The 72089-nt window shown below is 35.2% G+C and overlaps 1 long non-coding RNA gene and 5 pseudogenes across 5 annotated transcripts in view; all 6 read right to left on the minus strand.

Annotated features, from left to right (window-relative positions):
• The window catches only part of LOC146949462 (putative leucine-rich repeat receptor-like serine/threonine-protein kinase At3g14840), an 8960-nt pseudogene extending 5629 nt beyond the window's left edge, over window positions 1-3331 (minus strand). Inside the window, exons 1-11 of the transcript XR_015027273.1 lie at window positions 3168-3331; window positions 2798-2957; window positions 2537-2608; window positions 2337-2408; window positions 1520-1591; window positions 1379-1450; window positions 1221-1292; window positions 1045-1116; window positions 872-943; window positions 686-760; window positions 519-590 (exon numbers count right to left, since the gene is read on the minus strand). The product of XR_015027273.1 is annotated as a putative leucine-rich repeat receptor-like serine/threonine-protein kinase At3g14840 (transcript). The remainder of the gene's footprint in view (window positions 1-518; window positions 591-685; window positions 761-871; window positions 944-1044; window positions 1117-1220; window positions 1293-1378; window positions 1451-1519; window positions 1592-2336; window positions 2409-2536; window positions 2609-2797; window positions 2958-3167) is intronic.
• Window positions 3332-7830: 4499 nt separating this feature from the next.
• On the minus strand, window positions 7831-11659 carry LOC146949463 (putative leucine-rich repeat receptor-like serine/threonine-protein kinase At3g14840; annotated as a pseudogene). The gene is made up of 12 exons (XR_015028072.1): window positions 11639-11659; window positions 11454-11527; window positions 11335-11370; window positions 11194-11231; window positions 10599-10993; window positions 10145-10343; window positions 9921-10052; window positions 9590-9708; window positions 9297-9507; window positions 8955-9192; window positions 8663-8813; window positions 7831-8224 (listed from the first exon to the last, which is right to left on the minus strand). The product of XR_015028072.1 is annotated as a putative leucine-rich repeat receptor-like serine/threonine-protein kinase At3g14840 (transcript).
• Window positions 11660-14376: 2717 nt separating this feature from the next.
• Window positions 14377-22462, minus strand: LOC146949464 (putative leucine-rich repeat receptor-like serine/threonine-protein kinase At3g14840; annotated as a pseudogene).
• A 17195-nt stretch (window positions 22463-39657) lies between these two features.
• LOC146949465 (putative leucine-rich repeat receptor-like serine/threonine-protein kinase At3g14840) lies at window positions 39658-45033 on the minus strand (annotated as a pseudogene). The gene is made up of 16 exons (XR_015028073.1): window positions 44954-45033; window positions 44779-44850; window positions 44258-44332; window positions 43802-43888; window positions 43475-43534; window positions 43290-43352; window positions 43171-43206; window positions 43030-43067; window positions 42435-42829; window positions 41982-42180; window positions 41758-41889; window positions 41427-41545; window positions 41130-41344; window positions 40788-41025; window positions 40496-40646; window positions 39658-40057 (listed from the first exon to the last, which is right to left on the minus strand). The product of XR_015028073.1 is annotated as a putative leucine-rich repeat receptor-like serine/threonine-protein kinase At3g14840 (transcript).
• A 7725-nt stretch (window positions 45034-52758) lies between these two features.
• Window positions 52759-53257, minus strand: LOC146949466 (uncharacterized). Its single transcript, XR_015027277.1, has 3 exons — window positions 53132-53257; window positions 53061-53096; window positions 52759-52889 (listed from the first exon to the last, which is right to left on the minus strand). It is a non-coding gene; the product is annotated as an uncharacterized LOC146949466 (long non-coding RNA).
• Window positions 53258-57565: 4308 nt separating this feature from the next.
• On the minus strand, window positions 57566-65769 carry LOC146949467 (putative LRR receptor-like serine/threonine-protein kinase At1g29720; annotated as a pseudogene). The gene is made up of 24 exons (XR_015027271.1): window positions 65584-65769; window positions 65341-65500; window positions 64241-64312; window positions 64061-64132; window positions 63782-63853; window positions 63596-63667; window positions 63393-63464; window positions 63246-63317; window positions 63074-63145; window positions 62903-62977; window positions 62731-62802; window positions 62569-62640; window positions 62047-62106; window positions 61880-61942; window positions 61772-61807; window positions 61617-61651; window positions 60672-61051; window positions 60307-60505; window positions 60091-60222; window positions 59488-59606; window positions 59160-59370; window positions 58806-59043; window positions 58504-58654; window positions 57566-58078 (listed from the first exon to the last, which is right to left on the minus strand). The product of XR_015027271.1 is annotated as a putative LRR receptor-like serine/threonine-protein kinase At1g29720 (transcript).
• Window positions 65770-72089: the final 6320 nt, after the last annotated feature.

Here is a 72089-nt window from a genome sequence, read left to right on the forward strand (position 1 = left end):
TACATATATTGAAACAAACAATTGTAACAAAAAAACAGATACAAAAATGTTACAGAATAAGCTAAACTTAACAAAAGAAACTTTAGTGGTTAGTGTCAGAAAATGTGTTAATATGCAGCAATTTAATTCTTGAATATAGGGATCTGTTTATATGCAGCAGTATCCCGTTTACTTTCTAAAAATACTTTCAGTTTTCACCTTCTGAAATTGCTAAAAAGGAGATGGAATACTAATGTAGTGAGCAATTGTGTTAGGGAGAAGATGGAAGGTAATTTGGGAACAATGTATTTTTAGAAACATGAAAATGATAAATTTGATTTCAAGAATTGTAAAATAAATTGGTGAGGACTAAGCACAATATTTGATCTATATTTTCTTGTCTTTATCAGTTGAAGTGAAAATAAAAACGAGAAATGGTGAAAGTTAACGGTCTCTAATGTATTTCAGTATTATGCAATGAAATTAGATTATTCAAAATGATGTAATAGTCAAAGAAAATGTAGCAAGTAAGCAATTACAAGTGTTTTAATGATGCCATATTCCCAATATAATCATGTAGTTTTCCACGGATGTTGCAGTTCCTCAGAATCCTGTGAAACAATAAGATAAACACCGATATATTATGAGTGCCTCTCTTGCTGCTTTTTTTCTTTTCTATTTCTCAAAGAGACGGGAATCAACTCACAGAGTTTTTAACGATGTCATATTATTAAGTTGTGGCAAAGGTGCATGTTCAGATCCATTCAAATCACTAACTCTCCTGAATATCACAATTGAATCGAAGGTAAGTAAACATCATCAAAATAAAAGCTAAATTTCAACACTTACTTTGTTAGTATATACTATATATAATATAAAATATCATACATACAAGTCAGTTATGTTTGTCAAAAGTGAAATTCCAGATGGAATCGGCCCACTTAATCCGCTTCCTTGAATCACTCTGTCAAGAGTAACATAGCCATTGATAATTCCTTTAAAAAGTCAAGCAATACAGAAAAAATTTATCTGATGAAAATAAAAATAAAAAAGGAGAATACATACAGTGTTTTGATACTTGTCCAGTTCTGAATATAATCAGGTATTTTTCCAGAGAATTGGTTGTCCTGAATTCGGCTGAATTGAGAGAGGGCATAAAGTTTTGAAGCATCATAAAAACTATTTTAGAATTTATTCATCACCATAAAATTTATACATCACCATAAAACAATGAAGCTTACAAATCTTGCAATGTAGTGAGCTTTGCCAATGTTGCAGGTAGTTCTCCAGTAAAATTGTTAGACGAAAGTCGCCTATATATAATTGAAAAACACAACAGTAAATTATGATTCTATGCCACAGATAATATCAATTAAAGAAAAAATAATGAAGCGCTTACAGTATTTGAATTTGAGTTAGATTCCCAAGCTCAGGAGGAAGATTTCCAGACATTTGATTGATCCATAACTCCCTATCCATTTCAAATTAAAGTTAAGTTCTACTGAAACTCTTTGATACCAACACATACATTTTTACTTACAAGTCTTGCAGAGTAGTAATGTTTGCGATCTCCACTGGTATTGAACCCGTTAATCGATTTCCGACAAGAGAACTACGATGATTAATTACATTGTTATCAAAAACGCGACTTAAGTCCCAAAATCCTGGTTTTTGCGACTTTGCGTAGCTTCAACGACTCAAGTCTATAGCAAAGTCCCAAAAACAGGCAAAATCCTATCAAAATCGCACAAAATCGCACAAAATCGTGAAATCCATTCAAAATCGCAGGATTTTGATGGATTTTGAAGGATTTTGTTCATTTTTTTATAAGGGTCAATTTTTTACCCGGTTCATAAATTGACCCGATTTGAATTCATAACCCGTTCTATAAATATCGTAAAGGCCATAAAATTTCATTCTTTCACTTCCCCCACATTTATGTATATGTATTTTGTGGACTTTGAACTTTAGTCATTTATGACTATATGCAATTTATAACATGTCTTTAAAATTATTTTTGTTTTGGTAGAATCCTCGATTTTGATTGCGATTTTACGAGTCCCGACTTTGCTATCCTACATCGATTTTACAAAAGTCCTTGAGTAAAATCCATGGATTTTGATTGCGATTTTACGAGTCCCGATTTTGCTACTCCCTTTCGACTTGAAGTAAAGTCCCGATTTTGATAACCTTGATTAATTAAGAAACATGTTGTCATTAACTTATTGTGCGTCTAATTACTACAAGAAAATTAATGCAAAATCTTATAAAGAATTCAAAACAAGAGCCATATGCCAAGATCTATATCAAACAATCAATGATTAAAATGAAGAAAAGAAAAATAAGACAAAACATACATTTTTCTAATATTCGCCATGGAGCCCCATTCTTTAGGAATTGTACCATTCAAGTAATTGACAGAGAGGTCACTGTAATAGACGGGGAGAGAAAAGGTTTGTGAAGAAAAATAATACATAGATTAATGTAATTTAAGACATAAAACAAGTTCAATAGTATTTTTAATTTGAATACGAGGGAAAGTTTGGGAATTACATACATAATTTGAAGGTAAGGGAACCTGGTTAGTTCCGGTGGGAGTGTTCCGGTGAGATTTTGCAATCTCAAAATTCTGTATGTTCATTTTTCCATAAAAAGTTAAACATAAACAATAAGCAAAATAAAGTAATAAATTATAATGTATTTCTTATCCGATAGATTTACGAAAAAGTTGCAACAATGTACCAAAGTTTAAAATAAAAATCAAATTGATTAGAAGGGCTGATGAAACAAGGCAAGTTTCTACAGAAAATAGACTTACATTGAAACAACTCTGCAGAAGTTGTCACTGGCAACACTACAGTTACAGGTGACATTATTATGTTCATTTGTAAACCAATTAGGTTTGTTGCTGCATGGATCAATGTCGAAGTTCCAATCTTTCTTACCAAGTGATTTAGCTATAACTTCAAGAGCTTTCTCTAAATATACATACCATTCAGACCTATCAGCTAAGTACTGAAAAATCTTCTAAACTACACACATGTCATCAAGTGCATATACAGAATTTATTTGTGAGCAAAAAAATACATGATATTTGAGCTAACATAGATGAAAAAACTAGAAAAGAAAGATCAGATAAATGCAATTTCTTTATTATTTGGGAGCTATGGTGGAAATAGATATCATACTTTCATCAGGGTGGATAGTAGTTGCTCCAAAAGCTGTTAGAGATATGAACCAAATGAGAATGAGTGAAAGGAAGAGAAATTGAGAGGAAGTGCCCATCTTAATATTAATAAGGAGAAGAGAAGTTCAGATATATATCAATAACTTAGAGGTAGACTGTCTCAATATATATATAGCATGTTGGAATTTAAGAGGTTGGGAAAGTCTTTTTTTTTTTTTTTAAGAAGCTAAATTAGCTCACCCAAATTAGCACCGAATATAATCGAACATGAGATCTTCAGGAGGAGCACACTCCCAGGTCCCAAGTCAATACCACCAAGCTAACACAAGTGGGTAAGGCTGGGGAAGTCCTTAATGCATGTAAAAGCAAATCACTATCCGAAACCTTAGTCTTGGTGATTCCCCAAGACACGACTAGGGATGACATAAATAGTAATCATCTGCTAACTCTTCCGTTGGATAAAAATGATATTCGTGTCCGTCCCATACCCTTCTGGATTTTTGCAATACAGGATTTTGAGGTATTCGCGAGTATTTAAAGATAACCACAAGTATCAATGTTAATTTTAAATGCACTAAAAGAAAGTATTACTTTTTTAATATGTAGAATTTGACCCTTCTCTTTTGGCAGCACAAAAATGTATGAAAGCGTGATGTTTATTTTAGGTTTTAAGTTGGTCTTTATGTTTTAAACGTTTCAAGTTGGTATTTTATATTTTAAAAGTTTTAAGTTGCTCCAAAACGTTACTCACATTGAAATAAATTAGCTCCAAAATAAATATTAAATTACAAAATTAAAGTAGTGTATTTGGGTCAATGATGGTATTAAGGTATATGATGAGATTGAGACATAAATAAATAATAAATATAAAGGAGGAAAATGACATAGGAAAGACTCAGGAAAAGCATATAGTACACAAGTCAAGATTTAAACTATTGTGCATGCATATACTATATGCTTTTTCTGAGAGAGATATAAACCACAAGCTTTCTTTCACTCACGTTTATTTGATTTAAAAGCTTTTAACAATCTCAGGAATATAGTACTCCTATGCTTTTTAGAGAGATATAAACATAGTAGTAGCTAAGGTCTCAAACATAGAGGTTAAAAGCTTTTCACTCACAAGCTTTCTTTCCTGAGATATAAACCCAAAGGTCTTTCCTATGTCATTTTCTCCTGGGTCAACAATCTTTGGTGTGTTTGTTTCTTTCCTCTCTTTATCTTTTGCTTGTGGTTTTAAGCTTTTCACTTTGATTCTTAGATTAGATCTAGGTGTTGTTATTGCTGTTGTTGCTTGTGTTTACTTTGATATTGGTTCCTACTTTCCTTTGCTCCACACATCATAGTTTATATTGGTGTGATTTTGAGTCTGAATTCACAACATATTTTTTTATTATCCTTACTGTTACCATTAAACTACCTGCCTCGTATCCGTGTTGGATTTCATCCGTTGATATCTATGAGTATGGATTTTTTTGTCATCACCGACCTAGCTCTCTAAAACTTTTTAATTAAAAAAATAAAAACAAATCAAAGTAAAGTTTTTGGGTGAATGGGTGGTATTAAAATTGATGATGAGACACTATATTTAATGGATGAAAGTGACACAGGAAAGAATGAACAGAAGACAGAAAAAAAACATATAGTACAAGTCACGCTTTAAACTAATGTGCATGTACTATGTACTACGTATGCCCCATTCAGTTATTACAACTAACACATAAACGGTAATAAACAATAATCATTCAAAAACATGCGTGTCTATATTGAAGTAAGGTCAATCTCAAAATAATTACCTACTTTGAGTTCATATGTTTATTAAATCGGTAACACTTTGAAGTAAATCCTTCTATATTCAACTCAGCTTCGAGGACTCCACCACCACCAAGCTCCGCCGCTCACCACCGTATACTTCTGGTGTGCGCACGTTTCTTCCATCATTACGCCATCTTCACCTTATCCCTCTTGTTTTTAGGCTATATTTTCTTAGTGCTTATTACAAACTAACATGATGCGTGTGTCATGCATTGATTGGTTAACTACTACAAAAATATATCGATGCATCACTAGTGTCTCATCCCAGATTAATAATTTTGCTTGACGAAGTAGCTATGTGATGAAGAATAATATGGAAGTCTCTAGAATAATAAAGAATAATGTGGGGGTCTCTAGAACACCAACGAGTGATAGAGAAGTCTCTAGAATACTAAGGGTGTGTTTGGTTGTGAGAAGAAAGTAAGAAGAGAGAAATAGGTGAGAGAGAGTGTGGGAAGAGAGAAAGATATGAGAAATAAAGTAGATTTGATGTGTTGTTTGATACAGGAGAAAGAAGAAAGAAAAAGAAGAGAAAGAAGTGTGTCTGATTTATGAAATGACAAAAATATCCTTATACCATTCATACACATAAAGGTGTCATTTTTATTTTACTTTCATTAAATTAAGGTCAAATAAATTCACATTCCACTGATAAAAAATAAAATTCACATTCCATTTTATAAAAAATAAAATAATTTATTCCAAAAAAAAAAAAAAGAATTACGTCAATTAACGATTGCAAATTAAATAATAAAAAAGAAATACTATAATGTAATATATCCTTTTTTATCCAAATATATATCATATGAGATGGGAAAATAAAAAAATCTTGCAAACCATGACAGGTTCATTAGGCAATGTTAGAACAACAACTGGGGTTGGTTGTTGGCAACCACAACGTGTAAAAAATAAAATAAAAACCACAATTTGTTAAAAGGAAAAACCAAATTCATACATGGGTATTTCTGGAAAAAGATTAACTAAGTCCACTTCTCTCCTCTTTCTCGGCAGTTTATTTAGAGAAGAAACAAAAAGTGGGTGGGGTCCATACATTTTGGGTCTCTCTTCCCTCTTTCTCTGCAAACCAAACATTATGAGTTTACAATCTCTCCTCTAACTCTCTCCTCCCTAACTTTCTCGCCTCTAACTCTCTTCTACGAAACACACCATAAAGAATAATAAGGAAGCTATTAGACAATCTAAGATTAAGCACTAGGGAAATCTTATTAATGTTTCTAGATCCTTCTAGTCATATGAATTAGAGCATCCATATCTCTAGACTTTTCTTTGTTTCTAGATATTTCTAATTTGTAATGGAGAGTCTTCCCTAGAGTAGTATAAATAAGGTTCACCACTAAGTGTTTAAGCATACTCAAGCATTGAAGCATTCAAATAATATAAACTTTCTTTGAAAATATTAGAGCTATTTTCTCTGCCCTTTCATTTGTCATGAGCCACTATGAAGCATGAATACTTGTTAAAAGATGAAGTGCCACTCGGTATTTTACTCGTGGTGGTACTTCATTTTTGCTCATTATTTTACTACGGGTAAAAATTGTGGCTTTCTCTTATATGTTAATATGATAATATAATATTGTAAATGGATATGAGTGATTTTGTTCTTGTAACCAATTTTAGTTTTTGACTTTTTAAACTTTTATCGTGAAGGTTTTGTTGTAAATTGAAGAATTTAGCCTACTTATGTTATATTATATAACAAAACCCATAATTTTAGTGATGTACCCGTACCTTAATTTTTTTAAATTGTCGTATTCTTGTACCAGACACCATACTCATACCTGTGGAACATAGCGAAGTAGTCATTTTCCGGGACTATCTATTTTCATGGTTAACGTTGATAACTCATCAATCTCAATAGGGATTGTAAGCATTAAATGTGCAATTCTTCCACATGGTAATATTATAGATCTAACGGTCGGATACATTGTTTTCTATTGTTTCCGCAATACCACCAGGCCATCACCATACGTAAGAAAAATAAATCATTGTTACCAGAAATAACAAACTTCATGATCTTATCATACACACCCTTTTGTTCATTAGTCAACATCAATAATAGATCAACATCTGTCTTCGCCAATTCAACACTATCATAACTTAGATCATCGACGATAAGCTTATTCTAAAGGTCGAGGTGTCATCACTCGCAACATAGATTTGAATTCCTGAAGTAACTCTTTTCGTTTAGTTGAAGCATATTTTCAAGTCAAATCTCACCTTAGAGAGTCAAATTCTTTCAATATATGACGGATAGAGTTATTAAGCTGATGATTTATGTGGTATCTTCATGGTTATGTATCTAGGCACTAGAGGAACCCTCCTTTAAAAGCTAGGAGAGTAGCTATCAAGGGGAAATAACCAAACCAATAAATACTTCACCGAGCATCTCGTTCCACTCGATGTGGAACTTGTACGCCCCATAATAACCAAGTACCTATCATAGCTCTGCCCCTAAGAGCCAACGTCCCAACAGGTTGCACTCTGTGATGCTTTTCTGGTTCATTCCAGTTAGCCTCTCCGTGGACAGCCCTTTCTGTGTCGACGACAACCAGCTCTGACACTGGTTGTTAAAACTGGTAATCATAATAATAACTAGGAAACTAAATTGAACTACTACCTTTTATTTAATAATTCTACTTAATGAGGCAAGAATTTGTATTACAGTAGGAAATCTAGTTTATAAAATTATAGGAGAGAAAGCAAAGGGAAATTAATATACTCGCAAATAATTGCCTTGTTACTTTCCATTCAGTTTCCCTATTTATTCAAAAATTGCCTAAAAACATAATTGTCTGCTTCATACATAACTGCCTGCATAATACATATATAACAGTCATTTCGAACCTCTACCCCTCCTTGTATAATGATGTTTATTATTCAGAGGTCTAACACACTATATTTTTTTTTTCATCCCATTAGGAAGATTCAATTGGTGGAGATGAAGAAGTAGTACATTGCCCATCAATTTCTTCCATCTGAGAGTAATACTGCCTCATTACTTCCAACTTCTGTTTATCCATTACTTCATTTGAATCTGAAACAAATTCTGGTACCTTCAAGCATACTTACAACGGACGACATTGAAGGCCTAAGGTTTGAAGTGACATTGGTACATAGGAGAGCTACATTGATCATCACCATGGCTTCCTTTTTGTTGAAATCTGAACCTAATCTTCTATCAACTAACTCCATTAGGTCACCTCTCTCTTTCAACAAATGTGCCTATTAAAAGAAAGAAACAATAGTTTGATTTGAAACCGAAGTAATTTACAATAGATACATTCAACTTTTAAAAATATTTCAAAATACGAAATCGGTCAGATTTATACTAAATATCTAAAAACCAATTTGATTTCACTATTATGTCACTTGATTCTTAGTGATATTAATATTTTAGAAATGGACAATATCTATTAAATGTATTCTACGGTTACTCTTCAAGATAGATTACAATTACGTCCTTTTTCTATCCCCATAACCGTCCTTCAACGAAGAAAGTTTCTTCTACTTACAAAATGGGAAGCGTGATTTTATTCTTGTCTAGAGTTATTACATGAATAAGAAGAACAATATATGTTTGACACAAAATGAAGTGTAATTAAGTAGACAGTACAACGGATAATCAAAATTACATGATCAATGAAAACATTAAAAAGTTACCCATTCTAGAAGATAGAATGCTTCCTCCTTTGACCGATACATGGTGTTGCTCCTCCCACTAACAATTTCCAAAGCAACAATTCCAAAACTATAAACATCCGCTTTGTCTGTCAAATAACCATGCATTGCATATTCAGGAGCCATGTATCCACTGCATATTTGAAACAACTTGATATCAGGATACAACATGATATCAAAGTATAATTATAAAAATATCATTTGAATTGAATTTGACAACTTTTTGGAGTACATTTCAATAAACTCAAAGAAGGAAATAATTCTAGTTACTCACCAGGTCCCAGCAATTCTAGTGCTAATGTGAGTTTTGTCCTCCTCATCAAGCTTGGCCAAACCAAAATCCGATATCTTTGGGTCAAGATTTGTGTCAAGCAAAACATTAGTGGCCTTGATGTCCCTGTGAACAATCTTAAGTCTTGATTCTTCATGAAGGTATGCCAAACCAGTAGCAATACCAACACATATTTTCTTTCTTGTTGACCAATCTAATCTTATTTGGTGTTCCTCTGGACCTTCATTGTGAATGTAATAAAAATCAGACATTGATACTACATAGTCAAGTGCCAAAATAGAAAATGTCGAATATCACAAAAATAGACCATACAGGAAAAATTACCAAATAAAGCACGAGCTAGACTATTGTTTTCCAAGTATTCGTATACCAGCAACAACTGATCTCCCTCCACACAGCAACCGTGGAGTTTAACAAGATAAGGATGTTGCAAAGCAGAAATCATGCCAATCTCGTTTAAAAACTCACGATTCCCTTGCCTTGAATTAGAAGAAAGTTGTTTGACCGCTATCAATGTCCCATTGGGTAAACATCCCTGCATTTTGAGGAATGTTATTTTCTAAAAAATACATGTAAAATTATAATAAAAGCATGACACAAGAGGATTTGTTGAATACCTTGTACACAGGACCAAATCCTCCTTCTCCAATCTTATTAGAAATATCAAAGTTATTTGTTGCTGCTTTGATTTGTCGTAAGGTGAATAAACCCGTCTGTAGGTCCAAACTATTTACATCTGTTAATCGAAGTAAATAGAAGATTAAAGATCTCTTAAACTAAGAAAATTAATTATTCTCAGGCCCCGTTACATGATATACTAATAAAAGCATGTAGTCAGACCTACTCTAGTACACAATGTGCACACATTTATTTTTATCACTTGAATAATTCATGTACTCAGAAAAACGTTTGACATAACGACAACAAAAGTAGTTTCTTCGTGATCACCTCTTGTTAAAGAATTTTTCTTTCCAAAACATCCTTTCCACCAAAGTATACCAAATACTAGAATGATAACAATTGTTGCTGAAATCACAATTCCAACCACATCTCCTGCAGATATGCTTCCAGGTGGAGAGCCTGTTTGATTATTATACAAGACATTTTAAATATTAGATCGTAACAAGGAGATCATATAGCATAATATTAGAAACATACAGAGTATAACTTACCAGATGATTCCACAGATATAGCTGATATAAGAGGACCATATACTGATTTATTTGGGAGAGACTGTGTCCCTTTTCCAGCCCAATACAAACGAATCTCCAAGGTATTACTAGTAACACCAACATTGAACTGTCTTACTACTTTCTTACCAACTCCCCCTGCTTCTTCTGCAATATTAAAGTCCTTTTGCACCTGCTGTCCCTGCAACATTTCAATCACAACGTTAATGCTTCGTATTTTAATTAATGTCCTTTAGAAATAATGCCAAACAAGTGAGCTTCTAATCAGAAAAAAAAAAACTTTTTAGTGAGATATTCTACGTGTTTTAATTGAAAAAAAAAAAAAAAAACAGTTTGACAATGTCCCTATAGGAACCTAGTGATCACTTGACTAACGTCCTTAAATTTTTTTTTCTAAAATACCGAGTGACTGAAATTCTTTTATTAAACCATGTACCTGAAGGTATATATCAAATACACGCCTTCCAAGACTAGCATAAGTTTGATCATCTGTGAACATTATTTCAGCAAAATGTAGATTTACTGTGTAGCTTCCATTTGCCAAGCAAAACCCATAATAAATCAAAGAAATAGGAGAAACACGTGCATCCATGTACAGTTCAGCATCCACCATAGTAAGCTTAGTGATATTTTGAGGGGAATGATTTTGAGGGTAGTAAGTTTTTCCAAGTTGATCACCATCGATGAATATACCAGTGGTGCTAAATGCCCAATTTCCTGTTGGACTGCCATGAAATCTAGCTGATCCAGATGAATCTGAATCACCGTCATAACTTTTTCCATTGAGTATTGCTTGCTTTCCACCACAATTTATATAAAGAGAGTTTGCGGCTGGGTTGGGAAGATTATGTGAGCAACTTTGGAAATTTTATGGAAACAACTAAGAAAATCAAACAAAAACAAACATGTTCCTTGAAAAATCGTACTTTAAATCATTGTTTTTTAAGCAATGTTACAATATTAGTACAAGCTTCAGATATAAATTGTGAGATATTGGCTGTCTATTGTAAATTCATCGTAAAGAAACTCACGTTTGGGACATTCAAAGCTCAAACACGAAACTGTTCCTCTGAGAGAATAATGGAAGGGATAGAATAAGTTAGCATGATTAGTATAATAAGACTCATCAAATAGTAAGAGGGGAATAGAAAGGATGTATATTTTAAACTTACATGTCATTGCGTGCCCATGAGGGAGAAAATAAGTTCCTGTAACATATTAAGGAAGATGGTGTGTCAGAAAGGTTCTTAAATTTGCATACAAATAAACAAAAATGCAAGGAAGTTCTTACATATTTTCATCTTTACATAACTGATTCCCTTGGCTGATGCTGAAGTTATTGTATGAAAGATCTCTATATACAAGTTATAAAATTTGATTCAGAGTATCTTAGGGTTCTTTGAAACAATAAGAGCAGAAAGGTACACAAGAGATTCTAATCCAACGAATCATACAGGTATTAGAAAGATAACTTACATGTGGACATTCTTTCCCCATGAAGGCACTAGTCCAGTGAGATTGTTTCCGGTTAAAAATCTACCATAAATTACCAAGATATCAATATACAATGCTTCATATTTATTAAGAAAAATAAGCTAGTGAGCATTAATCAGATCCTCTTGAATTCACATGGAATATGTTAAAAGCACTCAAATATTGCAGCTATAATTAATCAAATTCAAACATAACTCGTACGTTACTATTGTTAAGAGTTTCACATTGGATGATGTTTTTGTACACCTTAAAAGTCCCTCAATAGACGTGTGATTAAAAACATAAGTCAAAAAGGTTGCGCTAAGAAACCGATGAATTTCGTACATGTATTCCAGTCTGTTTTTGGTAGCATAGGTAATAGGAATTTCTCCACTTAAGTTGTTGAAGCTGAGGTCTCTGAAAAAGAAATCATATTGAGAATGAGTAAAAAAACTGCAAATAATATTTGTTTGTCATCAAAAAACATCCATGCCAAATAATAGGCTGGAGAGCAATATAAATGTTATATATATGTTAAAAGAAACTTTAATGGTGTACCGAAAAGAAAAAAAAAAAGAAACTTTAATGGTGAGTTAGAGTAAAAAAAAATATAACAAGTATGCAATTACAAGTGTTTTAACATATTCCCAAGATATTTAGGTAGTGTTCCGTTGATATTGCAATTCCTTAGGATCCTGTGAAACAACAATATATTATTAATGCTTTCAAATATATATCATATGAGATGGGAAAATAAAAAAATCTTGCAAACCATGACAGGTTCATTAGGCAATGTTAGAACAACAACTGGGGTTGGTTGTTGGCAACCACAACGTGTAAAAAATAAAATAAAAACCACAATTTGTTAAAAGGAAAAACCAAATTCATACATGGGTATTTCTGGAAAAAGATTAACTAAGTCCACTTCTCTCCTCTTTCTCGGCAGTTTATTTAGAGAAGAAACAAAAAGTGGGTGGGGTCCATACATTTTGGGTCTCTCTTCCCTCTTTCTCTGCAAACCAAACATTATGAGTTTACAATCTCTCCTCTAACTCTCTCCTCCCTAACTTTCTCGCCTCTAACTCTCTTCTACGAAACACACCATAAAGAATAATAAGGAAGCTATTAGACAATCTAAGATTAAGCACTAGGGAAATCTTATTAATGTTTCTAGATCCTTCTAGTCATATGAATTAGAGCATCCATATCTCTAGACTTTTCTTTGTTTCTAGATATTTCTAGTTTGTAATGGAGAGTCTTCCCTAGAGTAGTATAAATAAGGTTCACCACTAAGTGTTTAAGCATACTCAAGCATTGAAGCATTCAAATAATATAAACTTTCTTTGAAAATATTAGAGCTATTTTCTCTGCCCTTTCATTTGTCATGAGCCACTATGAAGCATGAATACTTGTTAAAAGATGAAGTGCCACTCGGTATTTTACTCGTGGTGGTACTTCATTTTTGCTCATTATTTTACTACGGGTAAAAATTGTGGCTTTCTCTTATATGTTAATATGATAATATAATATTGTAAATGGATATGAGTGATTTTGTTCTTGTAACCAATTTTAGTTTTTGACTTTTTAAACTTTTATCGTGAAGGTTTTGTTGTAAATTGAAGAATTTAGCCTACTTATGTTATATTATATAACAAAACCCATAATTTTAGTGATGTACCCGTACCTTAATTTTTTTAAATTGTCGTATTCTTGTACCAGACACCATACTCATACCTGTTGAACATAGCGAAGTAGTCATTTTCCGGGACTATCTATTTTCATGGTTAACGTTGATAACTCATCAATCTCAATAGGGATTGTAAGCATTAAATGTGCAATTCTTCCACATGGTAATATTATAGATCTAACGGTCGGATACATTGTTTTCTATTGTTTCCGCAATACCACCAGGCCATCACCATACGTAAGAAAAATAAATCATTGTTACCAGAAATAACAAACTTCATGATCTTATCATACACACCCTTTTGTTCATTAGTCAACATCAATAATAGATCAACATCTGTCTTCGCCAATTCAACACTATCATAACTTAGATCATCGACGATAAGCTTATTCTAAAGGTCGAGGTGTCATCACTCGCAACATAGATTTGAATTCCTGAAGTAACTCTTTTCGTTTAGTTGAAGCATATTTTCAAGTCAAATCTCACCTTAGAGAGTCAAATTCTTTCAATATATGACGGATAGAGTTATTAAGCTGATGATTTATGTGGTATCTTCATGGTTATGTATCTAGGCGCTAGAGGAACCCTCCTTTAAAAGCTAGGAGAGTAGCTATCAAGGGGAAATAACCAAACCAATAAATACTTCACCGAGCATCTCGTTCCACTCGATGTGGAACTTGTACGCCCCATAATAACCAAGTACCTATCATAGCTCTGCCCCTAAGAGCCAACGTCCCAACAGGTTGCACTCTGTGATGCTTTTCTGGTTCATTCCAGTTAGCCTCTCCGTGGACAGCCCTTTCTGTGTCGACGACAACCAGCTCTGACACTGGTTGTTAAAACTGGTAATCATAATAATAACTAGGAAACTAAATTGAACTACTACCTTTTATTTAATAATTCTAGTTAATGAGGCAAGAATTTGTATTACAGTAGGAAATCTAGTTTATAAAATTATAGGAGAGAAAGCAAAGGGAAATTAATATACTCGCAAATAATTGCCTTGTTACTTTCCATTCAGTTTCCCTATTTATTCAAAAATTGCCTAAAAACATAATTGTCTGCTTCATACATAACTGCCTGCATAATACATATATAACAGTCATTTCGAACCTCTACCCCTCCTTGTATAATGATGTTTATTATTCAGAGGTCTAACACACTATATTTTTTTTTCATCCCATTAGGAAGATTCAATTGGTGGAGATGAAGAAGTAGTACATTGCCCATCAATTTCTTCCATCTGAGAGTAATACTGCCTCATTACTTCCAACTTCTGTTTATCCATTACTTCATTTGAATCTGAAACAAATTCTGGTACAATAGTCCTTCCTTCAAGCATACTTACAACGGACGACATTGAAGGCCTAAGGTTTGAAGTGACATTGGTACATAGGAGAGCCACATTGATCATCACCATGGCTTCCTTTTTGTTGAAATCTGAACCTAATCTTCTATCAACTAACTCCATTAGGTCACCTCTCTCTTTCAACAAATGTGCCTATTAAAAGAAAGAAACAATAGTTTGATTTGAAACCGAAGTAATTTACAATAGATACATTCAACTTTTAAAAATATTTCAAAATACGAAATCGGTCAGATTTATACTAAATATCTAAAAACCAATTTGATTTCACTATTATGTCACTTGATTCTTAGTGATATTAATATTTTAGAAATGGACAATATCTATTAAATGTATTCTACGGTTACTCTTCAAGATAGATTACAATTACGTCCTTTTTCTATCCCCATAACCGTCCTTCAACGAAGAAAGTTTCTTCTACTTACAAAATGGGAAGCGTGATTTTATTCTTGTCTAGAGTTATTACATGAATAAGAAGAACAATATATGTTTGACACAAAATGAAGTGTAATTAAGTAGACAGTACAACGGATAATCAAAATTACATGATCAATGAAAACATTAAAAAGTTACCCATTCTAGAAGATAGAATGCTTCCTCCTTTGACCGATACATGGTGTTGCTCCTCCCACTAACAATTTCCAAAGCAACAATTCCAAAACTATAAACATCCGCTTTGTCTGTCAAATAACCATGCATTGCATATTCAGGAGCCATGTATCCACTGCATATTTGAAACAACTTGATATCAGGATACAACATGATATCAAAGTATAATTATAAAAATATCATTTGAATTGAATTTGACAACTTTTTGGAGTACATTTCAATAAACTCAAAGAAGGAAATAATTCTAGTTACTCACCAGGTCCCAGCAATTCTAGTGCTAATGTGAGTTTTGTCCTCCTCATCAAGCTTGGCCAAACCAAAATCCGATATCTTTGGGTCAAGATTTGTGTCAAGCAAAACATTAGTGGCCTTGATGTCCCTGTGAACAATCTTAAGTCTTGATTCTTCATGAAGGTATGCCAAACCTCTAGCAATACCAACACATATTTTCTTTCTTGTTGACCAATCTAATCTTATTTGGTGTTCCTCTGGACCTTCATTGTGAATGTAATAAAAATCAGACATTGATACTACATAGTCAAGTGCCAAAATAGAAAATGTCGAATATCACAAAAATAGACCATACAGGAAAAATTACCAAATAAAGCACGAGCTAGACTATTGTTTTCCAAGTATTCGTATACCAGCAACAACTGATCTCGCTCCCTCCACACAGCAACCGTGGAGTTTAACAAGATAAGGATGTTGCAAAGCAGAAATCATGCCAATCTCGTTTAAAAACTCACGATTCCCTTGCCTTGAATTAGAAGAAAGTTGTTTGACCGCTATCAATGTCCCATTGGGTAAACATCCCTGCATTTTGAGGAATGTTATTTTCTAAAAAATACATGTAAAATTATAATAAAAGCATGACACAAGAGGATTTGTTGAATACCTTGTACACAGGACCAAATCCTCCTTCTCCAATCTTATTAGAAATATCAAAGTTATTTGTTGCTGCTTTGATTTGTCGTAAGGTGAATAAACCCGTCTGTAGGTCCAAACTATTTACATCTGTTAATCGAAGTAAATAGAAGATTAAAGATCTCTTAAACTAAGAAAATTAATTATTCTCAGGCCCCGTTACATGATATACTAATAAAAGCATGTAGTCAGACCTACTCTAGTACACAATGTGCACACATTTATTTTTATCACTTGAATAATTCATGTACTCAGAAAAACGTTTGACATAACGACAACAAAAGTAGTTTCTTCGTGATCACCTCTTGTTAAAGAATTTTTCTTTCCAAAACATCCTTTCCACCAAAGTATACCAAATACTAGAATGATAACAATTGTTGCTGAAATCACAATTCCAACCACATCTCCTGCAGATATGCTTCCAGGTGGAGAGCCTGTTTGATTATTATACAAGACATTTTAAATATTAGATCGTAACAAGGAGATCATATAGCATAATATTAGAAACATACAGAGTATAACTTACCAGATGATTCCACAGATATAGCTGATATGAGAGGACCATATACTGATTTATTTGGGAGAGACTGTGTCCCTTTTCCAGCCCAATACAAACGAATCTCCAAGGTATTACTAGTAACACCAACATTGAACTGTCTTACTACTTTCTTACCAACTCCCCCTGCTTCTTCTGCAATATTAAAGTCCTTTTGCACCTGCTGTCCCTGCAACATTTCAATCACAACGTTAATGCTTCGTATTTTAATTAATGTCCTTTAGAAATAATGCCAAACAAGTGAGCTTCTAATCAGAAAAAAAAAAAAGTTTTTAGTGAGATATTCTACGTGTTTTAATTGAAAAAAAAAACAGTTTGACAATGTCCCTATAGGAACCTAGTGATCACTTGACTAACGTCCTTAAATTTTTTTTTCTAAAATACCGAGTGACTGAAATTCTTTTATTAAACCATGTACCTGAAGGTATATATCAAATACACGCCTTCCAAGACTAGCATAAGTTTGATCATCTGTGAACATTATTTCAGCAAAATGTAGATTTACTGTGTAGCTTCCATTTGCCAAGCAAAACCCATAATAAATCAAAGAAATAGGAGAAACACGTGCATCCATGTACAGTTCAGCATCCACCATAGTAAGCTTAGTGATATTTTGAGGGGAATGATTTTGAGGGTAGTAAGTTTTTCCAAGTTGATCACCATCGATGAATATACCAGTGGTGCTAAATGCCCAATTTCCTGTTGGACTGCCATGAAATCTAGCTGATCCAGATGAATCTGAATCACCGTCATAACTTTTTCCATTGAGTATTGCTTGCTTTCCACCACAATTTATATAAAGAGAGTTTGCGGCTGGGTTGGGAAGATTATGTGAGCAACTTTGGAAATTTTATGGAAACAACTAAGAAAATCAAACAAAAACAAACATGTTCCTTGAAAAATCGTACTTTAAATCATTGTTTTTTAAGCAATGTTACAATATTAGTACAAGCTTCAGATAAAAATTGTGAGATATTGGCTGTCTATTGTAAATTCATCGTAAAGAAACTCACGTTTGGGACATTCAAAGCTCAAACACGAAACTGTTCCTCTGAGAGAATAATGGAAGGGATAGAATAAGTTAGCATGATTAGTATAATAAGACTCATCAAATAGTAAGAGGGGAATAGAAAGGATGTATATTTTAAACTTACATGTCATTGCGTGCCCATGAGGGAGAAAATAAGTTCCTGTAACATATTAAAGAAGATGGTGTGTCAGAAAGGTTCTTAAATTTGCATACAAATAAACACAAATGCAAGGAAGTTCTTACATATTTTCATCTTTACATAACTGATTCCCTTGGCTGATGCTGAAGTTATTGTATGAAAGATCTCTATATACAAGTTATAAAATTTGATTCAGAGTATCTTAGGGTTCTTTGAAACAATAAGAGCAGAAAGGTACACAAGAGATTCTAATCCAACGAATCATACAGGTATTAGAAAGATAACTTACATGTGGACATTCTTTCTCCACGAAGGCACTTGTCCAGTGAGATTGTTTCCGGTTAAAAATCTACCATAAATTACCAAGATATCAATATACAATGCTTCATATTTATTAAGAAAAATAAGCTAGTCAGCATTAATCAGATCCTCTTGAATTCACATGGAATATGTTAAAAGCACTCAAATATTGCAGCTATAATTAATCAAATTCAAACATAACTCGTACTTTACTATTGTTAAGAGTTTCACATTGAATGATGTTTTTGTACACCTTAAAAGTCCCTCAATAGACGTGTGATTAAAAACATAAGTCAAAAAGGTTGCGCTAAGAAACCGATGAATTTCGTACATGTATTCCAGTCTGTTTTTGGTAGCATAGGTAATAGGAATTTCTCCACTTAAGTTGTTAAAGCTGAGGTCTCTGAAAAAGAAATCATATTGAGAATGAGTAAAAAAACTGCAAATAATATTTGTTTGTCATCAAAAAACATCCATGCCAAATAATAGGCTGGAGAGCAATATAAATGTTATATATATGTTAAAAGAAACTTTAATGGTGTACCGAAAAAAAAAAAAAAAGAAACTTTAATGGTGAGTTAGAGTAAAAAAAAATATAACAAGTATGCAATTACAAGTGTTTTAACATATTCCCAAGATATTTAGGTAGTGTTCCGTTGATATTGCAATTCCTTAGGATCCTGTGAAACAACAATATATTAGTAATGCTTTCAAATATATATCATATGAGATGGGAAAATAAAAAAATCTTGCAAACCATGACAGGTTCATTAGGCAATGTTAGAACAACAACTGGGGTTGGTTGTTGGCAACCACAACGTGTAAAAAATAAAATAAAAACCACAATTTGTTAAAAGGAAAAACCAAATTCATACATGGGTATTTCTGGAAAAAGATTAACTAAGTCCACTTCTCTCCTCTTTCTCGGCAGTTTATTTAGAGAAGAAACAAAAAGTGGGTGGGGTCCATACATTTTGGGTCTCTCTTCCCTCTTTCTCTGCAAACCAAACATTATGAGTTTACAATCTCTCCTCTAACTCTCTCCTCCCTAACTTTCTCGCCTCTAACTCTCTTCTACCAAACACACCATAAAGAATAATAAGGAAGCTATTAGACAATCTAAGATTAAGCACTAGGGAAATCTTATTAATGTTTCTAGATCCTTCTAGTCATATGAATTAGAGCATCCATATCTCTAGACTTTTCTTTGTTTCTAGATATTTCTAGTTTGTAATGGAGAGTCTTCCCTAGAGTAGTATAAATAAGGTTCACCACTAAGTGTTTAAGCATACTCAAGCATTGAAGCATTCAAATAATATAAACTTTCTTTGAAAATATTAGAGCTATTTTCTCTGCCCTTTCATTTGTCATGAGCCACTATGAAGCATGAATACTTGTTAAAAGATGAAGTGCCACTCGGTATTTTACTCGTGGTGGTACTTCATTTTTGCTCATTATTTTACTACGGGTAAAAATTGTGGCTTTCTCTTATATGTTAATATGATAATATAATATTGTAAATGGATATGAGTGATTTTGTTCTTGTAACCAATTTTAGTTTTTGACTTTTTAAACTTTTATCGTGAAGGTTTTGTTGTAAATTGAAGAATTTAGCCTACTTGTTATATTATATAACAAAACCCATAATTTTAGTGATGTACCCGTACCTTAATTTTTTTAAATTGTCGTATTCTTGTACCAGACACCATACTCATACCTGTGGAACATAGCGAAGTAGTCATTTTCCGGGACTATCTATTTTCATGGTTAACGTTGATAACTCATCAATCTCAATAGGGATTGTAAGCATTAAATGTGCAATTCTTCCACATGGTAATATGATAGATCTAACGGTCGGATACATTGTTTTCTATTGTTTCCGCAATACCACCAGGCCATCACCATAGGTAAGAAAAATAAATCATTGTTACCAGAAATAACAAACTTCATGATCTTATCATACACACCCTTTTGTTCATTAGTCAACATCAATAATAGATCAACATCTGTCTTCGCCAATTCAACACTATCATAACTTAGATCATCGACGATAAGCTTATTCTAAAGGTCGAGGTGTCATCACTCGCAACATAGATTTGAATTCCTGAAGTAACTCTTTTCGTTTAGTTGAAGCATATTTTCAAGTCAAATCTCACCTTAGAGAGTCAAATTCTTTCAATATATGACGGATAGAGTTATTAAGCTGATGATTTATGTGGTATCTTCATGGTTATGTATCTAGGCACTAGAGGAACCCTCCTTTAAAAGCTAGGAGAGTAGCTATCAAGGGGAAATAACCAAACCAATAAATACTTCACCGAGCATCTCGTTCCACTCGATGTGGAACTTGTACGCCCCATAATAACCAAGTACCTATCATAGCTCTGCCCCTAAGAGCCAACGTCCCAACAGGTTGCACTCTGTGATGCTTTTCTGGTTCATTCCAGTTAGCCTCTCCGTGGACAGCCCTTTCTGTGTCGACGACAACCAGCTCTGACACTGGTTGTTAAAACTGGTAATCATAATAATAACTAGGAAACTAAATTGAACTACTACCTTTTGTTATACCCTAATTTTGGACCTAAAAACACTAATCAATTCTTTTTCTTGCATTTCAAGTCATTTGATATGTCTCTGATCAATTGCATCTTTCTCTGCATTTTATTTCAATTTTATTTGCAAAATTCACATAAAAGGGTATTTTAGTCATTTCCTGCATTCAACTCATTTTTATCCTTGAAAATTGTTTGAGTCTTTTAAATTGGTTTGTATAAGTCCTTGTTTCAACCTCATGTCAAAATTCATTTAAAAAAATATCGGTTAAGTCATTTTTTAGTCAGTTTAGCCCCTAGGGGCATTTTAGTCATTTCCCATGTTAAAATTTCTTTCAATCTTTAAAAATTTGTTTGAGTCTTTTCAAATAGTGTGAATAAGTCTTCATTTCAATTCTATGTCAAAATCCATTTTAAAATTGCATTTGAAGTCATTTTTGAGTCAATTTTGCCCCTAGGGGCATTTTAGTCTTTTCACGTGTTAAAACCCTGTTTAAATTCTAAAAATTGTCTCTGAGTCTTTTATTTTGCTTGTATGAGTTCTTGCTTTAATTCCCTGTTAAAAATCCATTTTAAAATTGCATCTAAGTCATTTTTGGTCATTTTAAGCCCCTAGGGGCATTTTGGTCATTTCACATAAAATTGCTGATTCATTTTAATCCGCTTTGTTGTTTTTAATCGTCTCGCTTTACGTTAACTTTCAATTTACTTTTTCAATTCAATTTTAGTTTTAATTTTTATTTTAGTCCGCGCACTTTGGTTATTTGCATTTTAATCCTTTTTTAAGTTTGTTAGAGTCCAAGTGCCATGTGTCCAAATGCTATTGGTTCTTAAGAGTTTGTTACAAGTCTAGTGCCACGTGTCTCATTCCAATTGGTCCAAGCTTACCATATCACCTATATAAGTCAAAGGTCCAAGTCAAAGTCTCATTACCAATTTTTTTTTCACAAAAACTCCACAAAAAAGTCACAAAAATTTCTTTCTTTTCCCTCTTCTTCTTCTCTCACGTAACCACCCTTTCTTCCATCTCTAACAACCTTTCACCACCACCTCAACCACCATAACTAACTCATCCTCCACCTTCAACCACCCTAACTAACTCATCTTCAACCATAACAAACTCATTCACCACCTCTAACCACCACAAAACCACCACAACTCCACCACAAATCCTCCATAACTATCATCATCATCGTCATTCAACCCTCAACATCACCACAAACTTCAAAACCTCTTCTGAATCGCGAAGTGCGAGAATACCTGATCGAAGCCGTGAATCAGAGGAAGAAAGAATGAGTTCAAACGCAAATTCGTGACTCGCCGTAAACAAACTCACAACCTGCGAAACAGAGGAGGGAGGGAAAGAATTCAAGGTCGCAAGAAATGGCATCAACGCTGATTCAATTCATGACAGAAACGAATCAAAGCTGATTCAATTTAGAATTCAAAGAACAAGGACGGCATCGTAACTGCGACGAGGAAACGGCGCTGAACCAAACCAGTTTGTAACACAACGACGCAAGCTGCAATCGGATCGAAGCAAACAGGAAGGAATACGGCTCCAGCTTCATCAGCACGCTGTTCCCACCAAATCGGAAAGAAGAAGAGGTAACCTTCTTCTTCGTTAAAGCTTCATCATTGTTCAATTTCCAAAATTCGTTCATGCCGCATCTATTTGTTACGAAGATGATTAAGGTGCAAAAAAATGGTTTGAATTCATCATTTAAAGTGTAGATTTAGGTTTTGTTTGGTTTGTTTCCAAAGTTTTGAGTTTGGATCAGTTGAGAAAGAAGGAAAGAATGGGTGGATACGCGTTTTGTAACATTGAAGAAGAAAGAACCCGTTTCTATCACCATGCCCATGGGTTGAATCGCCCCATATCCATGACCCTGCCCATCTCTTTGGGCTTGGGCCTATTTCCCCTGCAGATTGTGTTTTGCCCTGTTATATTGCTGTTCCCACACCATTTATTGCTAGTTGCACCATTGTTTCACCGAAAACCTTCAAAAATTCCTAAAAAAAATGTTCAAATCGTTTCCTTGATTTTTTTTTTGATGAATCTTGATATGTTTGTATGTTAAGTATTCATAAAAGAAATGAGGAAATATTTTTGCTACTTGTGGTTTCAATTCTTTTCCATTTCTTATTAAAAAGCCTTGCTAAAATTCCTAAAATTTTTCTAGTTGTTCTTCTTGGTATTTTTGTTAATTCTTGGTGCTTTTTTTTTTATGTGATAATTCTGATTAGAGAAATAGGTGGTGGTATCTTGGTGATTGTTCACCCTTTTGTGATGAATCCCGTGGAATTTTGCATGTTTCTTGATCTATAAGTCTTGATACATAATGTTGAACCTTGTTATATGGATTTGGTGATAGATATGACCCTGGGTTTATAGTTTTGTGACTGATTGTGATGTGATTTGTTGATATCTTGCTCCACAAGTTATGTAAGTTGCATTTGCAAATAGTAAAGTCTAAAATGTGTCATAATTGCCTAGTTTGATACTTTTCTCTAATCCTTATTATTAAAGATGAAATGAAGCTTTTGGAAGTTGATTGAAATATGAGGATTATGGGTCATGTATTAGCTTTGCCTTTATGGTCAAATTTTAGATATGCTTTACTTTAGTTTCGTGGTGCATTTTGAAGTCTTTTGTGTTTGTTTACTTGCTTGCATTTTTGTTTACTATATCACATATTATGCTACTAACCCTCTCATTCATGTTTCATTCATAGCATTCTCACCCCATCTCTAGGTTTAGATTTCTTGCAATTTACACATCTCACCAAAAATTAGAATGTAACACTTAGGAGTTTTTGTAATGTTTTACTTTTATGCAATTTTAATTCCTTGGCAAAGGGGCCATAGAATGTATCTAGGGTATGATGTAACGGACAATGGACTCTAATGATGTACACCGACACAAGCATCGACACATGCACACACATCACTATATAGCTAGAATATTCATGTTTAGATGTATGTTTAGGATTGTATGTTTAGATGTATGTTTAGGTTTTATACTTAGAAAAATCAATTTTCCAAAAAAATGTGAACAACATCATTCAAACTCTTTTTCATAATAAACCTTGGGGTCAAAACCCCATTGAATTTTCCTTTTATTTTCTTAATCAAACTTTAATGAAAAATAATCATACTTAGACCCTTTTTGCAAATAACTAATTCAACCTCACAATTTCATAATCTCATGCCCTTGAGGCCCCTTTCTATTCTTCAAATCCCATTTTCGAACTTAAAATCAACCAACAAAAACAAAAACATTTTTTGAAAGAGAACTACGGTGGATTTGATCCCTTAATCGGGTACGTAGGCAAGGAACAAAATTCCTTCAATTCAACTAAAATAAAAATCCAAAAACATTCTTCTCCCTCCAATTCTTCATTTAGCAAACTTTAGGTGTAAATAACATTTCAAAATAGCATTTAAAAATAAAGCGCGCGCGTAGAAATTAAAGACGGTTCCTATAGGATACTATAGTCGTTATGGGTGCCTAACACCTTCCCGTAGCGAAAACAACTCCCGGACTTCGATTCTCAAGGGTTTTGCTTACTTTTTCCCTTCCCAAGAAAAAAATAAGATATCACCGGTTCAAAAGGTTCAAACGTAATCAATGTTTGACACCCGAAAAACCAAGATAAAACAGCTGGCGACTTCACTGGGGAGATTCGAGAGTTACGCCTAGTCTTTATTTCCACGCTTGCGCTATTTTTTACTTGTTTCTTTTACTTGCTTTCCTATGTGAATAAATGTTTAAATTCTTGCAAACGTGTGGGGTGAGAATATCAAAAGTCCTGCACCCGGGCTGAGTGAACTTAGGATTTAGGAGGGATATAATCGACAATTCATTCCGGGGGTTGCCTCGTGTTTTGGATTATGCGATCAATCCCACATAGCTGAGGCATTTTGGGGGTGATGTTGTCGACGCGTGTTGTCGCGTTTAGGCACTTTACTTCTAATTGTTCTATGACGCTATGAACCGTAGATAACCAAACCCATCCATGGCCATTTTCTAGGACGTAGTGGGGAGGCTAAACCGAGTGTTGTCTCGAGTTTTAGTCGTCACGCGATACTACACTCAAGTTAGACCTTCCGCGGATAATCTTGGAGCGAGTGTTGTCTCGTGACACCATGATATACGTCGGAGAGGTTGCAGCTTGGGAACCTTTTTAGAACCCGGTTACTATCTCCTAAAGCCCTAGTTTCACCGGACGCCGTGTCCACCCATGACTCCTCGACTTTGAACTTCAACCCACTATGTTTTCTCCGAACTTGAACATAATCATGCATTCATGCATACATGCATACATGCACAAACTTTTTCCATGCATTGTTATCAAAGGGCTTAGACAAGTTGAATTTGTAAACATTGTAAAAATGAAGAGGACTAATTCCTACAAGTTCAAGGAAGTGGATTTGGCTAGTTTGAGAGATTTGGCACTCAAGGTTAAGGATCCGACTGGTTTCCGACGTCGTTACGGGGCTTTACTTCCTATTCTCCATACTAATGTGGATGAGAAGCTTGTGCACACTCTAGTGCAATTCTATGATCCGAAGTATCGGTGCTTTACTTTTCCAGATTTTCAGTTGGTGCCTACTCTAGAGGCTTATTCTTCCTTGATGGGTTTATCTATTGCTAAGGGTATACCTTTCTCAGGACCTGAAGATTCTCCTACTCCATTGGTTATTGCTAAGGATCTCTATCTCAAGACCACCGATGTCTCCAAGAATCTTGTCACTAAGGCACGCATCCGAGGTTTCACTTCAGAGTATCTTCTTGGGAAAGCCAACCTCAATACTACTTGTCAGGACACTCTCGAGGCTATTCTTGCACTTCTCATCTATGGGCTTATTCTCTTTCCGAATCTTGATGGCTTCGTGGACATGAATGCTATTATGATCTTCCACTCCAAGAATCCGGTTCCTACTTTGCTAGCTGACACGTACCATGCTATTCATGATCGATCCGGCAAGGGTCGTGGATACATTCTTTGTTGTGTGCCTCTCCTCTATAGGTGGTTTATTTCGCACCTTCCGAAGTCTTTCCACGACAATCCGGAGAATTGGTCTATTTCACAGAGGATTATGGCTCTCACTCCTAATGAAGTGGTTTGGCTCACTCCCGCTTCTAGGGTTAAGGAAATTATCTTTGGTGGTGGTAAGTTTCTTAATGTACCTCTTCTTGGTACCCGGGGTGGAATCAACTATAACCCGGAGCTTGCTTTACGACAATTTGGTTTTCCGATGAAAGATAAGCCCATCAATCTTGCTACAGCTCCTTACTTCTTTCACTACTCCAATGCTCCCACCGGCATAAGAGAGGATTTCATGGAAGCTTGGACTAAGCTCCGGAAGAAAGAGGTAAAGCATATGGGTGTAAGGTCCGGTATTGCTCATGAGGCCTATACACAGTGGGTGATAAACCAAGCTGAGGAGATTGGTATGCCTTACCCCTCTATGAGATATGTGTCTGCATCTGTTCCTACCATGCCTTTGCCTCTACTCCCACCTACCCAGGAGATGTATCAGGAACATCTAGCTATGGAGAGTCAGGAGAAACATCAGTGGAGAGCTAGATACTATGAGGCTGAGAACTTGATCATCACTTTGGATGGAAAGGATGAGCAGAAGACTCATGAGGTCTTGACATTGAAGAAAGAGTTAGCTAAGGCTAAGAGGGAGATTGAAGAGAAAGATAGGTTGCTTATGAGAGACTCCAAGAGGGCTAGGGGTGCCCGTGACTTCTATGCACGATACTGCAGCTATGAGTCTGAGTCTGAGGACGATGCTTCCACTTCCTATGCTTGAGGATCTCCATTTCCTGTTGTTATTTCCATTTTGTGTTGATTTACATTTCAAAGTCTATCCCTTGGCTTAGCATTTCAAAGGGAATCGTCTTGTAAAACTATATGTTGGTTATTTGTTTCCCGTTCATGTTAATTGTTGTTTAGTAATGTTTACAAGTTTCTAATTTGTCTAAAAACCCTTCGATAACACGTAAAAAGAATCTTTTTGCATATGCATTTACACATTTCATGCATCATATGCATTCATTGGTTATAAAAAGCTTCTCTCGTGCTCATTGCCTCCTGGTTTTGTCCGCCGCAGTCTGAAAAGTGGCTCGTGGTCGCAAGATTTACCAACCAGATAGAATTCACCAAACAAGATTTCACAAGAGAAGGGTTATGGCTAACTTTGAAGAAGAAAACGCTCGGCTCCGTGCCGAATTGGCTGCTATGAAAGAAGACTTGGCTAAGGCTCATGACACTATGTCTGCTTTGCTGGCTGCACAAGAACAACCAGCCACATCTGCCCCAGTTTCTACTGAAGCAATTCCGTCTATCCCACTATCTACTGTGGCTACTGATGCTCGTTTTGTTATGCCCAATGGGCGTCCTTATGGTCTCTCAGCTTACTATTCTCCTAATACTGCTGCTGGTGTCTCTGGTTTTGCTGGACAAGGACAGATTCCTGTATCTACTGCTATGCCTCAGGTGACCACTGTTGTTACCGACCCTGTTGTACACACTGTGCAACAGGTAATTGATGTCGATACTCCGCGTGGACAAGATCCCGCAATGGAAGCTATGAGAAGACAGTTGATGGAGTTGGCTGGAGAACTTCGTGAGGTCAAGGCTAGCCGAGGAAACAATGGTGCTCCTGCTAAAGCTCGTGATCTATGCTTGGTGTCCCGATTTGAGGTTCCTAAGAAATTCAAAGAGCCAGAATTTGACAAATACAATGGAACTTCTTGTCCGCACAACCATGTTATCCGGTATGTCCGAAAGATGGCTAACTACGCAGATAATGATGCACTAATGATCCATTGCTTCCAGAGTAGCTTGACAGATGATGCAGCAGATTGGTACACTAGTTTGAGCAAAGACAACATCCATACTTTTGAGGATCTGGCTGCTGCTTTTGAGAGTCAATATGAATTCAATACCCGTCTGAGGCCAAATAGAGACTCTCTTAAAGCCTTGTCTCAGAAATCAGATGAAACCTTCCGAGAATATGCTCAGAGGTGGAGAGGGGCAGCTGCCCGTGTTTCTCCTCGACTTGATGAGGAAGAGTTAACACAGACGTTCCTGAAGACTCTAAAGAAGGAATATAAGGAGAGAATGATAGTCTCTGCCCCAAACAACTTCTCTGATATGGTTACAATGGGAACGCGTCTAGAGGAGGCCGTCCGAGATGGTATTATTGTCCTAGAGAAAGGGGAATCTTCAAACAGTGCATCAAAGAAGTATGGTAATGGTCATCATAAGAAGAAAGAATCTGATGTGGGGATGGTGTCTGGTAACCCATCTGCAGCTGCCACACAATTACCTATGCCTTATCATTACATGCAGTACTCTCAGCATCCTTTCTTCCCGCCATTCTACCAGCAATATCCTCTGCCACCGGGCCAACCACCAGTGCCCGTCAATGCCATCGCTCAGCAAGTGCAACAACAGCCTCCTGCTCAACAGCAGCAACAACAGGGTCCCCGACCCAAACCTTCCTTTCCACCAATACCAATGCGGTATGGTGAGCTGCTCCCAACTCTACTGGCCAAAGGACACTGTGTCACTAGACCAGGCAGGCCTCCGCCTAATCCATTGCCTCCCAGGTTCCGACAGGATCTAACATGTGAATTTCATCAGGGTGCTCAAGGCCATGACATTGAGGGTTGCCTTGCTCTGAAGTATATTGTGAAAGACCTAATAGAAAAGGGACGGTTGACTTTTGAGAATAATGCTCCTCATGTCCTCGGCAATCCACTTCCAGACCATGCTGCTGTCAATATGATTGAGGCTTTTGAAAGGATTCCCGCTCCTCAAGAGGATCCCATGTTGGATGTCCGCAATGTCGTTACTGTAACACCCCGTTTTCCCAACTTGAAAATTTCATCATAAATCAGAGTATTTAAATCACAAACGGAATGTCACATACTTCCTTAAAACCACAAAATAGATAATAATAATTATCTTTCAAAATTCAACGTCAAAATCTATAATCATGCAGCGGAAATTATTCGACATAATAAAAGTCTTGGCACACAGGCCTTATCAGAAATCTCATAAGTTTTAGTTAATGTTTATTCATAAAAAGTTCATGAAAGCAAGCCCCATCCCGTTACATATCAGAGCACCTAGACACAAGTGAGGAGTCCTCTCACGAACACTTCTAATCTTTATTACCTGCACATTACCCACGGTCGAGGCAACATATACGCAGAAGGGGTGAGATTTCACAGTCAATAAATTAAACATATAATTCGTCAAAATGCATTTAACAACATAAATCATCATTTACATTTAAAACATTTACCATTTAGCATTATATCAAATCATATTCAATTATCATTGTCAAATATCATCATTAGTTCGTAAACAATTATCATCTCTAATTCATAAGCAAAAATCATCATTAAGTCATAATCAAGTATCATCATATATTTAACAACTTAAGACATCATAAACATCAGCATTAATAATCATTTAGTATCATATTATTATCATCATCAATCATAAACAGACATTATCATCAAAATATCATCATCAAATCATAATCAAACGTCATCATCAAAGCATCATCATCAAAACATAATCAAACATCATCATTAAAGGCATCATCGTCAGACATCATCGTTAAATCATCATTAAATATAAGTTATGACGACTCTACAATGCAACTACAACTTCAACAACAACTCAGACAACTTCAACAACAACTCAGACAACCTCAACAACAACTTAGACAACCTCATCAACAACTTAGACAACTTCATCATGCATGAGGTACCAATACAGAGCATCAAGCTCCCAACCAACTTATATGAGCGTAATTAGGCTCTTCAGGGCATCAAGCCCCCAACATAGTGAGCAAAAGCTCCAGGGCATCAAGCCCTCACCAATCATGTGAATGACTAAGCATTCCAGGGCATAAAGCCCTCAACCAACTTATATGAGTATGCAATGGACTCAACTTCCAACAACTTAGACAACGACGTGTACAACTCATACGACTCATAATCATGGACAACTTCTTAAATTCCAACAACATAGACCGACTCATGCAACCTCAAGACACTAACAGTCGACAACAGAAAACAGCAGCAAGATACAACATATAATAGCGTCTAAATAACATATCAACATTAAAGAGAATGAATCATAACAACTTATAATCATAACGCATCTTAAATAATTCTTATACATCATCACCACTAATCTCAGTCACCTAAACAGACCTCTGGAACTTCTGAAAGTATCCTAAACAACCATTTTTCTTACTTATAAGATCAACTCATGACTACACGTGCGAAAGGATCGCATCGGGACAATTTTGGGCAACTAACAGCCTAACTCGCAGTGGCGAGTAATTTGCTCGCAATGGCGAGCTCGAAGGTCCTACTCGCAGTTGCGAGTAACGTTGCTCGCAGTTGCGAGCGATGCGGTGCAGCTCGCCGTTGCGAGTGTTTCTACTCGCAGTTGCGAGCGATGAATGTCAGTACGGCCAGAAACATAAAAATCACAACTTTTCACCTATCTTCATGATTCTTTCATCCATATGGCATCTAATTAACACCCTAGACAATATCTAAGGTCTGTAAACTAATTTTGCATCAATCTAACATCTTTTCATGGTTTAATCATCAAATCGGTCATTTAACCCTAATCTCAATTCTCACCAAAACTCAACCTAATCATGTTAAATTCAATTCTCAGAACCATACCCTTAATTATATTGAAAGCTAGTCTCACCCTTACCTTAATTCAGATGAACAAAGCTTGCGAAAAACAAAGTGATGAAAACACCCAAAAATACTGCTTCAGTGCGCGATAGTTTTCTCTCAACTCAGACCTTGTTTCGACGATCCGAACGGTGAAAAGGTAGACCCAGGTGTTGTGAATGCTGTGTCCAAAAATCGTCACGATCCAACGGTTAACGAGTGAGATATCATTGTTTTACTGAGGTAGGTTTCAGAAAAACGGAAATTGCTTTCTCTCTTCTTTTTGGTGGCTACTCTTCTCACAAAATAGTTTCTACGTAATAGCTATTCCAACCTAGTCTCTCATATTTATAACCCTCCAACTATTCTATTTACTCTTTCTAATAATTATAATTACCTACTAAATATAATCTAATAAATAATAAACCAAATAACATATATATATTTTCACACAAAATAACAAGTATATTATACACCGAATAACATATATTCACATAAATACATCACATAAATATAAATATATTTCCAGGCTCACATTACATAATTATTCAGAACACATAAATCATATAAATATATTCTAAATTCACATCACATATATAATCACATAAAATCACACCACATCATATAAATCATATAAAATCATATAAATATACACATCACATCACATAGTTCATATAAACATATAAGTCATATCAATATTCACATCTCATCACATAATTCATATAAATATATATAAATATATTTCTAGGCTCAATAAATAAACCAAATAAATCAAGTAACAAAGAATAAATCAAATAATTAAAAAAAGTGGGCGTTACAGTTACTCCCTTGGTGCCATTACATGTCAAGCTCTGCCAGGCCTCTTTGTTCAAACATGATCATGATTCTTGTTCAGAATGTCTGCAAAATCCCATGGGTTGTTGTGTTGTGCAAGGTGATATCCAGAGCCTGATGGATGACAAGCACTTGATTGCCAGTGATGTATGTGTGATTGTGCCAGTGTTCCATGACTCCCCTGTTGAAAATGTACCTCAGACAAGAAATGTTGAGCCTTTGGTGATCAGGTTACCTGGTCCGGTATCTTATACCTCTACCAAAGCAATTCCTTACAAGTACAGTGCAACCATGATTGAGAATGGAGCAGAAGTGCCTCTGGTATCCCCAGCTACAGTTGACAATGTTGCCAGTGAAATTACAACTCTGAGAAGCGGAAAGGTCCGTCCACCCTTGTTTCAAAAGAAGGTAGTTACACCCATTGCCACGGTAACTCCACCAGTTGCTCCTCCTGTTGACAAGAACACCGGCCCAGCAGGCCAATCTATTGAAGAGTCCAATCTGGACGAAATCCTGAGGCTTATCAAGAAAAGTGACTATAAGATTGTTGACCAGCTGCTACAAACCCCATCAAAGATATCCATCTTGTCTCTGCTCATGAGCTCAGAAGCTCACAGGAAGGTGTTGATGAAGATACTTGAGCAAGCTTACGTTGATCACGAAGTCTCTGTGGATCAGTTTGATGGGATAGTGAGTAATATTACTGCTTGCAACAGTTTGGGATTCGGTGATGATGAACTCCCCGCAGCAGGGAAACATCACAACTTGGCTCTACATATCTCGGTGCACTGTGGATCTGATATGATATCCAACGTGTTGGTGGACACTGGATCATCGTTGAATGTAATGCCTGAGTCCACACTAAGGCAATTAAGTCATCACGGAATTTCTCTGAGGGGTAGCAGCTATCTGGTTAAAGCTTTTGATGGATCTCGCAAGGATGTTCTCGGGGAGGTGGACTTGCCAATTACCATTGGTCCCGAAACATTTCAGATTACCTTCCAAGTCATGGACATCAACGCTTCCTACAGTTGTCTCCTCGGAAGACCATGGATCCATGACGCTGGAGCAGTAACATCCACTTTGCACCAGAAGCTCAAGTTCATGAAGAATGGTAAGATTGTCACTGTGCATGGTGAAGAGGCATATCTAGTTAGCCAAGTATCATCGTTCTCTTGTGTTGAAGCAGGGTCCGCTGAAGGGACATCGTTTCAAGGCTTGACTGTCGAGGGCGCAGAGCCCCGGAGGGCTGGTACTAGCATGGCTTCACTGAAAGATGCCCAGAGGGCTGTTCAACAAGGGCAAGCTGCTGGCTGGGGCAAAGTGATTCAGATTCTGGAAAACAAGCGTAAAGAGGGCCTTGGATTCTCCCCAACCTCGGGTGTTTCAACAGGAACTTTCTACAGTGCTGGGTTCATCAATGCTATTACTGAAGATGCGGCTGAAAGAAGCCACGTGCCTACCTTTGTTATACCAGGAGGCACTGTGAGAAATTGGGAAGCCATTGATGTTCCCTTAGTCATGCATGCTTCCATGTAATGTGTCTTGTTGCTCATGTTTTTTGTTTTCAAAATAACAATCCTTTCGCTCTGCCCAAGGCGAAAGTGATATCATTGTAAGGGCTGTTTGTTTCGGCATTGCCGTTTTCAATAAAAGTTGTCGTCTTTCTCACGACTCTTTGCTTTTTACTTTTTTTAGTGCCTTTTCCTTGGAAATAATGGTAATGCCAGAAAAAACCAAAACATTTGTTATTTTCTTATTAATTTCAAAAATCTGCATGAAAAATTTTTCTAAAATCATCCCAATCATATTATGCAGATTGAACCATAATAAACCCGTTGAACACAGTGACCCTATGGTTCCTCCAAATTTTGAATTCCCTGTATATGAAGCTGAAGATGAGGATGATGATGAAGAGATACCGTATGAGATCACTCGACTGCTTGAGCAAGAAAGAAGAGCCATTCAGCCTCACCAGGAAGAAATTGAGCTTATCAACCTGGGTACTGAAGAGAACAAGCGAGAGATCAAGATTGGTGCTGCACTTGAGCCAGAAGTGAAAAGGATGATTATTCAGCTCCTCCATGATTATCCAGATGTCTTTGCGTGGTCCTATGAAGATATGCCGGGCTTAGATCCCAAGATTGTGGAACATCGGATACCGACAAGACCTGAATGTCCTCCTGTCAAACAGAAATTGAGAAGGTCTCGTCCAGACATGGCTCTTAAGATCAAGGCTGAAGTACAGAAGCAAATTGATGCGGGTTTCCTCATGACGGCTGAATATCCTGAGTGGGTTGCCAACATTGTGCCAGTGCCAAAGAAAGATGGGAAAGTTCGAATGTGTGTTGATTACAGAGATCTGAACAAAGCCAGTCCAAAAGATAACTTCCCATTGCCTCATATTGATGTGCTTGTTGACAGTACTGCTCAATCCAAAGTGTTCTCCTTCATGGATGGTTTCTCTGGTTATAATCAGATACGAATGTCTCCTGAGGATAGAGAAAAGACGTCCTTCATCACTCCATGGGGAACGTCCTGTTATAAAGTAATGCCGTTTGGCTTGATAAACGCTGGTGCTACCTATCAAAGGGGCATGACAACTCTGTTTCATGATATGATTCACAAAGAAATTGAAGTATATGTTGATGATATGATTGTAAAGTCAAGTGATGAAGAGCAGCATGTTGTGTATTTGAAAAAGATGTTTGAAAGACTGAGAAAGTACAAGCTGCGGTTGAATCCTAACAAGTGTACATTTGGTGTAAGATCTGGAAAGTTGCTAGGCTTCATTGTCAGTCAAAGAGGCATTGAAGTTGATCCTGACAAAGTCCGCGCCATCAGAGAGATGCCAGCCCCTCAAACTGAGAAGCAAGTCAGAGGTTTCCTCGGGCGTCTGAACTATATTTCAAGATTTATATCTCACATGACTACTACCTGTGGACCAATTTTCAAATTGCTCAGAAAGAATCAGCCTGTTGTATGGAATGATGAATGCCAGGAAGCTTTTGATAGCATTAAAGAATACTTGTTGGAACCACCTATCCTTGTCCCACCAGTGGAAGGAAGGCCTTTGATTATGTATCTGTCAGTGTTAGATGATTCTGTGGGTTGTGTTCTCGGTCAGCAAGATGAGACTGGTAAGAAAGAGCATGCTATCTACTATCTGAGCAAGAAGTTCACCGACTGTGAGACTCGGTACACAATGCTTGAAAAAACTTGTTGTGCTTTAGCCTGGGCTGCCAAACGCCTGCGTCATTATATGGTGAATCATACAACTTGGTTGATATCCCGAATGGATCCAATCAAGTACATCTTTGAAAAGCCTGCTGTTACTGGAAAGATTGCGCGTTGGCAAATGTTGTTGTCTGAATATGATATTGTGTACAAAGCTCAGAAAGCAATCAAAGGAAGTGTCCTTGCTGAGCATCTTGCTTGTCAACCTCTTGATGATTACCAGCCAATTAAATTTGATTTCCCTGATGAAGAAGTTATGTATTTGAAGGCAAAAGACTGTGAAGAACCACTGATCAATGAAGGGCCGGACCCGAATAGCAAATGGGGGTTGGTGTTTGATGGTGCTGTTAATGTTTATGGTAAGGGAATTGGGGCCATCATTGTAACTCCTCAGGGGCACCACATTCCTTTCACCGCTCGAATAACCTTTGACTGCACAAACAACATAGCTGAATATGAAGCATGCATCTTGGGCATTGAAGAAGCCCTCGATCTGAGAATTAAGCACCTTGACATCTATGGAGACTCTGCACTTGTTATCAATCAGATAAAGGGTGAATGGGAGACTCATCATGAGAAGCTGATCCCATACCGTGACTATGCAAGACGTCTGTTGACATACTTTACAAAGGTTGAACTGCACCACATCCCTCGGGATGAAAACCAGATGGCTGATGCTCTCGCTACTTTGTCTTCCATGTTTCGTGTGAATCACTGGAATGATGTGCCCGTAATCAAAGTGCAGCGTCTTGATAGACCCGCTCATGTGTTTACCATTGAAAATATGCCAGATCAAGCTGATAGAGATGTGAATGATAAAAAGCCTTGGTATTACAACATCAAACAATTCTTGCAGAATCGTGAATATCCACCTGGTGCTTCCAACAGGGATAAAAAGACTTTGAGACGATGGGCTAGCAGATTCTTTCTGGATGGAGAAATCCTATACAAGAGGAACTATGATATGGTCTTGTTGAGATGTGTTGACAAACAAGAAGCTGAGAAGTTGATGCATGATGTACATGATGGTACCTTTGGGACCCATGCTTCGGGTCACGCCATGTCAAGAAAACTGTTAAGAGCCGGCTATTACTGGATAACTATGGAACGTGACTGCAACAGACATGCCAAAAGATGCCACAAATGTCAAGTTTATGCTGACAAGATTCATGTGCCTCCACATGCTCTCAATGTTATCTCTTCCCCATGGCCTTTCTCTATGTGGGGCATCGACATGATCGGAAGAATTGAACCAAAAGCTTCCAATGGACATCGTTTCATCCTAGTGGCAATTGACTATTTCACCAAGTGGGTTGAAGCTGCCTCCTATGCCAATGTGACCAAGCAAGTGGTTGTGAAGTTTATCAAGAATAACATCATCTGTCGATATGGTGTTCCTAACAAAATCATCACTGACAATGGTTCCAATCTGAACAATAGCATGATGCAAGCTTTATGTGAAGAATTCAAAATTGAACATCACAATTCTTCTCCTTATAGACCTCAGATGAATGGCGCAGTTGAGGCCGCTAACAAGAACATCAAGAAGATTGTTCAGAAGATGGTCACTACTTACAAAGACTGGCATGAGATGCTACCTTTCGCCTTGCATGGTTACCGTACTACGGTACGCAGTTCAACCGGGGCAACTCCTTTCTCTCTTGTATATGGTATGGAAGCAGTTCTTCCTCTGGAAGTGGAGATTCCATCTCTTCGAGTGATCATGGAAGCAAAGTTGACTGAGGCTGAATGGTGTCAAAGTCGGTATGATCAATTGAATCTGATTGAAGAGAAACGTATGGATGCTATGACTCATGGACAGTTGTATCAAGTGCGAATGAAGAATGCTTTCGACAAGAAAGTCCGACCTCGAGAATTCAAGGAAGGCGAACTTGTATTGAAAAGAAGGATAAGTCAGCAACCCGACCCAAGGGGCAAGTGGACACCTAACTATGAAGGTCCTTATGTTGTCAAGAAGGCTTTCTCTGGTGGTGCTTTGATTCTTACACACATGGATGGTGTTGAACTCCCAAATCCTGTTAATGCCGATATAGTCAAGAAATACTTTGTCTAGAAAGAAAAGAACAGCGTGGTAGGTCGAAAACCCGAAAGGGCGGCCTAGGCAAAAATGCGCTTCCCGGTGGATCGAAAACCCGAAAGGGCGATCCAGACAAAAGTTAGGGACAAAAAAAAAACAAATATATGAAAAAGCTCGCTGAGATTGTACGCAACTCAGGCAAGAATGAGCGCCTCGATGAGCCGAAAACCCGAAAGGGCGGTTCATGCAAAAATGAGGTTGACAATAAAAGACAAGTAACTATATCTGGCAAATCACCATCACCCCTTGGGGCATCTGCAACTGTCAATGATCGTCTTCATCAGAGGCTTCTGTATTTGTGAATTCAAAATTTCTATGAAATGTAGCGGTCATCGTGTCCAATGTATCACCAACCAATAAAATTACCATTTTCCAAGCTTTGTAAATCCGTGAAGTCATGCCTTTGGCTGACTTTCACTCTTCTACATCAATTCGAGCCTGTGCTATTGTTTGAAACTCTATTTTTCTTTCTACTTTCAATGCTATATACGAAGCACTTTCTTTCTATTTGATAATGTCAATGTCTGAAACAAACATCTTTGAAAATTGAAAAATCTTTTTCTGTCTATTTTGAAAGCAAACCTGAGCAACAGGGTACATTTCAATGAAACATGCATGAATGAATGAGTGTCAATGTCTATTTCAGTACATGTTACAAGCAGGTTACTCCCCGGGATGATCTGTGGTCAATGGCAAGAATGAAAAACAGAATGAAAATGAAAAAATGAAAAAAATGAAAATAAAAAGCTCGCTAAGTTGAAAACCCGAAAGGGCGGCTTAGGCAAAAATGAGCACCCCGCTGATTGACAACCTATGAAGGCAATTCAGGCAAAAATGGGGCAATGAAAAGAATCTTTACTCCCCGGTGAATCGAAAACCCGAAAGGGCGGTTCAGGCAAAAATGGGGTTTGAAAATGAAAAATGAAAAGAATGAAAATGATATGAAAAGCATTGACCACAGATGCGAACATCCAATGTTTACCCAGCACTGACACGCCTAGCAACGGTGACCCGTATCCAAGAACCTTCCAAGGGTCCTCCTTCACAAGTTTTATTGCCCTCAGCCACGGTTTTGATACGTCTCTCAAACGACGGTCTCTCCAAAGAGGTTTTCCCCTGTGAATATGTTGCAGCACGAGCCACTACGTGCCCAATCTTCCAATGTCTCGTCTGCCTTTGTGAAACTTCTCTGCCAAATTGCCAACCAATCATGCATTTCAAGCATTCATACATGCATAATCATGCATTTTATGTGCTCATACGTCCAATAATCTTGCTATACCATGCATACATGTTGCATATCCAACTGTCAGCTATCAAATTCAATGTCAATGTCAAATGCCAATGTCAATGTCAATGTTAATGTCAAATGCCAATGTCAATGTCAATGTTAATGTCAATGTCAATGCCAATGTTAATGTCAAATGCCAATGTCAATGTCAATGTCAATGTTAATGTCAAATGCCAATGTCAATGTCAATGTCAATGTCAAATGCCAATGTCAAATGCCAATGTCAATGTCAATGCCAATGTCAAATGCCAATGTCAATGTCAATGTTAATGTCAAATGCCAATGTTAATGTCAATGTCAATGTCAATGTCAATGCCAATGTCAATGTCAATGTCAATGTCAATAGCCAATGTCAAAGTCAATGTCAATGTCAATGTCAATGTCAATGTCAAATGTCAATGTCAAATGCCAATGTCAATGTCAATGTCAATTCAATGTCAATTCACTCTCAATTTACTCTTGGGCCAACAAAAATGGTCATGTCTATTTTCAAATCAAGTCAATGACAATTTACCCTCAATTGGTATCTTGTTAAACCAGACTTTCAATTTGTATTTTGTTACTGGTCAAGTGGCAAGTTCGATCCAAAGAACAGCTTGTACCCGTTTCTTGTTTGTATTTCCTCGGTCAAGTGGCAAGTTCGATCCAAAGAACAGCTTGTACCCGTGTCTTGTTTGTATTTCCTCGGTCAAGTGGCAAGTTCGATCCAAAGAACAGCTTGTACCCGTTTCTTGTTTGTATTTCCGGTCAAGTGGCAAGTTCGATCCAAAGAACAGCTTGTACCTGTTTCTTGTTTGTATCTCCTTGGTCAAGTGGCAAGTTCGATCCAAAGAACAGCTTGTACCCGTCTCTTGTTTGTATCTCTCGGTCAAGTGGCAAGTTCGATCCAAAGAACAGCTTGTACCTGTCTATTTGTTGCCCGTTCTTTCTACCTTGATGTCTATAAATCCCTTGGTGGTGTGACACAGCCTGTAGATTCCGGTTCGATTGTCTTGCATTCATAAATGAAATGTTGCATGGCATTCATGTTTTTTTTTTTTTTTGAAAATCTGAAAACGTATTTTTATGTCCAAAAGCAGTGCAAATGTTAATATTTAAGTATCTTCGTCCCGTCAACTCTAAGACTTCGTCTCTTGACTCTCCGGACAAAGAAACTTAAATAGGGGCAGCTGTTATACCCTAATTTTGGACCTAAAAACACTAATCAATTCTTTTTCTTGCATTTCAAGTCATTTGATATGTCTCTGATCAATTGCATCTTTCTCTGCATTTTATTTCAATTTTATTTGCAAAATTCACATAAAAGGGTATTTTAGTCATTTCCTGCATTCAACTCATTTTTATCCTTGAAAATTGTTTGAGTCTTTTAAATTGGTTTGTATAAGTCCTTGTTTCAACCTCATGTCAAAATTCATTTAAAAAAATATCGGTTAAGTCATTTTTTAGTCAGTTTAGCCCCTAGGGGCATTTTAATAAGGCAAGAATTTGTATTACAGTAGGAAATCTAGTTTATAAAATTATAGGAGAGAAAGCAAAGGGAAATTAATATACTTGCAAATAATTGCCTTGTTACTTTCCATTCAGTTTCCCTGTTTATTCAAAAATTGCCTAAAAACATAATTGTCTGCTTCATACATAACTGCCTGCATAATACATATATAACAGTCATTTCGAACCTCTACCCCTCCTTGTATAATGATGTTTATTATTCAGAGGTCTAACACACTATATTTTTTTTTCATCCCATTAGGAAGATTCAATTGGTGGAGATGAAGAAGTAGTACATTGCCATCAATTTCTTCCATCTGAGAGTAATACTGCCTCATTACTTCCAACTTCTGTTTATCCATTACTTCATTTGAATCTGAAACAAATTCTGGTACAATAGTCCTTCCTTCAAGCATACTTACAACGGACGACATTGAAGGCCTAAGGTTTGAAGTGACATTGGTACATAGGAGAGCCACATTGATCATCACCATGGCTTCCTTTTTGTTGAAATCTGAACCTAATCTTCTATCAACTAACTCCATTAGGTCACCTCTCTCTTTCAACAAATGTGCCTATTAAAAGAAAGAAACAATAGTTTGATTTGAAACCGAAGTAATTTACAATAGATACATTCAACTTTTAAAAATATTTCAAAATACGAAATCGGTCAGATTTATACTAAATATCTAAAAACCAATTTGATTTCACTATTATGTCACTTGATTCTTAGTGATATTAATATTTTAGAAATGGACAATATCTATTAAATGTATTCTACGGTTACTCTTCAAGATAGATTACAATTACGTCCTTTTTCTATCCCCATAACCGTCCTTCAACGAAGAAAGTTTCTTCTACTTACAAAATGGGAAGCGTGATTTTATTCTTGTCTAGAGTTATTACATGAATAAGAAGAACAATATATGTTTGACACAAAATGAAGTGTAATTAAGTAGACAGTACAACGGATAATCAAAATTACATGATCAATGAAAACATTAAAAAGTTACCCATTCTAGAAGATAGAATGCTTCCTCCTTTGACCGATACATGGTGTTGCTCCTCCCACTAACAATTTCCAAAGCAACAATTCCAAAACTATAAACATCCGCTTTGTCTGTCAAATAACCATGCATTGCATATTCAGGAGCCATGTATCCACTGCATATTTGAAACAACTTGATATCAGGATACAACATGATATCAAAGTATAATTATAAAAATATCATTTGAATTGAATTTGACAACTTTTTGGAGTACATTTCAATAAACTCAAAGAAGGAAATAATTCTAGTTACTCACCAGGTCCCAGCAATTCTAGTGCTAATGTGAGTTTTGTCCTCCTCATCAAGCTTGGCCAAACCAAAATCCGATATCTTTGGGTCAAGATTTGTGTCAAGCAAAACATTAGTGGCCTTGATGTCCCTGTGAACAATCTTAAGTCTTGATTCTTCATGAAGGTATGCCAAACCTCTAGCAATACCAACACATATTTTCTTTCTTGTTGACCAATCTAATCTTATTTGGTGTTCCTCTGGACCTTCATTGTGAATGTAATAAAAATCAGACATTGATACTACATAGTCAAGTGCCAAAATAGAAAATGTCGAATATCACAAAAATAGACCATACAGGAAAAATTACCAAATAAAGCACGAGCTAGACTATTGTTTTCCAAGTATTCGTATACCAGCAACAACTGATCTCGCTCCCTCCACACAGCAACCGTGGAGTTTAACAAGATAAGGATGTTGCAAAGCAGAAATCATGCCAATCTCGTTTAAAAACTCACGATTCCCTTGCCTTGAATTAGAAGAAAGTTGTTTGACCGCTATCAATGTCCCATTGGGTAAACATCCCTGCATTTTGAGGAATGTTATTTTCTAAAAAATACATGTAAAATTATAATAAAAGCATGACACAAGAGGATTTGTTGAATACCTTGTACACAGGACCAAATCCTCCTTCTCCAATCTTATTAGAAATATCAAAGTTATTTGTTGCTGCTTTGATTTGTCGTAAGGTGAATAAACCCGTCTGTAGGTCCAAACTATTTACATCTGTTAATCGAAGTAAATAGAAGATTAAAGATCTCTTAAACTAAGAAAATTAATTATTCTCAGGCCCCGTTACATGATATACTAATAAAAGCATGTAGTCAGACCTACTCTAGTACACAATGTGCACACATTTATTTTTATCACTTGAATAATTCATGTACTCAGAAAAACGTTTGACATAACGACAACAAAAGTAGTTTCTTCGTGATCACCTCTTGTTAAAGAATTTTTCTTTCCAAAACATCCTTTCCACCAAAGTATACCAAATACTAGAATGATAACAATTGTTGCTGAAATCACAATTCCAACCACATCTCCTGCAGATATGCTTCCAGGTGGAGAGCCTGTTTGATTATTATACAAGACATTTTAAATATTAGATCGTAACAAGGAGATCATATAGCATAATATTAGAAACATACAGAGTATAACTTACCAGATGATTCCACAGATATAGCTGATATAAGAGGACCATTTACTGATTTATTTGGGAGAGACTGTGTCCCTTTTCCAGCCCAATACAAACGAATCTCCAAGGTATTACTAGTAACACCAACATTGAACTGTCTTACTACTTTCTTACCAACTCCCCCTGCTTCTTCTGCAATATTAAAGTCCTTTTGCACCTGCTGTCCCTGTAACATTTCAATCACAACGTTAGTGCTTCGTATTTTAATTAATGTCCTTTAGAAATAATGCCAAACAAGTGAGCTTCTAATCAGAAAAAAAAAAAAGTTTTTAGTGAGATATTCTACGCGTTTTAATTGAAAAAAAAAAAAAAACAGTTTGACAATGTCCCTATAGGAACCTAGTGATCACTTGACTAACGTCCTTAAATTTTTTTTTCTAAAATACCGAGTGACTGAAATTCTTTTATTAAACCATGTACCTGAAGGTATATATCAAATACACGCCTTCCAAGACTAGCATAAGTTTGATCATCTGTGAACATTATTTCAGCAAAATGTAGATTTACTGTGTAGCTTCCATTTGCCAAGCAAAACCCATAATAAGTCAAAGAAATAGGAGAAACACGTGCATCCATGTACAGTTCAGCATCCACCATAGTAAGCTTAGTGATATTTTGAGGGGAATGATTTTGAGGGTAGTAAGTTTTTCCAAGTTGATCACCATCGATGAATATACCAGTGGTGCTAAATGCCCAATTTCCTGTTGGACTGCCATGAAATCTAGCTGATCCAGATGAATCTGAATCACCGTCATAACTTTTTCCATTGAGTATTGCTTGCTTTCCACCACAATTTATATAAAGAGAGTTTGCGGCTGGGTTGGGAAGATTATGTGAGCAACTTTGGAAATTTTATGGAAACAACTAAGAAAATCAAACAAAAACAAACATGTTCCTTGAAAAATCGTACTTTAAATCATTGTTTTTTAAGCAATGTTACAATATTAGTACAAGCTTCAGATAAAAATTGTGAGATATTGGCTGTCTATTGTAAATTCATCGTAAAGAAACTCACGTTTGGGACATTCAAAGCTCAAACACGAAACTGTTCCTCTGAGAGAATAATGGAAGGGGTAGAATAAGTTAGCATGATTAGTATAATAAGACTCATCAAATAGTAAGAGGGGAATAGAAAGGATGTATATTTTAAACTTACATGTCATTGCGTGCCCATGAGGGAGAAAATAAGTTCCTGTAACATATTAAAGAAGATGGTGTGTCAGAAAGGTTCTTAAATTTGCATACAAATAAACACAAATGCAAGGAAGTTCTTACATATTTTCATCTTTACATAACTGATTCCCTTGGCTGATGCTGAAGTTATTGTATGAAAGATCTCTATATACAAGTTATAAAATTTGATTCAGAGTATCTTAGGGTTCTTTGAAACAATAAGAGCAGAAAGGTACACAAGAGATTCTAATCCAACGAATCATACAGGTATTAGAAAGATAACTTACATGTGGACATTCTTTCTCCATGAAGGCACTTGTCCAGTGAGATTGTTTCCGGTTAAAAATCTACCATAAATTACCAAGATATCAATATACAATGCTTCATATTTATTAAGAAAAATAAGCTAGTCAGCATTAATCAGATCCTCTTGAATTCACATGGAATATGTTAAAAGCACTCAAATATTGCAGCTATAATTAATCAAATTCAAACATAACTCGTACTTTACTATTGTTAAGAGTTTCACATTGGATGATGTTTTTGTACACCTTAAAAGTCCCTCAATAGACGTGTGATTAAAAACATAAGTCAAAAAGGTTGCGCTAAGAAACCGATGAATTTCGTACATGTATTCCAGTCTGTTTTTGGTAGCATAGGTAATAGGAATTTCTCCACTTAAGTTGTTAAAGCTGAGGTCTCTGAAAAAGAAATCATATTGAGAATGAGTAAAAAAACTGCAAATAATATTTGTTTGTCATCAAAAAACATCCATGCCAAATAATAGGCTGGAGAGCAATATAAATGTTATATATATGTTAAAAGAAACTTTAATGGTGTACCGAAAAAAAAAAAAAAAAAGAAACTTTAATGGTGAGTTAGAGTAAAAAAAAATATAACAAGTATGCAATTACAAGTGTTTTAACATATTCCCAAGATATTTAGGTAGTGTTCCGTTGATATTGCAATTCCTTAGGATCCTGTGAAACAACAATATATTATTAATGCTTCTTATCTTGCTGCGCTTTTTTCTATTTAAATTTCTGAAAGAAGCAGAGGAATCAACTCACAGAGTTACTAGCAATGTCATATTATTAAGCTGTGGCAAAGGTGCATGTTCAGATCCCTTCAAATCACTAATTCTCCTGAATATCAAATTTGAATCAAAGGTACGTAAACACAAATATTATGACAGCTAAATTTCAACCCTTGCTTTATCAGTACATAAATATCACACATATAAGTCAGTTAAGTTTCTCAAAAGTGAAATTCCGGAAGGAATTGGCCCACTTAATCCACTTCCTTGAATCGCTCTGTCAAGAATAATGTAACCACCATTGATAATATTTTTTAAAAGTCAAGCATTACAAAAAATTAAATATGAGGAAAAATCAAAATAGAAAAGGAGAGTGCATACAGCTCACTGATATTTGTCCAGTTCTGAATAAAATCAGGTATCTTTCCAGAGAAGTTGTTCTCCGAAATTTTACTGCGTTGAGGGAGGGCGATGAAAATTCGAAGAATCATAAAAAATATTTTTAATTTAATCATCGGTCTTCACTAAAAAGAACCATATAAATTTGAAGCTTACAAATCTATCAATGTAGTGAGCTTGGCCAATGTCGCAGGTAGTTCACCCGTAAAATTATTGGAGGAAATTTGCCTACATATAATTGAAAAACCAAAGCAGTAAGAGTAAACTTTGATTCTAAGCTTTCATATTTCAGGGAGAAGATCAATTAAGGAGGGGAACCTAAAGTGCTTACAGTCTTTGAATTTGGGTAAGATACCCAATTTCGGGAGGAAGATTTCCAGACAATTGATTGTTCCATAACTCCCTATCCATTACATCTTAAAGTTAAGTTCTACTGCAACTCCTTGAATTGAACAGATATATGTTTACATACTTATAAATAGATTTTTTTTCTGCTAAGGTAGGTAATGAAAAACTTACAAGTCTTGCAGAGTAGTTATGTTTGCAATCTCAACTGGTATTGAACCCGTTAATCGATTTCCGATGAGAGAACTATGATCATTAAGAGACATGTTGTCATTAACTTATTGTTGCATGTAATTACTACAAGTCTAGAAGATGAATGCAAAGTCTTACAAAGAATGTAAAATTAGACCCATATGTCAAGCATATAATATATCAAACAATCAATGATTAAAAAAAAAGGAAAAATAAGAGATAATCCATACATTTTATTAATATACATCATGGAGCCCCATTCTTTAGGAATTGTACCACCCAAGTAGTTGCGAGTGAGGTCACTGTAATAGAGGGAGAGAAGGAGTATGTCAAGAAAAATAATATATAGATACATGTGATTGTAGATATAAAAATAGTTCAATACATTGTTAATTTGGATGTGATAGAAAGTTTGGGAAATACATACATAATTTGAAGGTAACGCAACCTGTTCAGTTCCGGTGGGAGAGTGCCGGGGAGATTTTGGTCTTTCAAACTTCTGTATATTCATTTTTCCATGAAAAAGTTAAACATATACAATAAGCAAAATAAATTTATAAATTCTTGCAACAAGCTACTATTCTGCAGAGTGTTTCAAACTGATTTTAGTAAAAGAGCCAGTTCCGCAGAAAAGAGACTTACATTTCAACAACATGGCAAAAGTTGTCACCGGCTACAGAGCAGTTACAGGCGACTTTGTTTGCTGTATTTGTAAACCAGTTAGGTTGGTTGCTGCATGGATCAATGTCGAAGTTCCAATCCTTCTTACCAAGTGATTTGGCTATACCTTCAAGTACTTTCTCTAAATATACAATTGAGAGCTATCAGCTAATTCAATACTGAAAATATTCTACACTTCACACTAGTGTGTGTGTGTGTCATTAGTTATTCAAAATTTCTATTGAAATTATGAGCAAAATATACATGCTATTTACTAACATGAATCCATAGATAAAAAGACTAGAAATGAAAAATCAAAGAAATATCTTAATAAAGATATATCATACTTTCGTCGGGGTGAATAGTATTAGCTCCAAAAACAGTTAAAGATATGAACCAAATGAGTGAAAGGAAAAAAAAATGAGAGGAAGTATTCATCTTAAAGTTATTAAGGAAAAGAGAGAGTTCAGATATATCAATAATTTAGAGGTAGAGATCTAGTCTCAATATATATAGCATGCATTTGGAATTTAAGAGGCTAAGGAAGTCATTAATAAATGTAAACGCAAATCACCAATTTGTCTCTTGAAATTGTAGGGTGTTGTCAATTTATTCCTTGAAATTATTATTATGCAAAAATAGTGTATGAAATCGAAAACCTTCAGTCATATTACTTTAGGACTTCGTTTCTCCTCTATTGACTACACAAGAAAGTATAAACACATAAAATTGTTGATACAATGCAGTCTCACTTTGACTACAAAATTACTAATCAAACAATAAATCAAAATTAGGAAATTATGTTAGCATTTCTTTCATGTGGTTTGCTGTTTAAGTAATAAGATACGTTTGTAATTTTACTATTACCTCCGACTCTACATCCATTAATTGAGAGGTAGTTAAAATATTGGGTTAATAGTGTTTTACCCGTACAATATAGTTAACTTTCGGTTTACCTCTGAAATATTTTTTTTTATATTTCATTCTTCTAGTTTGAAGATTCTTTATTTTGACCGTACAAAATCGATGATATGGCAGGGGTTAAACCGAAATTTGCTCAAATTACAGGAGGTGAAAGTACCATAAATTTTGTAATATTCAAAACCAAAGAATCTTCAAATTACAAGAACGGAATCTAAAAAAAATTACAGAGATAACTCGGAAATGACCTATATTACAGAAGGTAAAACATTATTAACCCTAAAATATGCGGTTACTTTAGCTGCGGGCACTAGTAAAGTTACTCGTCCCGTGCCCATGCCTGATTGTATCCTTTGCTACCTGTGTGTACGAGTTTTTTGTCATCCCTAGACTAAACTCACCTAAACATTTTATTTTCAAACAACAATACATATTAAAAGGAGGAAAATGACATCGGAAAGATCAGGAGAAGAATCAGAAAAAGCTTATAGTACAAGTCAAGCTTTAAATTATTGTGCACGTTTACTATAGATGTAATGTCCAACCTAGGAATAATAACAAACCATAAACGGCAATAAGTAATGATATTCCAAAAGAGCATGCCTGTTTCAATTGAAGTAAGATCAATCTCAAAATAATTACTTACTTTGAACCTTAAATCTTAGAACTAATATCATTTACTTTACTATGAAAATCCTTCTATATAATCAACTCAGCTTCGATCTTCCCTTGTGAGGACTCCACCACCGTGAAGCTCAGCCACTCACCACCAGAAACTTCACGCGTGCTCTTCATCCATCATGAACTCTGAACGTAGCTTCACCTTTTTTCTATTATTTATCTTCACTTGATTACACAATTTGGACAGGATTTTTTGGAATGTACTGTTTGATCTTTTTTTTTTTTTTTGCATGTTTATAAAACTCATTATTTTCATCATGTTTCCATTGCATCAAGGTTGGACTATAATATCTCATAACTGTATTGGAGGAAAATATTGTGCAAAACATAAAACACTTGAAAGACTTTTGAGAATTGTCTATAAACTTTACATGAAACTTGACAAATATTTACAAAATAGTTGAAAAGTGAAAGATACAATATGAAAATCCAAACACTAGACTCGACTTGTGATTCAGCTTGGACCTGACTTATTGAACAACTATTGAGTACTTGTAACTCACATTCCTTCAATGTGTATTATACTGATACCTGAAAGAGAAACAATAAATTGGGAAAAGATATACCATCTCCGTGAGTTTTCGAATGAGTAAATATCTAAATTCATCCTTGAATATCCACAGATCAGCCGGATCAGCCAAATTCGTCCCTCAATTTATCAAAATATCAAATTCGTCCCTGAATTTAACAGACGTCCATCAAATTCATCCCTCCATCTAATATCTCTGTTAGTAATTCTGAGGTGTCGTCCTTCATGTTGTGTTGTGTTGTACCCATGTCATCCAGTCAGCCACGTGTACCAGGACCAATTTCAAAGAAACGCACCAAATTTCAGTTTTAACTTTTCACTTTCATTTTTTTCTGTTTTTCCAATTGTACCCCTCTTATAAGGATCGATTTGGTAGTAAGTGTAATAATTTAGGGACTGATTTAATTGAAAATTTTAGAAATTTAGGGAGTAATTTGATTAATTTTATTGCGAGTGAGTACAAAGAGGTATGGCATGAGAGGGCCATTTATAATTATTTTAACTGAAAGGTCTAAAGAAACACCAATGAGGGGTCTTGCTCCACCACATTCAACTGCTCCTGGAGTTATTAGAGTACCACATCCAAGTTATGGGCCATCCGATTCTACTCAACCCCAATTAATGGAGTTTATTCCAACCCCAAGATTTTCAAAGAAGTGATGCTTGATGCCTGATTAAGTTATGCTTTTGGAAAATGTAATATTTAGACTTGTTTAAATTATGCGCCTAGTTGGGTTTCTTTTGTAACATCCCGCGTATTAGGACTTAACGTAATATCTGAAAACGATACAAATACGCACGTTTAGGGAGAAGGGCATAATAGTCAATTGAGCTTAAGGACTATATAAGGGATTTAGGCCCAAAATATTCATTTTTCATTCAAGCTTCTCTCTCTAGGTTTACAAACTTTTCTTGCTCTCTTCCCTCTCTCTAGGAACTCGGTTCCTTTCTACTTCTTCAACACTCAAGATTTTTGGAACTTAGGCAAGAGTTTAGGCAAAGAGTTAAACATATTGGAGCAAGCTATTCAACTAGTTCCTTTCTCTCAAGAGTAGAGTTTTTGCTAGGGTTTTGTGGTTAATGTTGAGGCAAAATCCCTAATTAATTTTAAAGATAATAAACCAATATGATTAAAGAATTAATGGACTTTGATTATTTCCTTGGTATTTAACTTGTGCTCTTGAGTGTTTTACTAAGACAGGAACAAGGCTTAAATCATACCAAGAATCAAGTAATCAAAGGACATTTGATTTCAAGATCTAACACTGAGATCAGAAAGTTAGATCAGAATGTTGCTCAGAGATCAGAATGTTCGCACAAGAGATCAGAAGGTTGCTTCTATACAAGCCCAGAATCTCAAGAACATAGATCAAGGTCATGCAAGGCACATGTGACATAAATAAATGTCAAGAGAAGTACTTCTGCATGGATCAAGCAATAAAGGCATCTATGATGATTAAAAGATTAATGGACTTTGATAGTTCTTGGTATTTGTGCATTCTTGAGTGATTAACCAAGACATAAACAAAGTTTAAATCATACCAAGATACAAGAAATCAAAGTACATTTGAATTCATGAACTAACTCTGAAGTTCAGAAAGTTAGTTCAGAATGTTGATCAGAAAGTTGATCAGAACGTTCTGATGATAGTCCAAAAGGTTGTTCATAAGCAAACCCAGATTCATCAAGAACGTGAAGAACATGCAAGCACACTTGACATGAATTAGAGGTCCAGAAAGGTACATCTGCATGGATCTATCAACAATAAAGGCATGAACAAAGATTTATGTCAAAAGGATCTTTAATGTTCATCCAAGACTATGAACATTAAAGTACTAGGATTATTCCAATGAGAATATCATCCTAGATGTTGCATTCACTGCACTTCAGTCGTGTCTCTACTATTAGGATTGATTACATCAAACATAGTCTTACAAATCATCCTTAAGTGAGCACAAATGAAACATTCTGATGATCATAATGTTCACTCCTGCACATGCTTCCAGCCATGAACAGTGTAGTTGGTAGAAAGAAGAAAAAGGTAGCAAAAGGAGATCTTGCATCAGAGATAACTTGTACTCTGAACTGAATCAAGCAGATTTCCTGGAAGCATGGGCCTGAAGTTGCAGACCCACTATCCTCTCTTTCCTGCACAAAGTCCAAGACAGATTTGGTTCACTTTATCCTACTTTTCCAACAACTTTTGAAGCATATGGAGAAGCTACTTTTTGGAGGATAAAACTCAAACAAATCTCACATCACGTGTTGGGCAAGCCCAGAAATTCATCCAACATTCATCCATGATGAACCCAGATGAAGAACATCATGAATTTCCAACATTCTGATGAAGAACACAGCAACATTCTGATGTTCATCCTGGGAACGCAACAACATTCTGATGATCAGAATGTTCACCCAGATTTTCAAGTAAAAGCTTGTGGGGCCCAGGACACATGGCATAACACCATTGGACACCCTACAACGGCTATTTGAGCCCAAAGACTCTATAAATACAGATCTAAGGCTCAGCAAAACTTGCACCAATGCAAAGCATACAAGAAAACATCTCAAATATGTTTGAAGCTTTAGCATTCGAATTGGTCATCACTGAAGGCTCCTTCTACCTTCTTTGTAGTGTAAACCAATTCTTCCTTATCTTGTTACAGATAAGTTCTCTCTCCTTTCTTCTCTGAATTGATCATCACTAAAGGGTCTTTATACCTTCTTTGTAGTGTAAATCAATTCTCTTTGTTATCTCTTGTAAAGATAACTTCTTCTTCTCCCTCCTTTGTTTGTTTCTCAAACATTCAAACTCCAAACATCTTGTAAACTCTCATCTAGCTTTAGGGGTACTAAAGTGTTAGTTTGAGTTGAAGGTATAAAATTCTAAGTGGGTAACTTAGCAAGAAGAAAAGAAAGTCTCATCTAGCTTTAGGGGTACTAAAGTGTTAGTTTGAGCAAAAGGTGCAAAAGTCTAAGTGGGTAACTTAGCAAAAAGGTGCAAGCCTGCTGAGGCTTAGAGAATACAGTTGATGTAATTGTTCAGGTGAACAAAATTGTAAGGTGCAGGATTTGAGAGGTTATCTCAAGCATCATAGTGGAAACTCTCACAAGATTGTGAGGAGTGGACTAACCCACATTGGGTGAACCACTATAAACTTCTGTGTGTTGATTCTCTCTTCCCTATACTCTTTACTTACTGCAAACACAAACACACACAAACACATTTACTTTGTTAAACTGTTTTTGCACTCAGACACCAGAACATTCTGAAGTCTGCTTTAAACTGTTTTTGCACTCAGACATCAGAACGTTCTGAAGTCTGCTATTAACTTAACTATTCCAAGTTTCCACTTGAGAATCATTTTTTAAGTTGCAGGATAATTTTTAAAGGGTCACAATTCAAACCCCCCATTCCTTGTGACTATTTTATCCACTTCAGTTAAGACTTGGAAGCAACTTCAAGACTATTTTATGTGAGTTCTTAGATAGGGATGTCAATGGGTATCCGCGGGTACGGGTAGTATGATATCCGTCCCCGCCCTGTTGGATAAATATGGTACCCGTACCCGTCCCCATACCCGTGCGGGTATCTCTATACGGGTAATCCACGGGTATTTAGATACCCACGGATATCCGCGGGTACCCATGAATTTTTGTTTTTTATTTTTTTGTACATAGAAAAATTCAACTTTTAATTGTCTGAAAATAACAATAATACTAAAGAGATAAACAAGATGCTAGCCACATTAAAGAGATCGATAACTATATCAAATTTTGGATTTAAAACTATTCATGTATGAATATATATGAAGTTTTTCTTATTCTTTTTAGAATTAATATTGACGGAGTTTGTGTATCCTTTCATTTTGTTCTATCATTCAAAAACCTAGTTTTAGTTTTAGTGTCTTCATTTTGTGACCATACTATTGAGGGAAAGTGGAACATATTGTGATTTAGCTTCTTCTACTGATTGCCTATTAAAATTATATTCATTTTAGTATAGCAGCTTCAGGTCATTCAGTTCATCTACTTCTATATCATAAAAAAATTCTGTAACGAAATTATGTCATTCAGCCAAAAACATAGACAACATTACAAAAAAAGTTTTGTGAACAATTCATGGTGAACAAAGAAATAAACAACAAAAAAGATTAATTAAAACAATTAAAATCTATAAAACAATTAGAAAGCCCTAAAACTAGGGTTTTTTTTAGACACCACACTCTTATATATATATATATATATATATATATATATATATATATATATATATATATATATATATACTAGTGTAGTGACCCGGCGTTGCCCGGGATAGTCATAGAAAATATTAAATAAGGTGATGTTCATGGACACATACATGAAAAAAATTGAAATGATTTGAATTTAGAAATAAAAATTATTAACGAACATAAAATAAGCTATCTAATCTTGGAATACAAAAGTAGTAATTAATAAGTGTAGTATGCAAAAATAAAATATAATAATGTGATAATTGAAAGGAATAGTACTTTGTCGATAAAATTAAATCCCAACTAATGTATGAGAGACAAATGCTACATATCTTGCTATATTAAGTTTTCAAATACTTCTTTGTATACAACATTAATTGTTGTATTCGGAAGAAGATCAACACTATTTTCAATAAGTATCCTTAGCCCTTGCTTACTTTTAACCCTTGAAAGAGCAACATACAATTGACCATGGCTAAAGACTGGTCTTGGAAGATACAACCCAACAACTGAAGTGTATGTCCTTGAGATTTGTTAATGGTCATACCAAAACAAATGGATACTGAAAATTGACTTTTTTTAAACTTGAATGGTAGATTAAGGTTGTCTGTAATCATGCTCATTATAAGAATGAGAACAATGTCTCCGATAGATTGATATTTTGTAACTTTGTCACTCCACACAGTACATTGAATCTTGCTCCCCTAGAATATTAGAAAGAACAAAAGTCAACAAAATTTTTGAATAATAAAACAATAATAAAACAAAACAAATAAAAATCGGTAAAGATTATTGATAATATAAAAAATATCTTTAAATAATGTAAAATCATGTTAGTTTGTAAAAGTTAATAAGGAAAAAGAACCGATGCATACTTTTTCATCCATGAAAACCATATCGATTAAATCAACCTGGTCTTTTTTTTTTTTTTTGAGAGAAAATCAACCTGGTCTCTATCTTTAAAGTTTGGCATTCTCCACATTCTAATGATCCTAATCTTGAATCTCCATACTTTGTACTTATTATTGATTGTTATGCTATCAATGAGGTCAAATTTTGCAGCCATAATTTCTGAAAAAGAAAATTAGAAACCAAAATGATGAAATTTATTGGTTAAATAGGAATCAAATTTGAATGAAGGTATTGCAAGTGTGCGTAAACATGATTAGAAATTTTTAAAATGATTTTTAAAAATTCGTCTACAAAAATCAAAAAATCAAAATAACAAAAAGATGAAAACATGTTATATTAAAAAGCAGGATTAAAAAGTGGTTGATATATGTATATAATAATTATTTAGATATAAGGACCTGAAATAATAGTATAGGTATTATCATAAAATGATAGTATAGGTGATTAATAATATTAAAACGCTACTGGTGAAATAATAATATTTTAGGACCTGAAATATTATTATTAAAATCAAAACGCTACTGATTAATAATATTGAAACGAAAAGGACCTGAAAAAATAGTATAAGTGATAATAGTATAGGTTATTAATAAGAGGAGGGATCCATTGACTTCAAGAGTAAGTCTAAAGACTTACTCCAAATCATAACCATTGATTTTGGTGTTAATTAATGGTTGTGATTAATTACCATTGATCCTTAGCGTTAGGTTTTTATACTCCTTCTTCTCAAACAACTCAACACGAGTGAGACGGAGACAATCTCAAAATAACCGGCGTGTGCTTGTAATTACTAATCCCAAACAATTGGCTTTGGAAGAATGTTATTCGATTGATACCTCTGATCTATTTCTTCAATTCTTAGGTTTATACTTTATATGATCTTTGTGAATAAAAAATACCTGATTCAATTAACATCACAGTCCTCATTAGTCAGAATAAAAAATAGTCTTCAATTGGATTCAATAAAAATAATTCTTGCTGAGATAATGATAATCATGGTGGCATACATGTTTATTATAGTTTTCCGTTTCAGTAGTGTAGTATGAGGTATTGTTCAGCAGAAGGAGAAGGGAGTATAAAAGGTTCACGTTAAAGATTAGTATAGTAAATCACAACCATTGATTGCTATTAAAATCAAAGGTTGAGAATTGGAGTAAGTCTTTAGACTTACTCTTGGAGTCAATGGACCTTCTTTATTAATAATATTAAAACGCTACTATTGAATCGAAAAGAGAAAGAAAAAAAAATAGTATAGTATAGGTGTTAGTTCAAGGACGTGAAACAGAAACAATAGTATAGGTATTAGTTCAAACACCTGAAACTCGTAGGTGTTTGTAATGGATGCCAACAACAATAGTTCAAGGACCTGGGAAAAAAAAACAATCAATAAACTCAATTGTAGGTGTTAGTTCCCTCTTATATTATATATAAAATAAAAATCTAAGCATAAGTAAAAGTAAAAGAAACAATAGTATAGGTGTTTGTCAAACTTGAAGAAAGAAAAAGCTTAGATCAAAAGAAAAAGAAGGATTGAGTTTCAGTTTCTGCTCAAAATATGTGTTTACGTGATTAAAAAATTCTCCTTTATTTATACTTAAAAAAAACAAATCGAAGCCTTTTTTTCCTCAATGAAAAAAACTAATTGAAACTTCTTTTCCTAAAAACAGAAAGAAAAAAATAAAGGAAGATTTAATGGATAGTATTGAAAGTATTATTATATATAGTTTGTTGAGATATTTTGGCTACACAAAATATTAGGAATTAAATATAAAATTAAATAAAATATTTAGTGGATAAGATCAAAAGTTTGCTGAGATTTTTATGTTAAATAAAATATAGAAAAAAATATAAAAATATTGAGAATAAACGTGGAAGTGACACGTGACATAAAAAACCTTACTTTATATATATACTATTGATATATATATATACATGGATATTTTAGTAATTTACGTAATTTATTAACGGGTACGGATACCCGCGGGCACGGGTATCATCATATCCGTGTCCGTGTCCATAAAGTAACGGGTAGTTAAATACCCGTTTATTATACCCGCGGGTACCCATTTAGCTACCCGCCCCGTACCCATGGCGGATTTTATCCGCGGATACCCGCGGGCACGGATTTTTTTGCCACCCCTAGATAGACTTCAATCCTTTTGGGGTGTAGATTTATGATAGTCATGCCTGATTAGAGTTTTGATGGTTTATGTAAGTTTCTCTTCTATGAACAAAACAAGAAAACATGATTGTTTAAAGTGTTTTGTATGTGATGCCTTGCAAATTCCCTTGTCTGTTATGATTTCTGGATGATTAGGGCTGTTGACAGGTTCAAGCAAGAGGATAAAGTTTCGAATTCTGCAGAAAGTGCTCAAGAAACACGCTAATAGTTTGATCCACGCTATTAGCGAAAATCTGCAGAAATTGGCAGAGAAGTACGCTAATAGCGTGGCTGGGGCGTGGCAAGTTCCCAATTTCGCTATTAGCGTGGCTTGCGGGAAGTATGTCCTTTCCTGCATTTTCAAAACAACCTTTTCTCTCCTACTTTTGACACTTGATTTGTTCCTAATGGAGCAACATCAAAGCATTTGTTTTTACTCTCAAACTCCTTTAGCAATCAAAGAATTTCCTCCTTGCTTGAACAAGAAACATGGAACCCTAAACATCAATAACTTTTGTACGTAGAGAAATGGGAAGATGCAAGGAGCTTACAAACTTAAACATTGGTGTGAAACCCTAGGATAGAGATTATCTCTTATACGACCTCTGACTCTCAATAGTTTCCAAGAACTCTAGGTGAAACATTACTAAGGAAACGAGTAGGAATGAATCAAGTATTTTTTCTACGTTTATGAACAAGTATGCATATGAACATGATTAATATAAGATGTAGGTGCTCATGTCTGTTGTCATCCACGTTAGGGGGATGCAAGAGGTTCTCGGTCTAAGGAGAATGGTTCAAGCCGTAAGGGACCCGCACGACACTGAGGGAGTCCGATGTACGTACATCGGTCATGTATGGGATAGTTCTCGGGGTTACTCCACCCGGGGCTCTCCGTAAAAAGAACCAAGATAATGTTTGTTTGATTCACGCAAACATAATGATTTAACGAATATGATCATGCATGATTCTGATTATGATAGACATGAGTAAGTATTGGAATAGAACATGAAATGGATATTGTGCCGAAGACGAACTTAGGTTCCCTATTCGTCCGGTATAGGTTGTGTCATGAATTATAAGTGTAGGCTTCGGTGCGTTTAACGTATCCTAGCAAAGCGGTTTTAGGATCCCTTGACCGCCATGACACGTATGATATAGTAAGCCTATAACATGATACGAGGAATCTAAGACGGATTCTAGTGTGCATCTCCGTCTAGATAAAATGTCCACACACGTATAATCAACCGGCAGGTTGTATTTAGACACGTGGTAACCGTAGGTTTTTTTTCCCCATGGTTATCACTAGCCTAGGGCTAGGAAGAGCTCACTGAGACATTATGTCTCATCCAACTCCTTATTTGTTCAGGTTCACAGGTGTCAAAAGGTAAAGGTAAAGAAAAGGTCTCGGAGTGATCGTGTTCTCTCGAAGCTTTCATGGTGTGGATTAAGGATGCATATGTTACATTATGAGTTGTATTGTTAAATATTTTGTATTTGTACTTAGATGTGACAAAAGTTTGGTAGAATAATGTAACATAAGAACTTTGGAATGTTGGTGTATTTAGACTCAAGACTTATCATCGTATCATCATTGTATAATTAATGTATCCAATATCACTTTTGGCACTCTTTTGAATATTCTAGATATTTTCAAATATGGGTGTTACATCTTTTTTGCTATGTAATATTTAAGAACATGAAATGTATGACTTATGACTTCTTAATGCCCCATAGTTGGGTTGCTTTTTGCATATGTAATATTCCTGCACTTGTAGTGCAATGACTTAATTATGGCTTATTTGATGGTATTTTCAAGAATCAAATTGTGTCTCTTTACTTTTTTATTTTGTTCCGCACATATATGCATCAAGGATCACATTGACATATATATTTAACAAATTAAAGGACTTATTTGATGGTATTTTTATATAAGGTAGGGATCGATTTGATACATAGACAAATAATTTAAGGATCAATTTGATGAAAATATTTTGACGGAAAAGTTGCATTCATTCATCTTCAACCTCTTTTCATTACAACATTACACACACCTAGTACAATATAGTAGCTTGTTAAACAACTCAAACAAGCATATTATGACTATCATAATTTAATTTCAGTCTGCATTCGACAGAATAGATGTTGAATGAACAAAGATACTTAGAATGAATGAAAGATAGCTCATAAAAACACTGGAGTCAGTATTTTTTTTATTCAAACATATAACTAGACCTCTTTGAAATCAGCTAACAAACACTCTCTTTAATATACTGCCAAATGATTTCCTAGTGAGTTTTCCCTCAGTTCACCTGTTTATTCAATAATTGCCTGCATAATTGCTGCTTAACAACATTATACTAGTCATTTTGAACCTCTAGGCCTCCTCCTATCATGATGTGTATTAATAAGAGAACTAACGCTCTCTTAATTTTTTTCATCCTATTCGGAAGAATCAATTGTGGCAGGATAAAGATCTGCAGCTGATGAAGATGAAGCAGTACATTGATAATCAATTGATAAACTCCGACTTTGTGACTTGCTTATCTTACTTTCTTCCATTCGAGAGTAATACTGCTTCATTACTTCCAACTTTTGTTCATCCAATACTTCACTTGAATCTGAAACAAATTATGGAACCACAGTCCTTCCTTCTAGCATACTTACCACTGAAGACATAGACGGCCTAAGGTTCGAAGTGTCATTGGTGCACAGGAGAGCCACATCGATCATCACCATTGCTTCCTTTTTAATGAAATCTGAACCTAATCTGCTATCAACTAGCTCTATTAAGTCACCTCTCTCTTTCAATAACAGTGCCTGTTCAAAGAAAAAAACAGAATAGTTTGATTTGAAACCCAAGTCATTTACAATAGGCACATTCGACTTCTGAAAATACTTCAAAGTAGGAATTGGTCGTATTTACATAAACTAAGTAAAAAACAAATTGTTGTCACTAGAATATCACTTAGATGCTGCGTGATATTAAGATTTTAGAAATTGACAGTATCTATGAAATGTATTGAAAGGAGAGATTACAACTACATCCTTTTCCGATCCTCTTCACTGTCCTTCTAGTGAAGTGTAAAACTTAAACAAAGATATTTTCTACTACTTTTGAAGAGGGACGCGTGATTTTAATCTCTTGTAGATTTCAATTATTACATGAAAATGAACAACAATATATGTATGACACAAAATGAAGTGCAAGTAGAGACTGTCAATGGAAAACATAAAAAAGTTACCCATTCCAGAAGATAGAAGGCTTCCACCTTAGACCGATACATGGTGTTTCTCCTTCCACTAACGATTTCCAAGGCAACAATTCCAAAACTATAAACATCTGCTTTGTCAGTCAAATAACCATGCATTGCATATTCAGGAGCCATATATCCGCTGCATCATTGAAACATATCATTGAAATAACTTGATATCAGTATACAACCTGATATCAAACTATTATAAAAAGATCATTTGAATTGAATTTAATAACTTTTTGGAGTGCATTTCAATAAACTTGGAGAACACAAGAATTACAGTTACTCACTAGGTGCCAACAATTCTAGTGCTAATGTGAGTATTGTCTTCCTCATCAAGCTTGGCCAAACCAAAATCAGATATCTTTGGATTGAGATCTTTGTCAAGCAACACATTAGTTGCCTTGATGTCCCTGTGAACAACCTTCAGTCTTGATTCTTCATGGAGGAATGTCAAACCTCTAGCAATACCGACACAGATCTTCTGCCTTCTTGACCAATCTAGTTTTATTTGTTGTTCCTCTGGACCTTTATTTGTGAATGTTATAAATATCAGACAACGATACCACAGAGTCGTGTCTTAAGTTAGAAATGTGGAGTAGCATATAAATAGAAACCAAAGTAGACCATATAAGAAAAATTACCAAATAAAGCACGAGCAAGACTATTGTTTTCCAAGTATTCATAAATCAGCAACAACTGATCTCCCTCCACACAACAACCGTGGAGTCTAACAAGATAAGGATGTTGCAAAGCAGAAATCATGCCTATCTCATTTAAAAACTCACGATTCCCTTGCTTTGATTTAGAAGAAAGTTGCTTGACCGCTATCAATGTCCCATTGGGTAAACATCCCTGCATGTCGAGGAATGTTATTTTCTTAGACGTTGGAAAAGAATTTTCTGAAAAATACCTGTAAAATTATAATAAAAGCATGACACAGAAGAGGATTTCTTATATTATGCAAAATACCTTGTACACGGGGCCAAATCCTCCTTCACCGATCTTATTGGAAATATCAAAGTTATTTGTTGCTGCTTTGATTTGTCTTAAGGTAAATATATACGTCTGTAGGTCCAAGCTATTTAGCTCTGTTAATTTAGGTAAAGGAAAGATTAGAGATCTCTTATACCAAGAAAACTACACATGGATACTGTGCATCGACAATCCATTTCTTGTAAGCTTGCAACTTTCTTCTTATGAAGATAATTAACTATTCTTAGGGCCCCATAACATGATTTATAAAAGTATGTACTCAAACTTACTCTATTACACAATATGCACAAGTTTATATATATATATATATATATATGTGTGTGTGTGTGTGTGTGTGTGTGTGTGTGTGTTAATGAATAATTCTTGTATTTTAGAAAAACGTTTGATAGTAATGACAACAAAAGCAATTTCTTTGTAACCAAGAGTTACTTAGATGAGATAACATAAGTCTCTTCTAGCATAACCATGGTCCTGAGTTCGAATCCAGCCTTGGGCATACCACAATGTTAAAACTCTGGGTCCCACAACATGGAGGATACTCGGTTTACAACAAAAAAAAAGTAATTTCTTTCTGATCACCTGTTGTTAATGAGTTTTTCTTTCCAAAACATCCTTTCCACCAAAGTATACCAAATACTAGAATGATAATAGTTGTTGCTGCAACCACAATACCAACCACAACTCCTGCAGATATGCTTCCAGGTGAAGAGTCTGTTTCATTATTATACAAGAGTTTTAAATGTTACATCTTTACGTGGAGATCAAAGTATAAGATCTTTACAAAGAAAAACTCACCAAATTCCGCTGATATAGCTGATATAAGAGGACCATATATTGATCTGTTTGGGAGATACTGTGTCCCTTTTCCTGCCCAATACAAGCGGATCTCCAAGGTATTGCTAGTAACAACGACATCTTTGAATAGTTTTACGACTTTCTTACCAACTCCTCCTGCTTCTTCTGCAATATTGAAGTCCTTTTGCACCAGATTTCCCTGCAACATTTCAATCACAGCCTGAATGTTTCATGATGATATTGTAGAATTTGATTTTATAAATAATGGCAAAAAAAAAAAAAAATCAGTTACCTATTTTTGGAAAAAAAATTGTTTGACAATTTCCCTAAGTGACTATTGAAATAAAATTGTTAAACCAATCTACCTGAAGGTAGATATCAAATACACGCCTTCGAAGACTTGCAAAAGTTTGATCGTCAGCGAACATTATTTCAGCGAAATGTAGATTTACAATGTAGCTTCCATTTTCCAGGCAAAACCCATAATAAGTCAACGAAATAGGAGAAACACGTGCTCCCATGTACAATTCAGCATCCTCCATCATAAGAGTGGTGATATTTTTCGGGGAATAAGTTTTTCCAAGTTGATCATGATCGATGAATATACCAGTAGTGCTAAATGCCCAGTTTCCTGTTGGACTGAGATGGAATTTAGCTGGTCCAGAAGACTCTGAATCATCATCATAAGTTGTTTTGTTGATTGTCGCTCGCCTTCCACGACAATTTATATAAAGGAAGTATGAGGCTGGGTTGAGCAGATCATGTGAGCGAATTTAGAAATATTAAGGAAACTAAAAAATCAATTCAAGAAAAATATATTCCTTAAAAATATACACACAGCCTGATTGTAATGTCCTAAGAAAATTTAGGCAACAAAAGACATCTGAAACTTGGTCATTTTCAACCATCAAATTTCTGGTCTTGTTGAAAAATATATAATATCATGCTTAAACTATTGCAAAGTAACTTTAGGAAACCTAGAAACTAAAACCTTTTGGGTTCCACCTATTCCTCAGATATGAAACATTTTCTAGGAATCAAGATTATTTTAATAATTAAAACATTAATAAGTGATCTATGGATAACCGAAGTTGATAAAGTACCAACAGAAAGACAGGATATAATATGTTGTTCTCTTCTTGGGGTGATATATTAAATTATTTCCATTATACGCATGTTTAGAACATTAGAACATGCTCTTGGTAAGAAGCATTGTAGTTTTTGGTCCCCTCTTCTATTGTACCTCTAAGTTTTTTTCTTAAAAAAATGTAAAAACATAGTGAGATCTTAGCTGTCAATAGGAAACTCACGTTTACGACATTCCCTCAAACACGAAACTGTTCCTCTGATAGTATGATGAAAGGAATAGAATAAGTTATGATTAGTATAATAAGACTCATAAATGATAAGAGGGAAATAGAAAGTGTATATGTGTGTGTTTTAGTATTTCTTAGACCAAACTTACATGTCATTGTGTGCCAATGAGCTGGAAAACAAGTTCCTGCAACAAATTAGAAAAAGGTGGTGTCTCAGAAAGGTTGTTAAGTTTGCAAACAAATGCAAGGATTCTTACACTTTTTCACTTTGACATATCTAACTCCATTGGCTGATGCTGAAGTTATTGTATGAAAGATCTCTATATACAAGTCATATAGTTTGATTCAGAATATGATGATGATGATGATGATACACTTTTCAATTCAAAGGAATCATACGAGTACTATTTAAAAGGTAACTTACACGTTAACGTTGCTTCTCCATGAAGGCACAAATCCAGTGAGGTTATTTCCAGTTAAAAATCTACCATAAAAGAACATCAAGATATTAATATGCATAGCTTAATATTTATTGAGGTGAACATTGAGGGAAATAAGCTAGTCATCTTCAATGACACCCATTTATCTCTTCTTCTCTATGAAGGATAGAATTTATTTAGGTAACGGTCTTTAGGGACCCTCCTATACAGAAAAGTATTTTATTTGAAAGATGTTTGTGTAGTCTATATACACACAAAAAATATAATTAGCAGAAATATTCCAAGCACTTAAAGTATTGCAACCATATAACTAATTAAATTTCATCATGACCTTCTCCTTTACGATAACATAATTGGAAACTTGAGCTGGGCTACTTAATCCTCGTAAATCCAAGTAGGATTTTTCAGATATCATAAATCAGACTGAAAGCTGAAACTAGATTGATATGTGATTAATTATATACGCCCAAACAAATTACGCTTAGAAACTACGATGAATTTCGTACATGTATCGCAGACTGTTATTGGTAGCATAGATACCCGGAATTGTTCCACTTATGTTGTTAAAGCTGAGGTCCCTGAAAAGATATCATATTGTGAATGAGTTAAAAAGCTACAAAGAATATTTCTTCTAAAAAAACATCCCTGACACAAAAATAGGGAATTACAAGTGTTGTAAGGTTGTCATGTTCCCAAGATATTTAGGCAGCGTTCCGTTGACATTGCAATTCCTCAGAACCCTGTTAAACAAAAAGATATACGGAGATTTATTATGAGTGTCTCTCTTCCTTCTTTTTTTTTCCTTTTCTATTACTGAGAGAGACAAAGGAATCAACTCACAGAATTCTTAACAATGTCATTTTATTAAGTTGTGGCAAAGGTGCATGTTCAGATCCATTCAAATCACTAATTCTCCTGAATATCACAGTTGCATCAAAGCTATGTAAACATAATTAAAATAAAATTGAAATTTCAGCTCTTGCTTTATCGGTATATATATATCATACATACAGGTCAGTTAAGTTTCTCAATAGTGAAATTCCAGAAGGAACCGGTCCACTTAATCCACTTCCTTGAATCATTCTGTCAAGAGTAAGGTAACCTATGATAATTCTTTTGAAAAGTAAATCAATACAAAAACAATCAAATTTGAGGATACATAAAAAATAAAGAAAGTCCATACAATTTATTAATACTTGTCCAGTTTTGAATATAATCGGGTATCTTTCCAGAGAATTGGTTGTCCTCAATTCGGCTGCATTGAGAAACGATATGAAAATATGAAGCATCACTAATATTTGAAACATCAACATAAAAAATTGTAGCTTACAAATCTTGCAATGTAGTGAGCTTGGCCAATGTTGCAGGCAGTTCTCCAGTAAAATTGTTAGAGGAAATTCGTCTATAAACAATTGAAATAGAACACAGTAAATTATGATTCTATGCCATGGAAATCAAAGTGGATTTCAAACGTTGGGCTTTCATATTTAACCAAAAACATCAATCAAGCAAAAACACAAATAAAGTACTTACAATGTTCGAATTTGGGTTAGATTCCCAAGCTCAGGAGGAAGATTTCCAGACATTTGATTGTTCCATAACTCCCTATCCATTACAAGTTATAGTTAAGTTCCATTGAAACTATTAAAATTGAGCACATACCTATTTATGTAATTATAAAAGGATTTTGTCTGCTAAGGTGAGTAATTAGAAACTCACAACTGTTTTAGAGTAGATATGTTTGCAATCTCCACTGGTATTGAACCCGTTAATCGATTTCCGATGAGAGAACTATGACAATTAAGAAACATGCTGTCATTAGCTTATTGTGTTGCATGTAATTACTAAAATGAATGCAATGTCTTATATTATTTTTTTTTTTGAATAGCAAAGCAATGTCTTATATAGAATCTAAAATAAGACCCATATATCAAGTATATAATATATCAAACAATCAGTGATGAAAAATCAGATAATAAAAATAAGAGCAGATCATACATTTTATTGATATTCATCATGGAGCCCCATTCTTTAGGAATTGTACCATTCAAGTAATTGCGAGAGAGGTCACTGTAATATAGAGGGAGAGAAAGAGTTTGTCAAGCAAAATAATATGAAGGTATAAAAATAGTTAACATTCTTAATTTGGATGTGAGAGAAAGTTTGGGAAATACATACATAGTTTGAAGGTAAAGCAGCCTGTTAAATTCCGGTGGGAGAGTGCCGGCGAGATCTTGCTCTTTCAAACTTCTGTATAATCATTTTTCATGAAAAAGTTAAACTTTTTTTGAAGAAGGTAAATTAGCCCACCGTTAAACTTTTTTTGAAGAAGCTAAATTAGCCCACCCAAATTGACACCAGAGAGAATCAGAGAATCGAACCTGAGACCTTGAGGAGGAGCACACTCCCAGGTCTCAAGCTAATACCACTAGGCCAACCCAAGTGGGTTATGAAAAAGTTAAACTTAAACAATAAGCAAAATAAAGTTATTAATTCTTGCAACAAGTTCCTATTCTGCAAGAGTTTAAAACTGATTTTAGTATTTGTCAAACACAATTTCTGAAGAAATACATATCTTTGGCAATATTGGTTTTTGTTCTGGACCGGCTAGAAAGCCAAACCAACACTGACACGTGGACCAAACGCCCACCGGACCAAGGGGCATCGCCAAGAGGAATACGCTAGCAACAGTGCACCCTGCCTTACTGAAGCACACCCCTGTGCATCAGACACCGTACACGTGTCCTCCAACAGCCTCTTGATGAGGTGCCGCACTTTACGAGGACGGTTATTCCTACACACGCCTATATGAGGGTGACTTAGCTTCACCCCCAAGGTATGATTCACTTTTCCCACACTTTTCACACATTCCATCTCATTTCGCACACTGACTTGAGCGTTGGAGTGTTAACGTGTCTGCAGGCACCTTTCGTCCCACCGTGAAAGCTCGTCGCCACCATACCGGAGCACATTCCTCCATTGTTGCCTTCATCAGTTCTTCACCGAACAAATCTTACTTTCAAATCTTAGTTTGACTATAATATATAAAAGGGAAGCAATTTTATAGATGTATAATAGTAAGAACTTTGATGTATACCAGAAAAGTTTGTTACATAATAGTAACCAATCTAACTCATGAATACATATACAATGCCAATACCTAACTCTATATCAATGTAAATAATTGATTGCCACAATAAATGATAAAAATTATATAAGAATCAAATTGATTGCAAGTGCTGATAGCAAAGAGCCACTTCCACAGAAAAGAGACTTACATTTCAATAACATGGCAGAAGTTGTCAAGGGCTACAGAGCAGTTACAGGTCACTTTGTTCGCTGCATTTGTAAGCCAGTTAGGTTTGTTGCTGCATGGATCAATGTCGAAGTTCCAACCCTTCTTCCCAAGTGATTTGGCTATAACTTCAAGAGTTTTCTCTAAATATACAATTGAGAGCTATCAGCTATTAAGTACTGACAAGTCTTCCAGAAAAGAAAGATCAAAGAAATAGATATCATACTTTCGTCAGGGTGAATAGTAGTAGCTCCAAAAGCTGTTAGAGATATAAACCAAATGACACTGAACGAAAGAAAGAGAAATTGAGATGAAGTGCTCATCTTAATATTATTAATAAGGAGAAGAGAAGTTCACATATATATCAATAACTTAGACTGTCTCAATATATATGGCATGTGTTTGGAATTTAAGAGGCTGGGAATTGGTAAAGTCTTTTTTTTTTTTTTAAGTTAGATTAGCCCACCCAAATTAGCACCGAAGAGTATTGAACATGAGATTTTGAGGAGGAGCAAACTCTCAGGTCCTAAGTCAATAACACCACGCTAACCCAAGTGGGTTAGACTGGGGAAGTCCTTAATGCATGTAAAAGTAGATCACCATCCAAAACCGTAGTCTTGGTGATTCCACGAGACACCACTAAGGATGACATAAATAGTAATCATCAGCTAACTCTTCGGTTGGATAAAAATGATATTCGTATCTGTCCTATACCTTTCTGGATTTTTGCAATACAGGTATTTAGAAGATTTTGAGGTATCTGTGAGTATTTGAAGATATCCACAAGTATCAATGTTAATTTTAAATGCACTAAAAGAAATAAACTTTGTCAAAGAGAATGCACTAAAAGAAAGTATTACTTTTTTATTTTTGTAAAATTTGACTCTTCTCTTTTGACACCACAAAAAAGTATTAAAGCGTAAAATTAAGTATAAATTAAGAAAGACTTAATTGCTTGTTTAGTCTCTTATGTGTATAAATTGCTCACAGTTGGTGGGACCAACTTCTTCAACTGTGAGCAATATTTTGGATTAACTTAAAACTTTTAATACATAAGAGACCAACTTATAACTTAAAATAAACATAGGGATCAAACATGGAATTCTGTCAACATTTCTTTCACGTGGTTAAGTGTTTTCTGTTTAAGTATTAAGATATATTGGTAATTTTACTATTACTAACTGATACAGCTACCATTACCTTCGCCACTGAATCCATTAACTTATAAGCAACTAAAATATTCGTTTATTTTACTTATAGGCTCCTATTAAGTTACATGCCTCATATTCGTTTCGGATTTTATCAGCCTAGATTAAACTCATCTAAACTTTATATATTAAAATAAAAATTAAAGTAAAGTATTTGGATCAATGATGGTATTAAAGTATATGATGAGATTGAGACATAAATAAATAATAAATATAAAGGAAGAAAATGACATAGGAAAGACTCAGAAACATACACAAGTCAAGATTTAAACTATTGTGCATATGCATAAACTATAGATGCATGTCCCACTCAGAAATTATTATAATGATGCATGTCCCACTCAGAAATTATTATAATAAACACATAAACGGAAATAATCAAATATTATTTTTCAAAAACAGTTTACGTGTCTTAATTGAATAAGTAAGCTTAATTACTGTGAAAATCCTTTTACACAATCAACTCAGCTACGTTCCTCCGCCACGAGGACTCCACCACCACCACTAATCTCCGCCATTCACCACCGTAAACCTCTTGCGCAAGTTTCTTTCAATGTGAGTTCATGAGCTCTCAATGTATCTTCGCCTAATTTTTTTAAGAGTATTACTTTTCCCACTCTATGGCTTTCCTCGCGCGCCCTATTTTTTTCCAATTTTACCCCTTGTCCGGATTCCGTAATCCGGAATTTATTGTTAGTAATTTTCAGATGTCTCCGGATTATAAAATCCGGATATGTATTTTAGCAGAACTTTTGCAATTTTAAGCTCTACAATTCGTAAAATAAAATGCGAATAAAATAAAAAACATTAATAAAAAGACACAAACATAAAAACAACTCATTTTATTAATATATGAACAATACATTACAATAATTTTCAAGCTTTTTAAGCTTATTACATAACATCCTAAATCTATTTCTAATCTCTTAAAAGCCTATTTCTAATCTCCTAAGAGTCTAATTCTAATCTCCTAAGAGCCTAACCACTGCTATGTGATCGGACATAGCAGTAACTTGGCTATTGGATGAAGAGCCTAACCACTGCTATGTGATCGGACATAGCAGTAACTTGGCTATCGGAGGAAAACCGGAGGAGGAGGGAAGAGGGTGCTCACACTTACGCCCAGGCAGGCGAAGCTAATAACCACACTGACCCACATGACCCTCAGATGAACCGCGCTTTGTTGCAGCGCGGTTCCATCCTCATTGACCGTTCATACAAACCCTGAAAGTTTTCAACGAGGCCCTTATCTATGAAAGGCCAACGATGGAAAATCATGGTTGTAGATGGAAGAAGAGGAGGAGAGGGATGGTGTGAGAAATGGTGGGGTTTGGAAGGGTATTTATAGGGAGGGGTTGGTGAAAAACGGTTGGGAAGGAATAAAAGCAGTCAAAAAACGTGGTAAAACACGTTTTTGACTTGACCACAGTAAAAAACGCGTGTGGCAGACCACCAGCCATGGCACTGAGGCGTTCCGGAATATACAATCCGGAATGATCCATCAAATTCCGGAATATATTTTCCGGATTAGTGCGATTATGGTGCTCTTATGGTGAACGAGGGGAACGTTTGCACTTCTTTGTAGGGCGAAGGACATTCCGGATTGTATAATCCGGAATGCTTCAGCATTGGCTTCTTTTGAAAGATTGCTTGGCTTCTTTTGAAAGAGTGCCATCAATTAGTGGTTGGACGGTTACAACCACTAACACGTTTTCATTGACTGTATTAATGACCTAGGACTTGTTTAAGGCTATAAATATGCTTCCATCTTCAACAAACACCATCATCCTTCACTTCACCTATTTTCTTCCATTATCTTCAAATTTTTTAAGTTTTGTAGGAGTGTTTGTGGTGTCATGGTCATTGTTGACCGTTCCTATGAACCCTGCAATTGCATTGCAGCTTGTGTGGGGTTCATATAACGGTCAACAGAGACCTTTGACATCAAAGAAAGACACAAAAAAGCGTATAGCATCTGGTCCGGATTCTGTTTTCCGGAACACACTTCACCACTTTTCTTCAATTTACGTCGTATGTATTTAGTTTTTTACGAGATTTGTGGTGTCATGGTCATTGTTGACCGCTCATACAACCCCTGCAATTGCTTTTCAGCTTATGCGGGGGTCGTATAACGGTCAACAGAGACACTTGACATCAAAGAAAGACACAAAATATGCCTATCGAATTGGTCCGGATTGTATAATCCGGAAACTCTAACAATCTTGTCCGGAAAAAGTAATCCGGACCAGGGGTATTTTTGGAATTTTTACAGGGCGCGCGAGGAGGCCATAGGGTGGGAAAAGTAATACTCTTTTTTTAAATGGAACAATTCTAAAATATTTATTACTTGTTTTGTGAAGAAGTTAAATTGGCCTTCTCAAATTAACACCAAGGAGAATCGAACCTTACACCTTTGAGAAAAAACACACTCTTAGGTCCTAAGTCAATACCGTCAAATGAGTTTTTTTAGAATTCACTTTTTTTCAAGGGGAACCCCTGCATATAATAATGCATGTCACTACCAACTGAGTTATGCTCACTGATGAGTCAATATTTAGTCTATTTTTATGCATTATTTAGTTTAGTTTTATTTAGATTTAGTTTTATTTTATTTAAATATTATTTCCTTTTTGAGTCTTTTTACTACAATTGCATATTTTATATTTCAGGAACGAATATATGGTGGAAGGAGCCTTGGAGCACAAGAAAGGAGTCTGGAGCTGATTTGGAGCGAAAATACGAAGATTCGAAGACAAAAATAAGTCTCCCCCAAGTCAGAAGCTTGGCATGGCCTGTGTAAGGTTGGCACGGCCGTGCCATCTCCCAGGATTGCTTTTGCTGCTTTTGCTTCGAGGCCAAGTTACTCTGTTTTAGTTTTACCGAAAAGCCCTTGTAATAGCTTAGATTTTAAGTCAATTGTAAAGCTATAAATAGAGTAGCTCTCCACCACAAATATTCATCTTTATTCTTGGAATCAATAGTGACAATTGTTTTCTAAATAAAGTTCACCTTTTATTTCTTGTTATTTATTTTATGCCTTCTCTCTTCTCCCTCATGTCTACGATGAACGTTATTGAGTAGACTTCTCTTGTCTTGGGATTGTTGGATAAGTCTAATGACATAATCCTAATCGAACCAAGCTTTAACCCTAATTTCATGTAGCCGTAATTTCTAATTTAGATTCACCGTTTTAACATGGATTAACCATTATCAAACTGTAGAAGCGAAAGTGGAGGGTTTGATAATTGTTAATCCATCATCCCAAATATCAATTCATAAAGCGAAAGCGGAGCTTTGATATTGGAACAAGTGAATCTAGACAATAATTGCAAAGGCAGCGAAATAGTCTTTGCAATTATTGAGACATGTGTAGTTTCAATCCTTATAAGCTTCTTCTAGTAATCAAGTCAGCGAAATAGGCTTGGTTACTAGGGGTAAACTCTCACCGGACTTTTACCGGAAAGGTGAGGGGCTAAAGGGAAACCGGTCTTTAGAAATTAAGGTGTAAAACATGAGATTAGAAGTTAAGGTTTTGGCTAGTGAAGAATTTGTCATTAGGATAAACCAATAATCCCAAGGCACTTTTACTTTATTATTTTTATTTTCTTATAATTAAAAATCCAAACTTTATTCTCAAAACCTTCATATAATCGTCATCTAAAGTTAATTGAATTCATAACTCCCTGTCGATAGACCGTGCACTTGCGGTTTGGCCTATCACTCACAGGGACGAATTTTTAATTTATTTATTACTATTATTATTTTTTGGGTGCCACCCTAATAAAATAGTCCAATGGTGGACCTTTATATGGTGACCTGCTATAGCCAGTTTAATATTTTTATATTCATTTTTTTGGCACTCGCACTCTCTTTTTCGTGTCTGCAATAATTGAAATGGTTTTATGGTTTTGATTGGGAAAAACTTCAGTGACATAATGTCACGGTACCATTGTGCATAGAGCCAGTAAAATTTTGAGACATGTGCAGGGAGGGTTTATGTTTACAAGATCCTATGGACCAAATGCAATGGCACAAGATCCTATGGACCAAAATTAATGGCACCGTGCCATTAATGGCACCGAAGTACTACTCGTTTTGATTCCTAGTTTTTATTGATGAGTGAGAAAGTAAAGTACCCTGAAACCTCCATCTCTTTACTAGTTTTTGGATCCTTATGTTTGTTTTGTTTATAGTTTCACCTCCTTTTCATTTATAATTCTTGTACCACCGAAACAAAAATTGAAGCTTCAATCTCTTCCCTTTTAAAAACTTCCCTTAAAAAATCTCAACTTTAAAGCTACTGTTGCAGCTAGTACCAACACAAGTATGAGATTATTTTCTTTCAGAAAAAAGATTTATTGGGCATGTAATCAAAGCCGTTCCTAGGAAAATGGAGGCTCGGTTCTCATAAACAAGAGAGACCCCTAATAAAAATATGTATTTTTTTAAAAGAGAAAAAAAAATATATTATTTGTTTTATTTTATTTTTTGAGAGGATAATTATAATGTTTGCTGTTAAACTTGGCTATTTTATACGATAATTATGTGCCCAAAATTACAAGTGCTCTAAAATAATAAAAAAAAATAATTGTGTTTTTATTTGTAAAGATGTAGTTTAATAGGTTGAGCAGTGAACTGAATTAAGGAGATAATAAAGAATATGGAGGACATGTGAGTATTTTGGCTGTATTATATGCTCGGAAAAAAATTAATGAAAGAGGTAAAAAAAATTAAATGAAGAGGTGAAGAGGAGATTTGAACCCTTCTCAAGGCATCTTACACAATGCACTGCCACTAGGCCGCTTCTGCACCATTGTAAGTTTAACAGCTTTATTAATATATATTCCTATTTTACATTCATGTTACAAATAAAAAAAATATTGGGCCCCCAAATTTTGGAGGCCTAATTCAGTAGCGCTACTTGTGTAACACCCCGTTTCCCAACGTAAAAATTTCTTAAATAAAATCAGAGTTTTTCATCATAAAACGGAATGTCACATTCCTTAAAAAAAACGTAAATGGAATAATAATATATCCTTCAAAAATATAACAACATAATCTTTAAAACTTCGCAGCGGAATAGTTTGACAACTTAAATAATCTTTGGCACAAGGGCCTCAATATAAAATTTCATAAAACTTAGTTCAACATCAATTCTTGAAAGATTCATAAAGAAATACGTAAGGAACAGAAAGTAAAGACATAATCCCATCCCGTTACGTATCAGAGCACTTAAGACACATTTGTGAGGAGTCCACTCACGACCGCAACTAATCCTGGTTACCTGCAAGTTACCCATACGAAGAGCAACATTTCCAAGCAGAGGGGTGAGATTTCTCAAACAATAATATAAAGCATATAAATCATATAAAGTACATTCAACAACTTAAACATCTTATAATTCATTAATCATATCTAACAACTTAAACTTTCTTAACTAGTGTCACTATTCTTCCTATATTAGTCATATACTTCATCTTATATTATCAATAATATCACATACATCATCACATATCATCATTAG

Source organism: Medicago sativa, chromosome 2, assembly GCF_051527215.1.
Source record: "Medicago sativa cultivar Bolivia chromosome 2, Bolivia_mono, whole genome shotgun sequence".
Lineage (NCBI taxonomy): Eukaryota > Viridiplantae > Streptophyta > Magnoliopsida > Fabales > Fabaceae > Medicago > Medicago sativa.